Source organism: Nicotiana sylvestris, chromosome 2 (genome assembly GCF_000393655.2).
Source record: "Nicotiana sylvestris chromosome 2, ASM39365v2, whole genome shotgun sequence".
Taxonomy (NCBI): domain Eukaryota; kingdom Viridiplantae; phylum Streptophyta; class Magnoliopsida; order Solanales; family Solanaceae; genus Nicotiana; species Nicotiana sylvestris.
In genome coordinates this window covers 48,840,947-48,913,035 of record NC_091058.1, presented here as the reverse complement: position 1 = coordinate 48,913,035, position 72,089 = coordinate 48,840,947, and the positions used below count along the sequence as shown (strand labels likewise).

The 72,089-nt window shown below is 38.5% G+C and overlaps 3 protein-coding genes across 7 annotated transcripts; 1 reads left to right on the top strand and 2 right to left on the bottom strand.

Annotated features, from left to right (window-relative positions):
- Window positions 1-19,387: 19,387 nt before the first annotated feature.
- On the top strand, window positions 19,388-25,454 carry LOC104217930 (phytochrome E). Of its 2 annotated transcripts, none has more exons than XM_009768279.2 (4): window positions 19,388-21,633; window positions 22,177-22,978; window positions 24,166-24,462; window positions 24,893-25,454. In XM_009768279.2, the coding sequence occupies exons 1-4, from the start codon at window positions 19,554-19,556 to the stop codon at window positions 25,140-25,142; spliced, it is 3,429 nt and encodes a 1,142-aa protein (XP_009766581.1). In that variant the 5' UTR covers window positions 19,388-19,553; the 3' UTR covers window positions 25,143-25,454. The 2 variants fall into 2 exon arrangements, with proteins under 2 accessions (XP_009766581.1, XP_009766582.1); XM_009768280.2 differs by having other exon boundaries at window positions 19,389-21,633; window positions 24,169-24,462.
- Window positions 25,455-25,974: 520 nt separating this feature from the next.
- On the bottom strand, window positions 25,975-33,324 carry LOC104217931 (protein MEI2-like 5). Of its 4 annotated transcripts, none has more exons than XM_070167881.1 (12): window positions 33,269-33,324; window positions 31,549-31,692; window positions 30,979-31,448; window positions 30,147-30,311; window positions 29,906-30,022; window positions 29,626-29,777; window positions 28,643-28,734; window positions 27,493-28,438; window positions 27,327-27,411; window positions 27,179-27,247; window positions 26,783-26,962; window positions 25,975-26,517 (listed from the first exon to the last, which is right to left on the bottom strand). In XM_070167881.1, exons 2-12 carry the CDS (start codon window positions 31,679-31,681, stop codon window positions 26,386-26,388), a joined length of 2,541 nt encoding a protein of 846 aa, XP_070023982.1. In that variant the 5' UTR covers window positions 31,682-31,692; window positions 33,269-33,324; the 3' UTR covers window positions 25,975-26,385. The 4 variants fall into 4 exon arrangements, with proteins under 4 accessions (XP_070023982.1, XP_070023981.1, XP_009766583.1 ...); XM_070167880.1 differs by lacking the exon at window positions 33,269-33,324 and adding an exon at window positions 33,084-33,251; XM_009768281.2 differs by lacking the exon at window positions 33,269-33,324 and adding an exon at window positions 33,084-33,250 and having other exon boundaries at window positions 30,153-30,311.
- Window positions 33,325-63,887: 30,563 nt separating this feature from the next.
- On the bottom strand, window positions 63,888-64,370 carry LOC138884895 (uncharacterized). The gene has a single exon (XM_070165759.1). It carries the CDS (start codon window positions 64,368-64,370, stop codon window positions 63,888-63,890), a length of 483 nt encoding a protein of 160 aa, XP_070021860.1.
- Window positions 64,371-72,089: the final 7,719 nt, after the last annotated feature.

The following is a 72,089-nucleotide window of genomic DNA, read 5'->3' as shown; positions in this document are numbered from 1 at the left end:
TTTCATGCATTAGAGATCATGTTCCCTAGGATTTATGCTTACTATTTTCAGCATGTCCATTTCATTATCATATCACTTATAAAATCATGCGTTAATTATGTTAATCATCGAAGTTTTTGCGATCATTTTCCTACTGACATGCACATTTAGAGATCCTGTTTTAGGCTAAACAACACCAACAAACATATCATTTCTGCATATTCTGGAAATCATGTTTAAACGCTGCAATATTCGTGCATATAGAAATCCTGCTTAGATTCTGCATCATTCTGCATCTCTATACATTAGATACCATGTCTTTAGGATTTCATTTATATTCGCTTAAGCACGCCTAGGCTAACTATGAATGCTCAAAAAGGAATAAAATAATTTTACTCAGTTTTTACAATCAACTGGCAATAATTCTATATGCTGAACACCTAGAACAGCATGTTTTTAGGTAATAAAAACTGTCTTAATAATTCGGAACAACTACTGCATTGTTTTATGCCTAGGCAAGCCCTAGGTAATAACCAAAATAAAACTATAACTGTCTTTGTTTAATTATTAACTGCTACAACAAGCAGGCAGGCCTGATTCAGACTTCTTTTCTGAGTTATATAATGAATCTGGTTCTGAATTAAACACCCTGCTTAGGACTTTAAATTCAGACTTTAACTGTGTATAAGTCATGCTATCTATGTGCATTCTTTGTGGAGGTATAACTGAGCCTTCTACTTGCTTATATGTTCCCCCTCCCCCCCCCCTAATTGCAGTCTTATATGTTTTTGTATGTCGCCTTAGTATTTTTCCTTTAAACCTGAGGGTCTACCTACAACTCCCTCCTTATAGGAATAGTAGTCCTAAATTCCTCCGGTACTGATAGGAAGGATGGGTAACAGCATGCAATAAGAGTCGAGACCAACCCTCGCTTTAACTACCTTATCAGGGCTGGAAAGGGTAGATATGGATATGATGAACGATACGCTAATACCACTTGTATCCCCTCTTTTGAGGAGTGTCATACCGGGTATTGCATTGATGTGATCCATATTACAAACAAACCTAGGACACCCCTTTTATTTTTATAAGTACGCTTAGATTATAACTCTTTCAAAATCTAGTCTTTCAATAATTGTTTCCAAACACTTGTGCATTTAAACTTAAATCCCCTCTTATTTGAGCCTTACTTGTTTATTTTCTAATTGCATAAATTCACAAAAAACTGTCTGGTCGGAACCACACTAGTGGATCCTGAGGGGTGCCTAACATCTTTCCCTTAGGAGAATTTTAAGCCCTTACCCTATCTTTGGTTATCAAACCTAGATGTAGTTGAACTTTATAGGTGCCCTAACACACCTTAAAAATCGTTAGGTGGAGACTCTTCAAACACCTAATTCCCAAAAGGAAATGAGTCATCACACCCCATGAATGTCGAAACCCGGACTCCTCTCCGCGAAAGGGAAAAAAGGGAGCGCGACAGCATGGCTACTTCGCTGGGGATTTTTAGGCTTTTATCATTTCAGATTGTTCTTGTGAATTTGTAACTCCCTATGTGCAATTACTTGTTTAAATTTATTTAAGCATTTAATTTCTTTTTCAAAAGCAAAACTGACGTATCTTTCTTGTTTCCTTCCTTTACTATTGCTTTAAATTATAAAACTGTTGTATTTATCGCTTTCTTAACGTGCAAATACATGTCAACATGCTTTTAATTATTGTATAATCATGCTCAACATCATACTCCACTCGTGCCAAACAAATACTATAGCAACGCTTTAATGAGTGGTTGCGCTCTTCCTATATCATTACCCCTAAATTCGGAAAGGCATATTTGCGGTAAAACTAGTCGATCAGCGGTGCAGTCGACAGTTCCGTGCCTTCCCCCTTGAGTTGTCCGCTCAAGAGTACCAGTCTAAAACCCCATAGAAACCTTACTCTATTCAAATTGTGCATGCATCATGGTCAAACCTAGCCGGGTCAGTTATGTTGTACACATAATGATCCTTTAAGATAGCCTTGTCCAAAAGTCCACTGGGTTTCCCTAAACCCAAATGGACATAATCACGTTCTATGCATTTATTTGGAGAACTAAATGCTTCATGCTAATTGTTGATATTAAATAGCCGAGTCTGGTAGGGTTAAGGGACTATCCTTGTATGTTTTGCAGAAAATGAGGCATGAGGTCCCCAGCGTTGGTATAGTTAGCACACCATCACTCAACTAGACTGGTGGAGAAGTCCTCCATCAAATGACCAAATCAACGAATAGAAAGAGAGGGCCGCCAAATCCAGCGAAAAGTTGGAGTATCTAGAATACAGCCTTTTGGAATTGGAAGGAAAGGTAAGGAAGAGAGTCATCGATTGCCAGAACGCCGAGGGAAATGAAGGAGAACATTTTACAAAGGCATTTTTACTGTGAACCTACGCGAACTGAAGGATTTAATCAACGAGAGCATTCAACCTGAGGAAGGTCCTTCTGGGACCAAGTAGATAGGAGTTTATCTTTTTCGCTTTATAAATGTAATAAGGCCAATGGCCATTAGTGACTTTTATTTCTTGCTTATTTAGTGTCATTTTGGGATTCATCTGTTTTTATCAATAAAATGAGGCATTTAGCATTTTAAGTTCTCCAAATAAATTTGTCTCTAGGCCTACCTCGGGCACAAAGAGGTGACCAAATTAGGGCACGTTTTACATTCCCGCACTATGTGTTTAAATATTGCAATACTTTTTATAATCCTCACTAACTTGGTTACCTTTTGTTTTTATTTTTTGTTTTATTATTCCCCTCCCCGAAAGTTAGTTCGTGCACTCTGGCATCATCATCTTATTCCACGAGATCCAAGAGGCCTCCACTCACTCCTCCTCTTAGTCCCATTAAAGGCAAGAACAAGGGCAAAATGGAAGATTTGAAAAACATTAGGAAGGAGAACCCAACCGAATGGGTTGAGGCCACTGATGGCCATGGTATTCGGGTTCCTAATGAGAATGTGTCACAACTTGAACAGAAACTACTGAAATTCCAAGAAGAGCTCTATCAGGTTCGAAATCTGGCAAACCTGTCATTTTCCCTCAGCACCCCAGATATCAACTTCACCAACACTCAAACCCTACACCTCCTCAAAATATCCCAAAACAACAGAATCATCCCGCACTTCATCATCACGCAGCTCCACCAAAGAACCAATGTAACACCTGATATACCCCAAACAATACTCCACTTCTCATCCCAGAACCTCAGAACTCCACAAATGACCATTTCCACACATCAGGCCACCATAACACTCCAATCTACGTGGGATATGAATACACTTAGGAGGAATTCAATAGCTGCTCTCCACCGCCACTAGAACAGCCGATACCGCATCTGGAGCAGACTTTCCAATAGGCTGACATTATTTATGGGTCAGATGAAGAAGAAGCACTTGTAGCAGTAAAGAACTTGTTCCTAGAAGACAATGATATGGACTGTTGTGTTGTTCTCGAGGAGGAGGGAGAGGAAGGCCCTTCCATACAGGCTGTGAGCAGAGGGGCACATCTCAATAATTGGACCATCAAGACAACCAAAGCACGACATGCCTCGGGGTAGCAAGGCTAAAACAAGCATTATTCACTGTTTTATTTACTAAATTATTTTCTTTTCGCATTTTTCAATTCCCGCAATAAGAGCTTCGATGTTCAAAACAGTTATTCAATTTATCAAAAGCATGTTTGATTTTCCTTATAATTTAATATTTATTGCTATCTCTCCTTACTTTACCGATACAGTATTACTATCACTTATCTTGATGAACTAACAACTGTGACATGCAATGAGACAACACAACAAACAGACGTTGATTCAGAGGAAGATGACATACCTGACGAGATTTTCAAAGAAGTTAAGAACTTTGAGAATAGAGTTAAGTCTAACCTGGACGAGACCGAATTGTCAACCTGGGAGATGCAGAAAACATCAAGGAAACACGAATCAGTGTTCACCTATTGCCATCAGAAAAGAAAGAATACACAAAATTTCTAAAGGAATATGAGGACATATTCGCCTGGTCGTATGATGACATGACTGGTCTGAGTACGTCTATTGTGGCTCACAAATTGCCAACTGATCTAACGTGTCCACCGGTAAAGCAAAAGCTCAGAAAGTTCAAACCTGATATGAGTCTGAAAATCAAGGAAAAAGTCACCAAACAGGTCAAAGCTAAGGTTCCCAAGGTTGTAGAATACCCGACATGGTTAGCCAACATTGTGCCAGTGCTAAAGAAGGATGGGAAGGTCAGAGTCTGTGTCGACTACCGGGATCTCAACTGGGCCAGTCCGAAAGACGACTTCCCTTTGCCGAATATACACATCTTGATTGACAATTGCACCAAGCATGAGATGCAGTCATTTGTAGATTACTTCACTGGTTATCATCATATCTGGATGGATGAAGAAGATCCTGAGAAAACGGCTTTCATTACACTGTGGGGAATGTACTGTTACAAGATGATGTTGTTCAGCTTAAAGAATGCAAGAGCCACCTACATGAGGGCCATGACTACCATTTTCCATGATATGATACACAAGGAGATAGAGGTATATGTAGATGATGTTATTATCAAATCCAAGAAGGCCACTAACCACATGGAAGATCTGAGGAAGTTCTTCAATAGACTGTAGAGGTACAACCTGAAACTAAACCCCGCAAAGTACGCATTTGGGGTTCCTGCTGGGAAATTGCTTAGGTTTATTGTGAGTCGCCGAGATATAGAACTAGATCCATCAAAAGTCAAAGCCATTCAAGAACTACCACCGCCAAAGAACAAGAAGGATGTGATGAGTTTCTTGGGAAGGCTCAACTACATCAGCCGATTCATAGCACAATCTACAGTTATCTGTGAGCCAATTTTTAAGATGTTGAAGAAGGACGCCGCTACCAAATGGACCGATGACTGCCAAAAGGCCTTTGACAGAATCAAGGAGTACCTATCAACACCGCTAGTCTTAGTCCCGCCTGAGCCAAGTAGACCCTTACTACTCTACCTTGCAGTGTTAGATTGAGCTTTCAGCTGCATTCTAGGACAACATGATGAAACGGGGAGGAAGGAACAAGCCATTTATTATCTCAGTAAGAAGTTTACCCCGTATGAGGCCCTGTATTCTCTATTGGAATGCACATATTGTGCTTTGACTTGGGTAGCTCAGAAGCTGAGATATTACTTATGTGCTTATACTACATATCTCATATCGAGGATGGATCCTTTGAAGTACATCTTTCAAAAGCCCATGCCCACCGGCAAGCTAGCCAAGTGGCAGATCTTGTTGAGTGAGTTCAACATTGTTTATGTAACTCAGAAGGTGGTCAAGGGACAGGCACTAGCAGATCTCCTCACTGAGAATCTCGTGGATGGAGAATACGAACCCCTAAAAATGTATTTTCTTGATGAAGAGGTATCATTCATAGGAGAAGACATCGCAGAATCCTATGACAGTTGGAGAATGTTCTTCGATGGAGCGGCAAACTTCAAAAGAGTTGGAATAGGAGCAAACCTAGTATCAGAAACCGGTCAGCATTATCCGGTGTCTGCCAAACTCAGGTTCCCGTGCACCAACAATATGGCCGAGTATGAAGCATGCATCTTAGGACTCAAAATGGCCATTGACATGAACGTTCAAAGTTGCTAGTGATTAGATATTTAGACCTACTTATACATCAAGTGCGAGAATAATGGGCAACCAAGAACTCCAAGATATTCATGTATCTGCATCATGTACAGGAATTGAGAAAGAGGTTCACGAAGATGGAATTCCAGCATGTTCCTAGAGTCCAGAATGAGTTCGCCGATGCATTGGCTACCCTGTCATCTATGATACAGCATCCAGACAAGAATTTCATCGATCCCATTCCAGTGAAGATCCATGATCGGCCAGCTAACTGTGCCCATGTTGAAGAAGAAGCAGATGGAAAAGCCTTGGTTTCATGATATCAAGGAATATTTGGCAAAAGGGGAGTACCCAGATCTTGCAAATCCTACTCAGAAACGTACACTTTGAAGATTGTCCAACAACTTCTTTCACAGCGGAGGAATCTTGTATAGGAGGTCTCTTGATTTGGGACTATTAAGATGTGTTGACGCGAAGGAAGCATCCAGGCTACTAGAGGAAGTTCATGCTGGGACCTGCGGTCCACATATGAACGGTTTTGTCTTAGCAAAAAAGATACTCCGGGCTGGTTACTTTTGGATGACTATGGAAACGGACTGCATCCAGTATGTCTGGAGATTCCACCGCTGTCAGATACATGCAGACATGATAAAGGTACCTCCGAGCGAGCTCAACACAACCAGCTCACCATGGTCGTTCGCTGCCTGGGGAATGGACGTTATTGGATCAATCGAGCTTGCCGCTTCCAATGGACACAAGTTTATCCTAGTTTCACCAAATGGGTCGAAGCAGCATCTTATAGAGCAGTAACTAAGAAAGTCATGGCAGACTTTGTCTGTGACCGCATTGTTTGTCGATTCGGGATTCCGGAGTCAATCATTACTGATAACATCTCCAACCTCAACAACGACTTGATGAAAGCTATGTGTGAGACTTTCAAGATCAGACACAAGAATTCCACAACCTACAGGCCTCAAATGAATGGAGCTATAGAAGCCGCCAATAAGAATATCAAGAAGATATTGAGGAAAATGATAGAGAAGCATAAACAGTTGCACGAGAAGTTATCATTTGCTCTATTGGGGTATCGCACCACAGTACGCACATCAACTGGGGCAACCCCTTATATGTTTGTTTACGGTACAGAGGTTGTCATTCCCGCTAAGGTAGAAATTCCTTCCCTAAGGATCATACAAGAAGCTGAGCTCGACGATGTAGAGTGAAAAGTCATTATGAGCAACTAGCCGTTATAGATGGAAAGAGAATGAATGCAATTTGTCATGGTCAACTCTATCAGAACAGAATGTCTAGAGCCTTCAACAAGAAAATCAAACCAAGACAGTTCACACCGGGGCAGCTAGTGTTAAAGAAAATTTTTCCGCATCAAGACGAAGCCAAAGGGAAGTTCTCTCCCAACTGGAAGGGTCCATACATGGTTCATCAGGTTCTAACAAGAGGAGCCCTCATACTTGCAGAAATGGACGGAGAAATCTGGCCAAAGCTGATTAATTCATATGCAGTCAAGCATTACTATGTGTAATCTTTATGCTTCCCTTATATGATGTAAATTGAACTACGGCTGATCTGATTCCCACTTAAGAGGGATACGCAGGCAATCCTATGGGTTCGGTCACAATTTAATAAAAATTTCATTTCCCCCGCAATTGGAAACTGGGGCAGAATTTTGAGGACTCTCAAAATTCTGAAGTAACTTCAGCCAATCGCCGCACGAGCAACAGTCAGAAACTTCAACCCATCAAACTGGGGTAGAATTTTGAGGAGGACCCTCAAAATTCCGTTAGCAGGAGAGGTCACAATGTCTTGAACTACGTCGCAGTCATCGGTTCAACTAAAAATTATTTTAATTATACACTTATATCATATCTTTACAAAATCATGCATGTTTATTATTGAAACCGCTTTGTTTAGCAATGCTACCCCAATGATATAGATGATATCACCGGATCAAAGCCGAACAAGTCAAGCAAAGCCAGCGGGGATACAAACTAACCCTTCCCCTTACAAAACTCATGATTTTTCTTTAGATATAGGCACTAGGATTGCGAAATCATTAAACATACTATACGCCCATGGAATAAACGTTGTTCAAGAGTAAGACTCTCCGAACTGTTGCACTTGCCAAACATTTGTTATCTGCACACACAAGTAATGCTCCGTAGTCACAATGCTCCCAGTAATCATAATGCCGCAATCTGCTATCAGCTAAGAAAACTCTGCTATCATTCGTTATTTTATTTTCTTGCATAAGGCTACCATTCTGCCTTCCGAGACTAAACGTTGTCTCCATCTGCATTCGCATTGCATAAGGCTACCATTCTGCCTTTCAATTTGCATAAGGCTACCATTCTGCCTTCCAATTTGTATAAGGCTATTATTATGCCTTCCGAGGTTAAGCTCTACCTCCATCTGCATTCACATTGCATAAGGCTACCATTCTGCCTTCCAATTTGCATAAGGCTACCATTCTGCCTTCTAAGACTAAACGTTGTCTCCATCTGCATTCTTGCATAAGGCTATCATTCTGCATTCCGAGGTTAAGCTCTACCTCTCTCTGCATTTGTATATTTGCATAAGGCTATCATTCTGCCTTCCGAGGCTAAGCTTTGCCTCTAGTTTTCTTCAAAACTAAGCGCCACCTCAAGCACTATTTATTTCACTTTTCTTACGGGCTAAGATCTGCCCTTCAATTCGCAAGACTAAGCTCTGTCTTGTCCGCATCATGCTACTGCATCTTTCATGGGCTGAAATATTGCCAACTCATCCAAACGCGTCATCGTTCGGAGGCACCATCTTCATAGCCCGAGAACACCATGTCATGGCCTGAGGATCTCTTTCAATATTTTGCATATCATTATTCAAAGGCATCATGGTTCGGAGGCACCATCCTCATAGCCCGAGAGCATCATTTCATGGCCTGTGAATCCCTTATCACACGCTTCATAGCCCAGGACATCATGGTCTAAAGGCGTCATCCTCATCGTTCAAAGACAACATTCATGGTCCGATGGTAATTTGTATCATGTTTAAATTTATGCACAACATGTGCTTGTATTGTTTCTAATTGCAGGTAAACCAGCGAGCAACGACCCTCCCGGTGGGAGCGATCTTGCTCCAGTTCCCGCAGACATATCAAACCTAACCATTCCTGTAAGCCGCTCACTCACCCGACCCTAAATGTTGCGTCCGTTCTTGAAAAATCTTCATCGGCAATACTCCGCAGGTGAATCCTGAACTACATATGGCCTGATTCCTGTAAAACCAAGGATATGTAGGTAGCTTAGAGGCCAGGGTGCGGCCTAAACCTCTTCAACCCGTTTCGCTCGGTCAAAATTGGCCATCATATCTTTACCCGACAACTCTTTCATCCTTCTCGAGTAAAGAGGGGCAGCTGTTGATACCCAATTTTTCTCTATATATTTTTAATATGCAAAATAACTTCAAAATAGCATATATATGCATATATAAGCATGACCAAGTGTTTTATTAGTTTTCCATAATTTTTAAAGGTTTAAATCGATTTATTTTCTCCCTTTTTATCCATAAAATCCCAATAATTATTTCCAAAATTATCATTTTTGATAATTCATCTATTGGATTTTTATAATTATGCCAAAATATGATTAAATTAATTTTTACATATTTTTTACAATTTCATTTATTATTTTTAAAGCTAAATTGCACATAATTGCAATATTAGCCCTTTTAAGGTTTAATTAGGTTTTATATTCATAAAATTGGGTCTGGTATTTTTAAATTGTTAATTATGTGTTATAAATTATTTTAGCCCTTTCAATTTAGTTTTAAGAAACTATTTACTGTTTTTATAAATTAAAAAGGTGAAAACTGGCTATTTAAATAACAGCCCCTTTCGTATTTCAATTCTAGCCAAAATTGGACCCCAATTCCCCCAGCCCAATTTTAATTTTAACCCAACCCTAACCATTTTGAACCCTACCCAAACCCGGATCCCTACCTACCCCATTTCATCTAGGTCGTTGATCATTCAGATCAACGGCCACCGTTCACCCTTACCTTTTTTTAACCCAAACGACCACCCTAACCTAAATCATTCTCACCAACCCGCCACCCTTGAATCCCCTTCCTCCCCAATTCTCTCTGCAACTTCACTCAAACCCTAGCCGCCGCCACCCAAATCCACCTTAATTCCCTTCAACCCCCACCCAATCCATAGACTCCTATGGTTGTTTGAGACGTGTACTTGTCTCTTACATCCCCTGGTGGCCTGCTTGTGTGATTTCATGGATAGATCTCAAAGAGATCTGATCCAGTCCTTGCTCAACTCCTATCCATGGCCTCTTTCCGGCCATCCATGACTGTTCGAGTCAGATCCTTGACTTTTCCGGCTAGATCGGTAACTTTTCGAAGTCTTTCTCATCTTTCTGGGTTCTCCGAAACCCTAACTTCAAAGGCTTTCCAATTTTCTTTCAGATCTTTCTTAGGTCTGTGTATGTTATGAACCTCTCAAGTGTTTTCTTTAAAGGTTTTCCGATTTTTTCAAAAAACGACTCTTCGTCTTCAACGATTAGGGTTTCTCAACCTCTTTTAAAAGATCTCTTCTCCGATTTTCAGAGTTATTTTATGATTTTACTATGTTTAAACGATTTGTTCATGTTTTTCTTCTACCTGGTTCATCGTTTTAAAACCCTAGGTATTTTTGGTTTTATCCGGGCTCTAAAGTTGTCTTTGTTTGTAAGTATACTTGTTTCGATTAAGTTCTTTATGTTTGGATCCTCCTCTTTGTTGACTGATCCAGAGTTCTTACCATTTTAAACTCGACTATTGTTAAAACCCTAATTTCTTAAAAGGTTTTCCTCACTCATTACTTTGAGTTTAAAGGGTTCTTTACTTGGTTCTGACCTTCTTACCTGTTGGTTTGGTTTTTCACTCTGGTTTTATGTGACTACTTGACTTTGTTAACTACCATGCTTCGAGTAGGTTTTTTTACTACTGAGTCCTAGCCTACTCCTGCTACTACTGTATGTTTGTGTTGCTTCTTTTGTCAATATGGTTGGCCTTGCATGTCTGATACTCTTGTTCATTCTTCTCTATTTATATGGCAAAGTGCAGAATCATGATTTTTTCTTGATTGATCTTGATTTCCTCAAGTTACGACTGATTGCAAAGGTTTTCTTATAAACCCCTAATTCTACCCGTTTGTTTGAGTTGATTGATTCCTTTCCTTTATTTGCTGTGATGTTGTACCCCTGCCGAATCCTTTCCCCAATTAAGTATATTTTGTACTTAGACTTAATTATTTACTCTATACTTTTAATATCCCCTATATGGTCAGAAATCAATCTTTCTCAAATTGGTTTTCTTTCCTTAATTATTCCTGTCAGTATCCGTTTGAACAGTAATTCCTTGATTAAAGGAAAGTACTTGTATTAATTGATTCTGTTTGTGATTATTTCCATGTTTGTTTAAAACTTTACTTGTTACCTTATTTTCTACTCGTTTTCAAAACTATAAATACCCTACCCTCTCTTATCTAAAGACGAACAACTGAGTTCAAAAACACACACTTACACATTCAAACTCTCTTTTTTCTCTACTACTTGTGTTACAGCCTTGTTTAGCCGGCTGAAAGCCAAGGCTAGACTTTGGAACTCTGATTGCTTTACTTTTCTGCACTTTGCTCCTTCAACTAGTATGTTCTTAATTTAAATTCTAAAACTCAACACCTATGTGTTCCCTTGTTGTCGATCACTGTCTCTTTCTGCACTAACTTAATGACTCGTGTTGTTGAGTTGTACTGTTTGTTTATTGCTTTACCCAGCATGCTTAAAACTCTGCTCTTCCCTGTTAAAATATGATCAGCATATTTACTTGTTCCTGTTTATGTCCTTCAACTAGCATGTCTATAATGTACCTAATTCATGACTAATTGTGTGTTTCTGATTTGGGTCCTCTATGTCCCCAACCCCTACTCCCATGTTTGTAACTGTTGAAGCATGTAATTCTCTCTGAACTGGGTTCTGTGTGTGTTGTTGCTCCTACCCCCTTTCCCTTTTCAAAAACTATTTTATTAGGAAATTCTTCTATAGTTTTGCCAAACTCACTTCAAGCATGTTGTTTCTAAAACTATTTTCCAACTCAACTCCTTTGAGTCTATGTCCAACACTCTTACATGCACTCTTAGATCATTAGGTTCTGCCCCTCTTGTGTGAGCCTTGCTTTGGGACCCTTGAGCTCCCTCTGAACCTGGACACATAAGAGATGGCCCTTCCACACTACACTAACTCTCTTGGTTATGTAATCTGGTGTGAGCACTGCCCAGAATCCCTTGAGGTTCTTAGGAAACTCTGACACACCCAGTTATGAAAAAGGCTTTGGAACAATATTGGCATTGAAGTGGTTTATTACATAACTCAGAGAGGAAGTCAGGATCAAGCTTCCTATAGTTGTAACTTCTTATTTTGTGCATTTTTTCTTATGTAATTTAATCACATGGTCTGTAATAATTTGTAAACAACTCTAGGGATGGACAGTGAAAAGGGAAGGGGTGACTATACACTATAAAAAAGGGTAGAAAACATGTTATTAGGTTTATCTTCCTACTTGCGCAATAGAAACCATGCTTAGGACTCATTTCATGCATTAGAGATCATGTTCCCTAGGATTTACGCTTACTGTTTTCAGCATGTCCATTTCATTATCATATCACTTATAAAATCCTGCGTTAATTATATTAATAACCGGAGTTTCTGCGATCATTTTCCTACTGCCATACACACTTAGAGATCCTGTTTTAGGCTAACAACGCTAACAAACATATCATTTCTGCATATTCTGGATATCATGTTTAAACGTTGCAATATTCGTGCATATAGAAATCCTGCTTAGATTCTGCATCATTCTGCATCTCTGTACATTAGATACCATGTCTTTAGGATTTCATTTATATTTGCTTAAGCATGCCTAGGCTAACTATGAATGCTCAAAAAGGAATAAAATAATTTTACTCAGCTTTTACAATCAACTGGCAATAATTCTATGTGCTGAACACCTAGAACAGCATGTTTTTAGGTAATAAAAATCGTCTTAATAATTCGGAACAACTACTGCATTGTTATATGCATACGCAAGCCCTAGGTAATAACCTAAATAAAACTAGAACTGCCTTTGTTTAATTATTAACTGCTACAACCAGCAGGTAGGCCTGATTCAGACTTCTTTTCTGAGTTATATAATGAATCTGGTTCTGACTTAAACACCCTGCTTAGGACTTTAAATTCAGACCTTAACTGTGTATAAGTCATGCTATCTATGTGCATTCTTTGTGGAGGTATAACTTAGCCTTCTACTTGCTTATATGTTCCCCCCTAATTGCAGTCTTATATGTTTTTGTATGCGCCTTAGTATTTTGCCTTTAAACCTGAAGGTCTTCCTAGAACCCCCTCCTTATAGGAATAGTAGTCCTAAATTCCTTCGGGACTGATAGGAAGGGACGGATAACAGCATGCAATAAGAGTCGAGACCAACCCTCACTTTAACTACCTTAACGGGGCGGGAAAGGATAGATATGGATATGATGACCGATGCGCTAATACCACGTGTATCCCCTCTTTTGAGGAGTGTCATACCGGGTATTACATTGATGTGATCCATATTACAAACAAACCTAGGACACACCTTTTATTTTTTTAAGTACGCTTAGATTATAACTCTTTCAAAATCTAGCCTTTTAATAATTGTTTCCAAACACTTGTGCATTTAAACTTAAATCCCCTCTTATTTGAGTCTTACTTGTTTATTTGCTAATTGCACAAATTCACAAAAAACTGTCTGGTCGGGAACCACACTAGTGGATCCTGAGGGGTGCCTAACACCTTCCTCTTAGGATAATTTCAAGCCCTTACCCTATCTCTGGTTATCAAACATAGCTGTAGTTGAACCTTATAGGTGCCCTAACGCACCTTAAAACCTGTTAGGTGGCGACTCTTCAAACACCCAATTCCCAAAAGGAAATGAGTCATCACACCCCATGAATGTCAAAACCCGGACTCTTCTTCGCGAAAGGGGAAAAAGGGGGCACGATAGTAGCCACCATCCCAAAAAAAATCCTTAGACCAAATCACCTTCCACCACGATTCCCAAATTGCCCTAAACTTGCTCAAGGCACGTGGCTATCCTACCACAGTATCTATATGCTACTCTGCCACTCCCACTTCGGTTAACCCATCTCCTTAAGCAACTTCTCGACCTCTGATGTTCATACTTGACCTGCTAGCAATTCAATCACCGTGAGACACCTCCCACCATGTCCTTCCTCGTCCTTCACTACCCCAATACTGCCTTAAGTCAACATCCATCTCTGTAGCAGCTGAACTAATAAATTGCTACCAACTCTAAGCCTCCTCACAAATCATCTTTCTCGATCCATTAGCATTAGAAACACCGATTCGATTCTGAAGCCGCTACACACCGCCATCTCTGACAATCGCTTCTCAAGAACCATTTCACAACACCCTGCCCCAAAGGCAAATCAAAGAAGACCATAACACCGGTAAACCTTATGCGTTCAAACACAGACGACGACACCATATCACAAATGAAAATTCCACCATGCTCGAAAATATCAAAGTCTTATTACTCCATCAACCAAAGCTTGAACATCCATAGTCCGATTGCCTTTCCTCCGTTGGAATTAAATGCGGAACGTTTAAACCATGCACTGAGAAATTCTCTTTTCGAGTCATTCACTGCCTTGACACATAAACAAGCACCCTACCATTACACCAACATTGTACGATAATAATGCATGAACATCATAGCAATATGTGCATAGCCTCAAACCATAGGAAATACAGATACTGAGCTGAAATGACAGAACATCCTTCTGCAAGGCAACGATAATAACCTTCCAGAATATGCAACGAAAAACATCTTGCACCGCATTTGCAGTACCACTACAACTCCTTGATGCCCAATTGATAACAAGCGCTTCACATTGCATAAGATTGAGTATGAAGGGAATAAATGCATAAGCCTCAAAGGAATCAAATCATACAATGAGGAATCAAGAAAGGAAGTGCTCCTAACAGCCCTATAGCCTCTTGAAGATAAGTACAGACGTCTCCGTACCGATCCGCAAGACTCTACTAGACTTGCTCATGACTCGTGAGACCCAAGTGAACCTAGAGCTCTGATACCAAGCTATCACAACCCAAAATCCACTATAGGTCGTGATGGAGCCTAACACAGCCGTTATTCAAGCCAACTGTGATTGATCAACTTAATTACTCATTTTTATTACTTTTGAAATCCTACTTTTCATTAATTAAATAATATAAAATAGAATTTACAAGGTGAAATGATAATAATTACGTGAACTACCATACTAAACATCCATTAGAAACCCCCAAAATCCGGTATCACAAGTCCATGAGCTTCAACTAGGGAATAATAAAATACAACATCTGTCTGGAATACAAGTTAGACAGGAGAATATAAATAACATTGATGGAGACTCTGTATGTTGTGGATCGTAATATAGAATTCAGCTTACCTTAAAGTCCACATAATAGATGCGCCTTTGCGCCCAAAAGACCAACAGAAATATAAACTTGCACAATAAGTGCAAAAGTATAGTATGAGTACGTAAATCAACGCGTACCCAGTAAGTATCTAGCCTAACCCCGAAGAAGTAGTGATGAGGGGTCGACATCCGCACTTACTAGTGGTCCAATAAATCATGTATGGTAAGAAGTAAACAAGTATGAGAAAGAGTAAATAAACGGTATAAACCAATATAAATACGGGGTACAATCTTCCTCTAAACGGTAAACTCAAGCTCTCAACTAGCAGTTACCTCCTCAACCGGAGTATATATAAAATGGACCTCACTAGATAGGTCGTCACAACTCAAATCAGGAAAAACACACGGATATGTTGGTTTCTTGTCAAATATTATGCACGACGCTGCTGAGGCGAACGGCCCGATCCACAAGATTGTTTTATAGAAATGTCGCGACGAACGACCCGATCCCATTATCATGTGAGCACTGCCGAGGATCGAATGCTCTTAAATTCGATAGCCGACTTCAACGCCTTTCTAACACCTCAAACTAATGCCAAACGATCGGAAACTAATCAAACAACGTGCAAACCAATCAAAATATACTCCAATACTCGTAATTTAACAATTAAAAATAAATTCCCAACTCCTCAAAAAAAGTCAACAAAGTCAACCCCCGAGCTTACGCGTCTAGGTTTCAAAAATTATCGAAAATAATTATTACCCATAACTTATATAGTTTTTATTCCGAAAATCATCCAATTTCATCCATGAATTGACTCTCAAATCAAGGATTTACCATTTCTCAACTTTGGGGCTCAAAATCCCAATTTCTACAATCCAAATACGGATAAAAATAATAACCAAAGGAAATAATCATGGAGAAACATCAAAATAAAGTTCATATATTTATTCCCTTGTTGAGATGAGAACAACTCTACAAAAATCACCTCAAAAGGAGCTCTAGAACTCAAGATATGCCCAAAATACTAAAATTCTCGGTTTAAAATACTGTCCAGATGATTTTTCTTCATCACCTTCGCGGGAGACCTTCGCGTTTGCGAAGAGCAATCTTTTGCATTGATCGGTCAATCCAAAAATCCTTCTTTGCGTTCACGGAACCTCTCTCGCGTTCGCAAAGAACAAAGCTTCGCACCAGAAACCAGCAATTTGTCCTATACGGAAATGGGCATATCTCTCTCATACGACATCGGAATTCGATGATTCTTATTTTTATGGCTCCATAATTACGATATGAATCTAATGGTTCAATCTAATCATAAATCAAATATCTTTTTCTCAATATGGTATCTTCTATGTCCAAAGAAACGACGTTGAAACATCAAATAAGAGCGTGATACAACCCAAACACATCTGAAACACACCCGAGGCCCCCGGGACACTGTCCAATTATACAAACCAGTCCCAAAACATAACACGTACTATTCAAGGCCTCAAATTACATCAAACAAAATCAAAACCATGAATCGATGATCAAATCCTCCTTTTAACTTTCAAACATTCAAACTTCGACGAACGCGTCCGAATTACACTTAAATATTCCGGAATAACGCCAAACATTATGTACAAGTCATAAATCATGATATGAACCTATTCCAAGGCTTAGAACCCCAAACGGATATCGATAACACCAAAGTCCACTTCAAACCAAACTTAGGAAATTCTAAAACCTTCGAATTGCCAACTTTCCACAATAAGCGTCGAAATGCTCCCGGACTACCCAATACTCAACTCGAACATACGCCCAAGTCCGAAATCATCATACGAGCCTATTGAAATTTTTAAATACCGATTTCGAGGTCGTTTACTCAAAAGTCGAACTTTGGTCAACTCTTTCAACTTAAAGCTTTCGAATTGAGAATTTTCCATCTGAATCAACTCCGAACTTCCCAAAATTCAATTCTGACCATGCGTACAAGTCATAGAACATGAAGTGAAGCTACTCAAGGCCTCAAACCGCCAAACGATGCGTTAGAGCTCAAAACGACCGGTCGGGTCGTTATACTTCGTCAGAGTGTGTAGCTCTAGTGCCTGACAACAAGAACACCTCAAATGCTAAGACCATTTATTATTTTACATGTGTCATATGTGTGTCCCATTTTTTTAAGACTAATTTATCGAAATTTCTTTATTATTTTACTTCTTTCGCTATTTCTACACTTTTTAGCGCCATCGTTGGGGAAGAAATCCCAGCCATCACCTGACCACATGCCTCAATCAGCCATGAACTTCTATAAAATCCATTTCATCTTACACTGCTAATAAAACTTATAAAATTTATACCCAAATCAAAGTCGGGTACCTGCTAAAATTTCGTCAAGGCAACAAGAGAGCCGGCGAGACTATGTCAAAGAAGGACATTAATAGTTAGATCAGAAAGAGAGAAGAAGTCAGACTCCGTGAGTAGAATTTTTCACCCAAAACTCGACAATTTTCCGATGGTCTTTCTCTTTTCTCTATTTGTCTTCCAGTCTAAGATGAATACAAAAAGGAGAGTTGGAGTTAATGTAAGAGAAAGAATTGACAAAATTCATTGCTTTTCTTTGTTTTCCACCCGTGTTGCCCGGGTTTGGAACAAAAAGAGGAGGAGGCGGGGAAATATTGGAGTGGGGAAGAAAGAAAAGAAGGAGGAGGTGGGGCCATACGACAATGGCGAAAGGGGAAAAGAAATAGAAAGGGGTGAAGGGAATAAGTTCTTTCTTTTTTATTTATAATATTTTTCCTTTTGATTTAGACTTTTTAAATCAAAATTATTGTGGTCACTCACATAATTTACGTGACTTGCATACACTTTGTCCATATCAACTTTGTCACTGCTATATGTGTATGGTCAATTGTCAAATATGTTTATTAGTTATCAAATACATGAGTTTGAGTGTTCAAATGGGAACGATATAAGTTTGTGTATCAGCTTTACAAATGAGAGCAAGTTTAAGTGGCCACGAGGCAATTTCGCCCAACAAAATTGACGATGTTTTTTCTAATAAATCTTGTACGGTATAATTCTTGGACGTGACCTTTAATGTCTTCTTGCACTTTGCCAAACGATTTGATGTCCCCTTCTCAGCCATAGTTTTTAAGGAATCTTTCAATCCATCAAAGGCCCTACAATCTTCTGATAAGTCAGTTCTTCTTTCCCAGCTTCTATGGTTTACTTGTATGACAACAATATCTCTCAACTTTAATACCTTTAAACTTGTGGTTCATAAAAATTCATCTAAAACTCTTATTCCATAGTATTTATTTCAGCTACTTATTATTCTCACCTATAACCATAAGTGAATAAACCTAAGTTTCCATTTTTTCTTGGGAAGATGATATCTACCTTAGATGTGCCAGAAATGATTAAGAAATTCTATGTTCTAGAATTAAAACTGTATTTCAACAGTCCCGGAATAATATTGGCTTATGTGCGAATATAATAATGACGTGTTAGTAAAAGCTAATGACCTGCATATGTAAAATAATGAATCACATTTAAAAAATAAGTTGTTAAGAGTTTTGGAGAATATATTCATTTCATGTGTTGGTTTTTGCTGTGAAAATAAGCAATGAAACAATTTAAGCTATTAACAAAATATTGAATTTACTGATGCAAACAAGCTTTACACAATGTTTTGATGCAAGTAAATCATGGTCATACTCTCGATCTTCATTTCAAATTAAATGTTTTGGTACGCTAATAATGGTCAACTTAACTATTTTAGTCATAATAAAACTGAATTATGGTTTGATAGTATTTTGATTATGAAATTTAGATATTCAAAACTAGATAAATTATAATATGAAATAGATACTTTAAAAATAGTAGAATTTTGGACATAAGAATTATAATTTTTTGAGAAAAAAGTAGTTATTGGAGTTAAGTTGAAATTTAAAATTATGTTTGGACATGTATTTAACTTGAAAAAATATTGCAGTTTTCAGCGGGGAAAAAAATTCTGAAAATTTTGAAAAAGTGATCAAAACTACTTTTTGGTTTTTGAAAAACTCATTTTTGATTTTCTTTCTTTTAAAAAATTTATAAAATTTTATGGACAAACACATTTTTTATTTTTGTTTTTTTATTAATAAAAAAAGAGACCTTAGTCGAGGCGAAAACGGATAACAACAGGTAAAAACAAAAAAAATATCATCCATGAACATGAATTAAGACAGTGATTAGAAAGGTATAATGACATAATTACAACAAGATAAACCCTGTAGTTGGAGAGAGAGAGAGCTATGTTTGAAGCTACAAGGAGGGCACAAACAGGAGAATCAAGTACAGACATGATAGAATACCCGCTGCTCTTCGTCCTGAACCCACCTGATCAGTTTCTAAGATATCAATATCAAGACCCCATAAAATGGAGTTTCAGAGCAGCAGTAAAACCAGAAGAAGAGGAAGACCCACAAGCCCTAATCTCCAAAACAAGAAGAATTCTAACAAAGATTCCACCTTTTCTTCCTCTGCTGCTAGTAACATGAATAACAACAACACCAGCAACGCAACTATGGCTCAGTACAATGCTGATGCTAAGCTCATGGCTGAGTTTGAACTGTCTGGTGTCTCTGGTAAGTCCTTTAATTATTCAAGATCAGTTCTTTATGCACCTCAGGATAATGCTAATGAAGAAGAAATCACTTCTTATCTTTCAAGAATTCAAAGGGGTGGGCTTGTTCAACCATTTGGTTGTGTGCTTGCTATTGAGGAACATACTTTCAAGATTATAGGTTACAGTGAGAATTGCTTTGATATGTTAGGTTTTAAGATTGCTGAGTCATCAAAGTTGATTACTTTGATTGGTGTTGATGCTAGAACCCTTTTCACCCCTTCTTCTGGGGCTTCATTGGCTAAAGCCATGACCTCTAGGGAAATTTCTTTGTTGAACCCTATATGGGTTCATTCTAGGAGTACCCATAAGCCCTTTTATGCTATACTTCACAGGATTGATGTGGGGATTGTGATTGATTTAGAGCCTGCTAATTCTAGTGACCCTGCATTGCTGCTTGCTGGGGCTGTGCAGTCACAAAAACTGGCTGTCCGGTCGATATCTAGGTTGCAATCACTACCTGGTGGAGATATAGGGGTTCTGTGTGATACGGTGGTGGAAGATGTGCAGAAGCTGACTGGATATGATAGGGTCATGGTTTATAAGTTCCATGATGATAATCATGGTGAAGTTTTGTCTGAGATTAGGAGATCAGACTTGGAACCTTATTTGGGCTTGCATTATCCTGCAACAGATATTCCGCAAGCTGCTCGGTTCTTGTTCAAGCAGAACAGAATTAGGATGATATGTGATTGCAATGCACAGCCTGTTAAGATTGTTCAGAGTGAAGAACTGAAGCAGCCTCTCTGCTTGGTAAATTCGACTCTTAGATCACCTCATGGCTGCCATACACAGTATATGGCCAACATGGGATCTATTTCGTCGTTGGTGATGTCAGTAGTTATCAATAGCAGTGATTCGAGAAAGCTTTGGGGTTTGGTTGTTTGTCATCACAGTACTCCCCGCTATGTGCCTTTCCCACTTCGGTATGCATGTGAATTCTTCATGCAGGCATTTGGGCTGCAGCTTCATATGGAGCTCCAGTTGGCATCACAGTTGGCCGAGAAGAAAACTCTCCAAATGCAGACCTTATTATGTGACATGCTTCTTCGAGATGTTCCATTTGGCATTGTAACACAATCCCCTAGTATTATGGATCTTGTCAAGTGCGATGGAGCTGCACTTTATTACGGTGGAAAATGTTGGTTGCTTGGGGTGACACCAACTGAAGCACAAGTTAAAGATATTGCAGAGTGGTTACTAGTTGCTCACAAGGACTCGACAGGTTTAAGTACGGACAGTCTTGCAGATGCTGCTTATCCTGGTGCAGCTTTACTGGGAGATGAAGTTTGTGGCATGGCTACTGCGAGAATTACTTCCGAGGATTTCCTATTCTGGTTCAGGTCTCACACAGCAAACGAAGTCAAGTGGGGAGGTGCTAAGCATCATCCAGACGATAAAGATGATGGAGGAAAAATGCACCCACGATCTTCATTTAATGCCTTTCTTGAAGTGGTTAAAAGTAGAAGTATGCCTTGGGATGTTCCGGAGATTAACGCCATTCATTCTCTACAAATCATAATGAGAGAATCAATTCAAGAAATTGAGAACAGTTCTCTGAAAACTATGACCTCTTCTCAACAGAATGATGCTGATGGTCCAAGCATGGATGAACTTAGTTCTGTGGCAATGGAAATGGTTAGGTTGATTGAGACGGCCACTGCTCCAATTTTTGGAGTTGATCCATCTGGCTTAATAAATGGATGGAATGGGAAGATTGCTGACTTGACAGGGTTGCAAGCTAGTGAAGCTATTGGAAAGTCTCTCATTAATGATGTTGCTCATGAAGATTCACATGAAACTGTTGAAAAAGTTCTACATAGAGCTCTGTTAGGTATTTCTTTTTAGCCTTAATAGTTATCATCATAATTTGGAAACATACTTTACATCCGATGGCTATAATTTTCTAATATGTGTGTTCATTGTGTTCTTTTATCTTCATTCTTTATGCACTGCAGTCTATACTTGATGGTCTACCTTCTTAGATTTGAAATTCATGCCTATTGGTAAGAGAATTGGTTACTTACACTTCTTTTACCTACACTTATTGAATTGGCTTGTCATCTTGTATGTTACAACATATGCACAGTTACCTGCATATCTACATTTGGGGAAATACTGTGCTTTCAGCAATGACTAATCAGTCATCTCCACTGTATAGTGAAGCTTAGCTTACTCTTCAGTGCACTCTTTTAATTGCAAAGGACCTCTTTTCCTCTTCTAGGTAAATGAATATTGACTGAAGACTAGAGTTAGCATAAAATACAAGCTTTCACCCACATTCCTCGGTGCTTGTTCTCGCACCCTCCCCCTCCCCTCCCCCTCCCCTCCCCCTCCCCCTCTCTCTCATTGTAACTTGTGATAACTTATGATTCAGGTGAGGAGGACAAAAATGTGGAAATAAAGTTGCGAAGGTTTGGGAAAGATCCACCAAAATCAGTTTTATACCTTGTGACTAATACCTGCACAAGCAGGGACCACAAAAATGATGTTGTTGGCGTGTGCTTTGTGGCTCAAGATGTCACTCCTGAGAAAGCTGTCATGGATAAATTTATTCAGTTGCAAGGAGATTATGAGGCTATTGTACAAAGCCTTAATCCACTGATTCCACCAATATTTGCTTCTGATGAAAATGCTTGCTGTTCGGAGTGGAATGCAGCGATGGAAAGGTTGACCGGTTGGACAAGATATGAGATCCTGGGGAGGACACTTCCTGGTGAAGTTTTTGGTGGTCTTTGTCGCCTTAGGGGACAAGATGCCCTTACCAAATTTATGATTCTTTTCTACCAAGCAATCAGTGGCCATGACACCAAAAAGCTTCCATTTGGCTTTTTTAATAGGACAGGGGAGTTTGTGGAAGTGTTCCTTACAGCAAACAAGAGAACTGATGAGCATGGGAATATAATTGGGTGTTTCTGCTTCTTGCAGCCTACACTGGTTGACCCAGAGGCATCGGATGAGAGACAAGACAATAAAGAATCCCTTTCAAAAATTAAAGAATTTTCATATATCAGACAGCAGATGAAAAATCCATTGAATGGGATCCAGTTTACCCATAAACTCCTTGAAGCCACCTGTGTTTCAGATAATCAGAAGCAGCTTCTGGAGACAAGTGAAGCCTGTGAGAAACAGATACTATCTGTTATTGACAATATGGATTTTGGAAGTATAGAGGACGGGTAATGCTTCTTCTATATGAACCCTGATTAAAATAATTCTATATCTTCTTTTATATTTTTATACGTTCCACTCAACTGATTATCACTTAATGACAGAGGAAATCTCGTATATGATCTCAGAGAACCATTTTCTTTCTTCTAAGACCTTCTGAATAGGTTGTTCATCCAGTGGTTGCAGAGTAGCGGTTACCTCTTTTCTTTCCACTACACCAACTTTTCCCTTATCATGGTTTTTATTAATTTCTGTAGATTCAACTGTAGAGTAATTTGCTTGAAGTTTGCTAGGCTGCAACTTCTTATTCATATTTGCTTGGCCTTTTTTTTTATAAGGTAAATTGTATTAATCAAAAGGGAGAGTACTCCCGTATACAGGAAATATACCAAAAAGTAGAGAATTTACATCAGAACATGATTCTCTGCAAAAGACGCCCAATCTTCTATACAAATAGGGGCTATATGAGTTCACCAAAAAGCGATCAAAGATAAAAGACTATTCTTAAGATGTGAAAAAGGAGACTCAATCCCCTCAAAAGCTCTCCTATTTCTCTCCCCCCAAACTATCCACATGAGAGCTAACGGGGCGAACTTCCACGCCTTTTGCTTTCTTCTTCTACGCAAACCGGCCCAGCTATATAACATTTCCTTTACAGTGCTTGGCATCACCCATTAAACACCAAAAAGATTCAGGATTGCCCTCCACAAAGCCGAGGACAGAGGGCAATGCAACAAAAGATGATCAACTTCTTCCCCTGAGATATTTGCTTGGCCTTGTATTGATAGTTCTTTCGTTGATGAGCTATATTTGGACACTGTATCCCAGTCTTGAGAAGCTGGTTCTCATTATCTGTTAATTTTACTTGAAAACAGCTTTCTAGGGGCATGTGATCAGTTTACTGGAGCCCAAGAAAAAACAGAGAGAAGTACCCAAAAGACTGCAAACACATTAGAAGTTTACTCTTCTTCTAAAAGCTACTGTAAAGACTCTTTTGTGTTCGCCAGTGCAACAATAAGCCAGCACATATATTTATGTTGATTCTTCTTAGCTTCTCTTGTTTTGTTTCCCTGTGACTTTCTTGTGTTGGTAATTTTTCTGCTTCTTCACCCCTATGATTTACTTCAAATCATACCCATGCTACTAGCTTGTTTAAAAGGTCTGCTAAATGCACATTACTTTCTCCTGGTTTTAGCAGCAAAGTGGAGCTAAACATGGAGGAATTCGTTCTAGGAAATGTTGTGGATGCTATCGAGAGTCAAGTAATGATTTTGCTCAAGGAAAAGAACTTACAGCTGCTGCATGATATCCCTGACCAGATCAAAACTCTTCCTCTATATGGTGATCAAATTAAGCTTCAGCTTATTCTCTCAGATTTCTTGCTTAGTGTAGTTCATCATGCACCTTCCCCTGATGGTTGGGTGGAAATCAAGGTGTTACCTGGTCTGAAACTCATACAAGATGGAAATGAATGTATCCGTCTCCAATTCAGGTAACATGATCTGAGCTATTTATCTATTGATGGTTTGTTACGCAACATGAACTTTACTCATTTTATCTTGTGTCTGTCCTTTCATGCAACGTATAACATTAACCCATAGAAGTGCTTCGCTGGGTTTAATCTAATCGTTGGCAATATTACAGTGCTTTATTCACTTACCTGAATTTGTTTTTTGTTCTCAAATACTCACTTTGAATCTTTCAAGTGAGATGAGAAGAAAAAAAGGAAGAACATTCTCAGTTGTCGTCTTTTGTAACTGTTATCATCTTTTTTGTAGTCTTTGAAACCAACCACCTTGTGAAGGAGTTTACTCCCCTTCCCCCGAGCCACAATTATTTTCCATAGCTTTACAATAACTTTATGTATGTCTTATAAAACGACTTCTACAGATAAATGTTATGTAACTCTTCTAATTTTCTAGAATGACTCACCCTGGCCAAGGACTACCTGCTGCTCTAATCGAAGACATGTCTGGAGGAAGAAATAGAGGGACAACACAGGAAGGAATCGCGTTAAATTTTTCCCAGAAGCTTGTCAATACGATGAATGGACATGTCCGCTATGTTAGAGAAGAAAATAAATGTTATTTCCTAATAGACCTGGAACTCAAAACAGGGAAATCTACACAACATGGTCCAGATTCGGATGGAACTGAAAAAATGGAAATTTAGACATGTTCCAAATTTTGATGCAGGTAGAATGTCCTAAGTTATATTTAATGGTACATCCTAACTCTCCTCTGCAGATCAGTTTTTTTTTAAAGTATTTTTATGGCAATAAGTATAAATTCTAGAGCCCGCAGAGCCTTGGAGTTGATTCTGATTCTCCTGCCTTGTACATGTTATTATCAGCAGCATAGGATATTATCTTTTCATGTGGTGGTTATTTATGTAAATGGCAATGCTGTATATTATTTGTATTAGAATGCTCTAAAATTATCTTCTCAATAAAAGGCTTCAAAAGCTGTTTTCCTGAATAGAAAAGCTTCCTCATTTCAAAGAATTGAATAAATAAATCAAAATTAATTCTTTATACCTTTTGCGTGAAATATGTTTTTATAAGTGGCGCCAATAATCTTTAGTAGGTTTTTTTTTAAATAACTTGTCGAGAACTGGAAATGGAAAAGATCCATCAAGTTATAATCACTATCTATGATATTACTGAAAACAAATCTTTTTTCCCATTTAATATCAAACACGTGTTTTTAATATTGTACACGCTATGTTAAATGCTCGCTTCTTGTGTAATAACTAAAAATAAACCTCATAAATACAATATGTTATTGCTTACAAAATAGTCTCATTGGTTCCTTGTGGCTACTACAATTTTTGCAACTTTTTGGGTCTTGTAACACTTATTTTACTCCTTGGCACATTCTTTGTGCTAAGGACTACTATCTTTTAATATGAAAATTGTTACCTTCTCAAAACAAAAAAAAGTACAGAATAGTCTCTAGAGAAGTTTATGTAATATTTAAAGACGTGTTACAGAAACCTCATAAGATACGTAATTCTCCCTAGAAAAAGGAGTGCAAGTTTTCCATAAATACCAAAACACTTGACACAAAATAACAGTCAGCTTTCCTCCCACTATACAAATCAAGCATCAGCTCTTTACTCCATCCACCAAAAAATATTGCAAAACTACAACATTGCAATCTATATTGAGATAGTATTTGCTATCTCAATTTGCCAAAAGATTACAACATCAAGAACTGCAGATGCTTTGATTCCACATAATTCAGAACCCTCTTCCTCTTAAGAGATTTCTAACCAAAAACACCTACTCACTATAATACAAAACGTCATACTTCTATTTTGTGCCTCGAATCATGCTACTCTACATATGTCTGTCGACACTTACTAACAGCTACAAACTCTTCAAGCCGTGAAGAAAAAACTGTGAATGCCAATGCTAGCTATTCTCTAGTTTGTCAACTGGATCCTCCTCAGGTGGGCTACCTTGTGACTCCAGGAAGTCTGACTCGTTTGACCGACAGACTTGATGAATATGTAAGCACCCAGATGAAAGATGCTCTTGAACAATCTGCATGAAAGTTTTTCACCTTAGCTATAATTGTGTTTTGATGCAAAAGTTGCAATTTCAATGTTATCATCTCGATAAGAAAATCCAATCACATAGCCTGAAAACTAGGAGGAAAAAAATCAAACCAGCTGACATGACGAACACGAAACAAGCTAAAACCAGGAAATCAAACAGAACATATCTGGGAAGCAAGCGGAATCATAATGCACAACAACTGTAGTTATATTTTGCATGCTTTAATTCTTAATGAGACGGTCTATATTACCTGATCCCCTAATTCCGAGCTCTCTGAGTGGAATAGGATTGGCCTACACCTCTTATCTTCATTCATCAAACTTGAATTCTGGAAGTGGGCTACAAGGGCCGTCTTTCCCTGAATCCGAGCATAAGCCAAAGCAGCCACTTTCTCACTATTGAATTTCTCCCACTTCTTTCCATTAAGTGCCTGCAGAAATTGAATACTCAGCACACACTCTTCCTTCAAAACATCAGCACAAATACAATAGAAGGAAAGGCAATCAAGAAGGCATAGCGCTCTTTATATTTAAGTGGGAAGGTGGGAACTATAAAACAAGGAGACACTAGCTTCAATGCTCATAGCTCAATTACTTTAAGAAAAAGAAAATTATACACTACGTTTAAAAAAATAGACAAAACAAACCTCGTAAAATGGGATAATGAGTGATGGAGACACCATGTTGATAAATGCATATCCCACATTGCATTTATTCTGCCGCAAACAAGAATTTTCATCAGACTTTGGGAAAAAAGAATAAACCACATAATCCTAACTACTTTAGTAGAATTACCTTGAAGTCAATTGGCAGATACAGAAAATCATAAGTGCCTTTATGTTGTTCGTCAATAGCAGCTAAAAGCATCTTGGAGGTGTACCTGGATGAAGACAATGTCAAGTCACCAAGACAAAAATAAGCTATACTTAACAAGGTACAAGAATTTAGAAGTTGCTATTACTTATTAGGAATATTTTTAATCATCAAAGTTGTCCGAGTATCTTCGCCAGATCTAATCTTATCCAAGTCAAGTTGAAACTGTTTCTTGTTGTCCATCTGGTTCCCATTATTGTCAACACGTCGAGTGCGGCTGCGCTCAGTCAGCCCCTCAAAGCTAGAAGCTGCATGTCCTGGGAAATGACCATTACCTAGGAATAAAGGACTCAGTCTTTGGGAAGACATCATGCCAAACCCAGGAGAACCATTGTTTGACATATTCCCTGGAACAGCAACACCAGAATTCAAAGTGGTACGAGCACCATAATTAACCATCAAACTTCCGTCACGAGGACCTATACCCATGCCTCTAAAACCTGGACTTAAGACCGGAGAGTCTGGGTAAAAACCAAAGTGCTTATCAAAGGGAAGAGCAGATGGAGCAGATCCAACATGGTGAAGGTGATGATGATGGTGCTGAGATGAATTGAGGAAAGACTTTTGATGATTTGACAAGGAAAACATGTCACCCTGACCACCAGATGTAAAAGCATTCACCAAAGACTGGGCTTTCCAGGATGAAGAATTACTCTGTTGAGGTTGCAACTTTGGACTGCCCCAAAGAAACTGTGGTCCTGATAGTGTTTCAACAGCAGAACCATTTGAATTTGAGGCACCCAAAGATGACACTGTTCCACCAAACTGGCTTATCTTAGGCTCAGGGAAAGAATGAGACTGATGGAAGGGAACACCATGGTTTGAACCATTAGGGAGATCTGCATGACCGCCCATTCTGTGATCCTCACCTATAGGTGCTACCCTCAAGGAATTTGATGCATGAGGATGCAAAATTGAAGCTAAACCAAGTAAATTATTGCCCATTGTGGGACTCAGGGATCTAAAGCCTGGTGAAGTGCCAGGACTTCGCATGGAGCTATGCTCTATAGGGCTGCCAAACTGTGGCCAATTACCTGCCAGAAATATAAGAATTCCCATACTATCAGATAGTATAACTGCAATCAAAGAAGTTCATTAATTAAGTCCATCCCTTGCCCCCTTTTCTACCAACCCAAATTAAAAAAATAAAAAATAAAGAACAGGCACAAAAAGAAGACAAAGAAGAACCTTAAATGGTTTCAGCATTACACAGAAGTGGCAACACTCAGTAAACTTACCAGGCGAGGAATTACCAATTGAGGAACCCAATGGGTGCCGAAAAGTCCAAGAGTCATCTTGTTCAGGTTCTTGATTTGATTGCACCGTAGAACTACAAGTGCAGCATAAAGAAGAAAAGTGTGCCTAGATCAGACTCAAGATTCAATAAACTGAACCCAGATATGCAACAGCCCAAAAACAGAAGCATCATAAACATCAACAAGCTCAAAGTAGTGCAACCTCAAATTTGTTGAAGGAACACCCAACCAAAAGACTCATCATAAACATCAACAAGCTCTAGAATTTTGATGATATCAAACTGATAATATTATATGGCGTGTTCAACAAGAGCTCAAGTTTGAGGGTATAAAAAGGCTGAGAGGAAAAAGCATCCAGAAGGAAGGAGAAGCAGCAGCTGGTGAGTATCCCACTTAAAGATGCACAAGAATCTCAGTATTTAAAATAAACATGGTTTAAACCAAAGAGAGAAGAGAGTATGCAAAGGGACGCCATCACGCCATTGTAAGTTGTTGGTGTAATTACACTTACTTTTTGATGTCTATGCTATTATTACTTTCCTCATTTCAGTTGAGGACTACAGTAATTTCCTTTTTTTACCTTTGCTTTGGTGGGGGTGGGGGAGATTGGGGGGAGCTTGCTGGTCTGATCATCATCCTGTAATCTAATTCAGCAATTTAGCGATATGGCACAAAAGCAAAAAAGAAAAGGGAAAACAGAAACACTGAGTTTCAAACCGTGTGCCATTGGACCTCGGGGATTTCCGGTTATCAAAAAAAAAAGGAGAACATAGCCAGACACTTGTGACAACAGAGCAGAAGGATAGGTGTGAATGAAAAGTAACTAGGTTGTTCTGGATGCTAGTAACAGCAAAAGGTTAGTGAAGCTCATGAACCAGAAAAGATTACTTTAAGCTTCCAAAGTGTTACAAAACAAATTCTAGTTTTATTTTGATCAAGAAAACAAGTCATAGTGGATTACTCACTTTCGACGAGCTCCTCCAGGACGACTTGGTTCAAGTTTTATGCGCTTGCCAGCTATGTCACTCCTATTTAAGGACCTAAGGGCAGCTTCTGCAGCTCTAACATCATAATATTCAATAAACTTATGGTGCCTCTTGTGTGGTGTTTCCCTTATCTGCAATGAGAGAAACTGGGATATCACATATACTTAATATCAACTAGCCCCTTGAGGTAGCACACGAGGGGAAATGAATAGATGGAGTAAAATGGGAAATAAATGATTCGACTATTTGAGTCTCTGACCTCTTTGATCTCACCATAAGCCCCAAATATTTGGCGGAGGTCATCGTTTGATACTGACGGATCCAGATTAAATACCACAAGAGTTCCTTGATTCATATCTTTGTCTGAGGGGTTATCCTGATATATGTACATTGAGAGGTGGAGAAAAGAAGAGTAATAGGAGAAAGAGGAGGTTAGTCAGCAAAAGGTATGTAACATACAATCTAATTGTGTAAACCACTAAAAGCAGCCGGCAAATTACCACCACCTTTGGGATTGAGAAATGTATGTCTAGTTTTCTCCTCCGCAGTGGCTTATTTTGCAATGCTCGCAGTGCAGTTCGAGCAGCACGAATATCGAAGTAGGATATCATGACAAAGCCCCTATGCTTACACGCAGTGTAGAGAGTCCGGATATCACCATATTGCTAATTAGCAAAAACAAAAAGTATGTCAAAAGTGGAAACGGATTATAAGAAGGAAAAAACACCTAATAAATCAGCAACTTTCCAAGACATTTCTTGTCTGTCAAACAACCAGTAAACTCAGATGTGATACTGCAAACACATTAGGCCAGGGCTTTGACATTTTCCTTGTTAAGTTTAATTTGCTGCTCATGGAGTTATAGGATAGCAGGTTTCCCCAACAACTCGTTACATCTCATGAACAGAGATAGGTATGCTATCACTACAAGAGAAACTCAGAATAAGCAGAATATCACTATATTGTATCAACAAGAAAAAGCAAAACCTTAAGGCAGTTCAACTGATCAAGTCTAGAGAAAGAAAAAAGAAATCAGAATCAGTACGAAGCCTCCAGAAAAAGCAAAAGACATCCTGAAGTATTACTTGCAGAAAAGAAAATTTGTTCTACAGAAATAGTCGTCCAGCAATTCAGAAAAGAAGACGGAAGAGCAATATATGTTTAGATCAATTGCAAAACCAACTAATAAAATCAATCCCTAACTAGAGAAAGCAGTATTACAAATGCAGGGAACTCCCATTAGGATAGAGCACTGACAAACTGGAAGGGTAGTTCACGTGAAAATTAAAAATAATAATAATAGCTACACAGTGTACGCCGTGAGTAACTAACCTCAAAGAGACTTCTTAGCTCTGAATCCTCGACATTGCTATTTATGTTGCGAACAAATAATGTTCTCGAAGGGTGCTCTCCAAGTGGATGTTCTCCAGTAACAGTTGCCCCACCATTTGAAAATCCAACATGAGCAGCTCCATTGCTAACAACAGGATCAGCCAGACTCACTCTCGATATACCGAAGTTTAAGTTTTCATGAGCATCAGACTCCAATTCTAAGCCTCCTCCACTTCCAAAAAGATCATACTCTTCCAAGTCATCTACGTGATTGGGAAATTGGCTAGGGCCAAACCCATCTATTATGCCAGCTAAAAGTTCATCCTCGTCATCAGGAAGCAAGCTTCCAATTGCACGATTTTCACCATCATCCAGCAGCTCCTCAACCTCTACATCGGGGTGAATTTCCTTCAAGCTGGCTGATGCGCCATCAATGGACTGATGACCATGGTCCACCTCACTCAATTTCACTATTACCAAGAATTTCAAGGAAATTAAAAGGATGTGAGATTTTCTCAAAGAAAATAGGCAAATGAAGTATGAGTAGAAGACTCATAAATGTATTCCTACGCTTCTCATGTAGAAGAACAGGCACTGAGCTCGAAAAAAGTGAAGCATCATTTGAGCCATGGATGGAATCAACTCCTGGAAAAATCTCCCACGGTGTTCTTCCCTTTTCTTTCGATACATTTAGCATTGGCATCTTTAAAGGATCTGTAATGCAGCATAAGTCGGGCCAATTAATAAATCCAATATCATTCATGGAGAATCACAGTGGACAATCGCCCACTTTGAAAAATTGGTCACACAATGCTGTCCCACACTTTTCAAACACAAGGAAGCTAGAAGGGGCCAACTTAAAAAATTGGTAAGCAATCCAGCTAAGATCAAAAGCACACAAACTACCTAACATAAAATAGTACTATACTACATAGTAAAGTGAAATTCTCAACATTACATAACTGGAAGGAACACTTTGGGATTGAGCCTATCCTATCACCTTCACATTTGCTATGTGAGTTTATTCAGCATTATTCATTTTCTTTCTGAAGAATGGGAGGTTTTCACAGTCTACATTTATATAGATTTGCTAAAGAAACCAGACAGGATCTTAACCAAAAAAGTTTAACATAATAGGCATGAAATACAGGATGAGAATACTGGTCGATAAGGCAGTGAGTGCTCTTTACCAGCTCTTATAGACAGAATAAGATAACTGCACAATTTAAACTATTGCCACTGTTGCAGTTTTCCACTTCTTAAACTTATGGATAAAGCTTTACTCTTGCCATAGAAGATAGTCATCCTTTTCGGTCCTCAACTACATCAATTAGGCAATAACTTGGGCTTGGTCCAAGATACCTCTCCTCAAAATCCTAAACCCACAGGATCCACCAAAAATGCGAACTCTAATTAAAGAACTAATCTTTTTTTTTTTTAAATTCTGCAACACCTTGTTTCCACTTTAGTAATGACAAAATTAAATGAGGCCAACATATACCGACTAGGTTACTAAGCAAAAATCTACTCTCTCCAATCCGTACTAAATATCTTTCAAAGATGTTTGAGCAATAAAAGTTAACAAATAAACAATCAGACAGAAGAACATAGATAAACAACTGCAAAAACACCAGCATTGGTTTATGGTCAACTTCATTCATCTCAAAACAAAAACAAAGGATTGTTTTTTAAAGATTGTTGCTTTGCTACTTCCAAAACTACCTAAAGATTGTTTCTTTACTCCATTACAAAAACACCTAAATAAAGTCAAAGTTCCCAACTTTTTCTAAACTCAATATAATCTACATACAAAATTAACATCAACCACAGAATAGGGAGAATTGTCCGGAGAATTGCAGGCTATTAGTTACCCAAAACCCAAAAAATAAAAAAGTTCAAAAAAAAAAAAGGAAAAGTGCTCACCCGAAACCCCTCATGCAAACTCACACAGGTTAAAACCTAGAAAACTAGATTAAGCAAAACTAACCCATTAACACCTCACGAAAATAAGTTCACAAGCTTCAATTTCAAGACCAACTCGTAAAAAGAGAAGCAGAATATGTGTCAAAACCAGCAAAAAGAAAAAGGAAAATAAAAGAAAGTACCTCAACAACAGTTCAATTTTTCAAAGCCAGAGGACAGTAGCAGAAAGGTACCAAACCAAAGACTCCAAACAAAAGAAAAAGAGAAAATTTTGGCTAAAAATTTATAAGAACGAAAACACCCACAAAAAGTGGACCACGATCGAGTAGAATACCAAATTGAGAAAAAGAAAAGTACAGATACATACAGAGACGTGCAGAAAGAGAAATGTCTTTCTTTTTTTCTTTTTCTATTTTCACACTTCAAAGTTCAAGAGATTATTTATATAAAAAATAAATAAAAAATTTGAACGAGATGATTGGAGGAAAGAAAAAGTGAAGAAGAAAGGAAGAATGATTGAGGACAATCGTGGTGGTGGGGTGGGCAGAGTGGGGGGTGCTGAAAGAGTTATTGCATGTATAAAAATATTGGAAAAAAGAGTTGAGGAGTATTTAATTCTATTTAATTATATTGTATTTAAATGTGTCCACATTGTTATTGGGAATTTTTATGTTCTTCACCTTAGGTTTTGATTATATTTACAACTTGGATATCTCTAGGATAACAAGGACTAAATATAAAAAAAATAATGGGAAATTACTATTTTTCCGACATGGGGTTTGATTAGATTTACAACTTGGATATCATTAGGATAAGGTTTAAAAATATAGGATATACCCAAAAGAAGGTACTGTTATATTCCTGGTTTATTAAGCTTAATAAATCAATTCTTGTTGGAAAAATTAAGCTTTGATTATTTTAGTCCACCTTCACACAACAACAACAACGACCCAGTGAAATTCCACTAGTGGAGTCTGGGGAGGGTAGTGTGTACGCAGACCTTACCCCTACCCCGAAGAAGTAGAGATGTTGTTTCCGAAAGACCCTCGGCTCAAGAAGACAAAAAGACAAAAGGAGACAATATCAGTAACACCACAGAAATAATATGAAATAATATGAAAAACAGGAACAACATGAAATCAAGAAAAAAGATACAAAGCAAAAGTAAAATAGTATTCCTACCACACTAGTCTCATAAAGTTATGACATAAGGCAAGACTCAACTATTTCCTAACCTACAACCCTAATACTCGACCTCCACATGTCCCTATCAAGTGTCATGTTCTCGAAAATCTGAAGTATCGCCATATCCTGCCTAATCACCTCCCCCCAATACTTCGTAGGCCGCCCTCTACCTCTTCTCCTGCCCTCCACAACCAGCCATTCGCACCTTCTTACCGGAGCATCTGGGCTTCTCCTTTGAACATGCCCGAACCATCTGAGCCTCGCTTCCTGCATCTTGTCATCAATGGAAGCCACATACACCTTCTCCCGAATATCATCATTCCTAATCTTATCCATCCTTGTATGTGTTACACCCTATGTTTTCGTATGTTAGAGTATCCGTAAGTCAATTGATGTAAGCTCAGAAATGAGATCAACTTTGAAAGTACGTAAAGTAAGTTAATCCTTTTATAATGGAGGTTACAAATCTTTATGATCATGAATAACGAGTATCAAAAGGGTTGGAAAGCTTAGGCGCTAAATGAATTAAAGAAAATAAGTTTCGTCGAATGTCGACAAGTTTGGAATGTTATAACCTATACTTTTGGGGTGAGACAAGGGTGATTAACATGATGATGAGGTTATGTTATGAGTTAGTTTAGTCGTATGATAGTCGTGTGTTATGTTTTTAAGTCAAGCAAGTTGTGGAACAAAAGTTGGAAAAGGTCATCACAAGTTACATTCAAAAATGAGTTGAAACTTAGGTTAAATGTAGCTGAGCTTTTCTCCCAACATACTTTGAATCAAGGGATGATCTACATATGAAATTGAAGATCTATGAGTCTAGTTTTCAAATCATTAAACCGTTTATCAATACGATCTCTAAGTATAGAGATATTCGCATTTTCGCGAGACCGCGCAGCTAGTAGGTGACAAGTAGGTGCATCACCTACTTGCCAAAAAGAGAGGCCTCAACTAAGTCGGTCAAGAGGGGACTTTTAAGGGATTATAAACTCAGTTATTTCACCTATCTTTCAGACCAAGAAAACCTAATTGAACCCCTGCAACTCCTCCCCAAAAATCCCACACAAACCCTAGGGTATTCCGGGTGTTACGACGCGATTCTAGTGCTGAAAAGTCCGGACAGCTTGCTAGTTTCTCTTTCTCCTTCTTGTAGCCATGTTGAGGAACTTATTTTTGATGAAAAAGGACCAGGTTTCGTGGGTTATACTCAGTACAAGGTAAGTTTATGCTTCTCCTTCCATTATCTATGCGTTTGCGAGTTGTAACTCGATCGTAAAGAATAGACCTAGCTAGTTTCGAAAGAATGGTATGTTGTTTATTCTTGTGTAATGGTTGGCTGGTTGTAAACTTATTTTTAAGTGGAATTCATGGCTGGTTTATTGTATAAGAGGTATAATGATGTACTTTTGGTTGTATTTCCCAATTTGAAAGAAAAGACAAGTCAAAATGTGTTTAAGTAAACTGAAAAATTATTTTTGAGTTGATGAACTTGTGGGAATATTTTTGGGCTTTTTCGTGTTGGTATTGGGTTGTCTCTTTTACTACTATTTTTATGGAGTTGAGAGGAGGAAAGTTGTGGAGAAACACCACATAATAGCAAGGTTGTTTGTTGGTCGTTCGTCATAACATTTTCGGGTTGGTTGACACTATTATGGTTGTCGTGTTGTGTATGAAGTGATAGGGGTATGTTGGGTTGTTTGTGATTTTTTTGACTAGTGTGAAGTCATATATATAGGGGAGGTTCTGTCCGTTTCATTGTAAAATAGGTTGTGGTCGATACATAATAGTTACGACGCTTAAACGATAACGAGAGTGTCATTTCTCTTATTGTAGACTAAGGAGCCGTGAAATTGCATAGCTTGAGGTTGGGAAGAATATACAAGGTATGTTAAGGCACTTACTTCTTTCTTTTGGCATGATCTAAAGTGACATGAACATAAACGGTACGCTAATTCATAACGGATCTACTCCTAGAAACTAAGGTTGTCCATGTTGTTCTTTCCTTATAAAGTTATTCTAAACAAGTGTGTATGATCCTTAAATCCCACTAAGGTTCATATTGATGGTAGGGATGTCCATAATGTTAATCGAAGGTGCAATGACCTTACATCACTCCGAAATGGTTAGAACGTGATTCCATGAGTCGAGCATGCATTATATATGTATCTATTTTACTCTACCGAGCTGCGCTATAGTCGGCCGGGTATGGCACCTATTGTGCAACCACTGATCAGTTGGATTTACCGGGCTCCACGTGGCCGGGTACGATTCTACCGAACCTTATGATGGTCGGGTACGCTTTTACCGAGTCCTCTTTGAGGCCGGGTACGATATGATGATGATGATGCCCATAGAGGCGAATGTTTTTAAAAAAGTTTATGTATATATATGTATTATGCATTTCATATCATAGCCCCTAGAGGCACTCAGATGTTACAGGTTGTATCTCCTCTATCTCTCTCTTTACATTACTGTTCTTGTTTATGCTTTCCTGCCTAACATACTCGGTACTTTATTCGTACTGACGTCCCTTTTGCCTGGGGACGCTGCATTTCATGCCCGCAGGTCCCGATTGATAGGTTGACAGTCCTCCTAGTAGGCTATCAGCTCAGCGAAGGTGTTGGTGCACTCCACTTGCTCCGGAGTTGCCTATTTGGTCAGTATGCTTTGGATATGTATTGATTGGTATGGCGGGGCCCTGTCCCGACCTTTATGATTTTATGTACTCTTAGAGGCTTGTAGACAGATGTCAGGTGTATGGATACTTGTATGGCCTTGTCGGCCTATGTTTCGAGTTTACTAATGGTCATGTCGGCCTTATAGGCCCGTATGTCACATATATTAGATTGTATATCATGTTGGGTCTTCATATGTTGAGTATTCCCTTATGTTTTATTATTGTTATCTCATGACGGATTTTCTGGCTCATTTACTCATGATAACATGATAAGAAAGATATGTTACGTTGGTACTCGGTTGAGTAAAGCACCGGGTGCCCGTCGCGGCCCTTCGATTTGGGTCGTGACAAAAGTGGTATCAGAGCAGTTCTGTCCTAGGGATTCTACAAGCCGTGTCTAGTAGAGTCTTGTTTATGGGTATGTAGTGCACCACACTTATAAGCAGGAGGCTACAGGGCATTTAGGACTGTCACTCTTTCTTCTTATTCTAGATCGTGTGGTAGAGCTCTGTTGTAAGAATTCAAACTCCTAAATTCGACTTTAGTCGTAATACAACGATACCTACATTTAAAAAGATGGTTGGTAAAAGATTGTATGTGGCTGTGAAAGAGTTGAGTTAGAGGAGCTCGATTTTGCATGATGCTTATGATGGGTAAATATAAGGTCTTCAGTAGATCATGTATGTACTAAGAAGTGTAAGCTTCTCGATAAGAAGCCTTAAGGCAAAGAATATCTATCCACCCCTAAAGGCAATGAAAGATTCAAAAGATAGATACAAGCTTCAACAAGTAAAAGGAGCAAGATGGGAAGGGTACAAGGAACCTAGTTAATAAAGATTATCGGTATTTTCATCTCCGGCAGAAAAATATAAGCATTGTAAGTTACCCTCAACAGTACCAGAGGTATGTATAATTGACCATACCCATCTCAGTTATACCCTATTGGGGGCTAACATGTGTAGATTAAGAAAAGGACGAGATATCAGGATCCGGTTGGGGTTAGGGTAACCCATAATGGTGAATTGATTGTTTGTGTTGGTTGACAATTTCTGAAGCATAATGCAAATGTGCTAATAAATCTCCTTGTGAGATACCCAGATGGCGCACTCTAAAATAGTACAGCTAGATATGAGTACTATAAAGATATCCACTAGAAGCCTTGAAGGGATAAATATTACCTTAGCATGGCTCGTGTCCCTAGGAGAGAGAATTTTAGGTATCCCGAAGAGCCAGTGAGATGAAGCAAGGGGAGCTAAAAGCAAAAGAATGTCTTGTTGATATTTTCAGAATAAAGTGATAGACATAAATGTTAGTAGGAAAATAAGAATAGAGTTAATGAAGAATTATGAGTAAGATGTCCACATGGATGACAACGGTGGAAAAAAAATGATGATGAAAATGACAGAATTATAGAGTCTATAGTTAAGTGAAGGAAAAAGATGAGAGGTGACATGCCTTGAAACAACAAAGGAGTATAGGCCATAAAGTCATATCTTCTTTTCGAGAAATAAGTTCGCAACTCTAACGCGATTACCAGCAGGAAAAGATATACCCCCAGAGTAGTAGAAATCAGTATGGGCTGGTAAACAAGATAAACTAAACGTGAACTAGGGACTAAATGATATGATAATAGTCGGCATCATGAGAATTTCAGAGGTTGCATTCCGGCGATAATAGAATGGATGACAAAAGAATGCCCTTTAATGGTCATTCAGGAAGTCGCTTCCCTAAAGCAAGCAATATGAGCAAAGTTAAGCTTAAGGGACTATGTGTGCCAGTTACACTAAGTGTCATACTCGCGAGTAAGGAATTTTATTATCCTTGGTACAAAAAGCATTACCACAAGGCGAGTAAGGGTAATCGATGATGTGAAAAGACGTCAAATATATAGAGGTAAAATATCTATAGGTGGATCGTCGTAGCTCCAGCTCTTAGTACTCGTCTAAAGGGGGGAATATGGAGTGATGTGGCATGAAGTCAGAATTTGGTGGTTCTACTAATCATGGAGTGGTAGAAGAATAATGCGGTAATGTGAAAAAGGGATGAGATTGTACTTATTCAAAGCCTACAGATATGCTACGATATCAGTGCATTATACAAACACGACGTCAAGGAAAGGAAGTAAGGGTTCCTGCCCGAAATGTCATTGATAGATTAGAGGCTAGTGCATGAGGTAAGTTAAAACAAAGGAAATAACCCAAGAAAGATTACGCGGAAATTGATGTGAGGATAGGCCAACGAGTACTTGGGATTTGATTAAGGAAGAGCCTAGTTATGGCTAAACAGGAGGTTATAGATGAGTCAACAGATCATGCAAGATAAACGTAGTGAATCCTAATATAGTGAATTCAGTCTCACAAATATGACGTCATAAACCTTGAGAAATGCTCAGATAGGAGTTGGAGTATTTAAAGGTATTGTATAAGTATTACGGGAATAATGGAGGTTGCCACTAAGGAGATAATCAAAATCTGATTTTACAAGTAATCCTACGAGCACAACAGCATGGAGGTATGTAAGTAAGGATGTTTGTAGGCGAGTAAGAATATCAAAAATTCCTTCGAGTATACAGTATAACAAGATCACAACTTTACAAGATCCAAAAGGTCTCCTAAGTACTACCACGAAAAGACTAGCTGAGGAAATAAGGAAGAAGGTTTCCACCTAAGCATAGTGACCTAAAAAGGAAATGATCTTTGATCTTGTAACAACAGTCTCACTATAATATTGCATGCACTCCATAAGAAAGTGGCACCTATCATGGCTAATGAACAGAAAAAAAGGAAAAAAAACATCAAAGGTGATACTTGAGAGCATACGAGTTACAGGGAATTCCAGTGTTCGTGGGCACTATGATAAGCCAAGTATCCATGTAGCAAGTGGCAGAACGACCAGAAAAAGTAATTATTTACATTTAAAGAAAGCTGAGAATGCGCAAAAGGGAATCTAAGGTACTAGCAAGTTAAAGGAAGGTTCTGAATAGAATAAATAAATATGTGTAGGTCGCAAGCGAAAGTATAGTAGAGTGAAAAGATTTTGGGTAGATGTGAGTAAGGGTGAGAAAAGGTGAGTTAGAAGCTGATAAGAATAGGTAAGACCTCGGTATTAAGCCCATCAAACAAGAGAGCTGATGGTTTATATATGTTATAAAAGGCTTAGTATAGCTTGAATTAACACGGGGGAGTCTAAGACTAAGAGCATTTAGAAGAGATGGAATGCTCCTCTGGTCGTAATGTAAGGGTGTAATAGTGGTAAATTATAAAAGGATGATATATAGGCCTTCATTTGAGTAATGATTCAAAGAGAAGAGATTTCATGGATGGCACGGGACTAGGATACCCCCATAAGACGAATCACATTGGGATGCTATGAAATACGGTTATTGAAGTATAGTATTGTCCCTAGGTGGATTAGGAAAACCACTTCAAGTGTTCCCCGATGAGACGTGAGACTTGTGGCAATGATTACGTAAGAGGTTTCAAGTTATCAGTGGTGGATTATAGATTAACATTAAGATAAATCAATAATAGATGGATAAAGATTCCAAAGTATAAGAGGAGATTATGATGTCATTCTTTAGATGAACAGTAATAAGGATTATACATATAGGATAAGCGGTGAGAGAGTAACCTGGAGTTGGGTGGCAGACCTCGGTAATAGTAAATCAAAGTAAGAGTTATTGTATAATATGACCTACCTAGTTGTATTAAAGCCATAAGCATAGATAACTGAGGCTATGAAACAAGATATAGCAAAAGTCGTAAGTTTAACAAAGTACCGAGTGAAGAACTTCACCCATAGATGTCCAGACGGACAAGATATCAAGCTTTGTAGGCTCCTCAGCCTTTAGGCTCCTTACTCCATGCCTGATGCGGCTCAATCTTCCATGTAATCAGCACGCAAATGGCATTGAGGATGAATCTCCTGTCCAAATGAAATGTGGGAGACAGAACTAAAAATTACTGATTTTCAAAGGATTTGTCATTGCTCTTGTGAAATTATCGTGGGTAAGTGTCTTTGATATTTTATTGAACATATAGAGTTCTATTGTAGCTGAAAGTTTACCCCTCTTCTATATAATGTACACAAACAGAAGGATATCAAAGAAGACAATGTTCTTTTGTTCCACATGGATGGATTTATCATCAAGGTGTAGGTTCATATAATCTTATTTCAGTAAATCGGAGAAGTTGACTGTCACACCTCTTTTTTCCGCACCCGAGGGGGTACAAGGGAGTTTTTTCCAATTAAAGGACAATCGAAACGGGATTGGTTTAATTATTTCAGAGTCGCCACTTGGGAGATTTAGGGTGTCCCAAGTCACCAATTTTAATCCTGAATCGAGGAAAAGAATGACTCTATATTACAGTCTGCGTACCAGAAATCTAGATAAGGAATTCTGTTAACCCGGGAGAAGGTGTTAGGCATTCCCGAGTTCCGTGGTTCTAGCACGGTCGCTCAACTGTTATATTTGGCTTGATTATCTGATTTTAAATACAATATGAACTTATGTGCAAATTTTATCTTTTAACCGCTTTATTATTATTGTTTTTACGAGAATGTGAACGTCGCTTAAAACACGTCTTTGGATTGCGTCACATGAAATGCACCCACAATCCGGAACGCATTTTATTTGATGTTTTGAGATTTGGATTTGGGTCACATGAAATGCACACCCAAGTTTAAGAAAATAGATTATTAAACACGCGCCTAAAGAGACTATCGTGTTATTATTTTGGGAAGGCCGTGAAATTCGCTAAACGGCCCTCCTGAATTCTAAGTAATTTAAAACAAGTATTTACTGAGGGCCCCACAATTTGTATTTTTATTCGGCGAGGCTCATCTCATTCTTATTTTTTTGAAGGAATTTGCAACGACGTGGACATGCATCTCGGGCCACGTCACAATCAATGTGCCCGTGACTAGAGACATATTTCGACTCCGTTGAGATTTGGATTTGGGTCACATAAATGTGCACCCGAGTTTAGGGAGATAACATTATTAAAGGCGCGCCTAAAGCAACTAGCGCATTATTATTTTTGGGTAGGGCCGTGAAATTTACTAAACGGCCCGTCCCGGAATCTAAGTATTTAATACATATATTTTGTGAAGGGCTCCGCAATCTGTACATTTTTATTTAGCGGAGCTAGTCTCGTTTTTATTTTTATTTTTATTTATTTATTCTTTATTTTTTATTTTATTTTTTTTATTTTTTTTTTAAAAAGGATGCCATTTTTACGCCTTTAACCATACTAAACCTTATAGCCTATTTACAACTGAAATCTCATAACTCGTTACAAATTTAATAAAAGGAATCTAGCAAATGAGTGTTTTGGAAGTAATAACAACAAGTAATGCTAGTTTTGTCCGAATGAACTAAGCAAGGGAAAAGACGAACAAATTAACGTTAAACTGTGTCATAGAACAACTAACCCTACTAAATTAAATGATATCAAATAAACAAAAATACATAACACCACAAATGAACAAAACGCATATGGTGAAAACATAAGCAGAAGATTATCATACCAATTTCTATATTGCATTTTTTGAACTTTTGACATAACATCTCCTTATTTAATGCTTGAGGTTTACTAACCTTTGAACCTCGGCCAACTCAGGACGACAAACACGACCCCGACGGAATTCAAACCAGACCTCACTGGACGCGGAACAACGACGAAACCTCGGACAAACACCTCGACAAACCAAAGACGACCTCGATGGAAAGCTTGGACCCCAAAACTGTCAACGCCCAAGAATGTTGGTGGCTACTGTATATTTTTTGACGCAGCAGTTGGTACGTGGATATGAAGCAAAGGGGTCGTTTGGATGTGAGGGAGGAGCAGCTATGGAGGGAGCTGGTGGCGCGAGGCTGTGTGAGACGATGAGGGAGTGAAAGACGCTTGGTTCGATTCACTGCTGGGGAGCGAGGGGTCGTTCGGACAGTAGGGTGGTCGTTTGGGTGGTTGTTATGGCGGACTGGTGGTTTTGGGTTAAGGTCGAGACGATTTGGGTGGTGAACGAGATGCGTGTGGAGCTGGTTTCAATGGAGGGAGCTGGTGGAGGCAGCCATGGTGGGTTCACGGAGGAAGATGGCGATGTCGTTCGGACGTAAGGGGAGTGTCACGACTGGTTTGGCGGGTTACGCCGGGAAGGTGAGGACGGTGGCGAGGAGGCAGTGAAGGTGACGACGCTGCTGCTACTCGTCGGGCTGGTAGTTTGGACGACGCAGGCGAGACGCTGTTGGTCGTGGTGCTGGGGGAAGGTGATGGTATGGCGGTTGACGGAGGTGGAGCTCGTTTGTTTTCCGGCGTTCGTTTGGATAGTAGGGTGATGGAGTTGGACTGGTGTTGGGTTTGGACGCGGGGAGGTTGACGGTGGTTTTGGGGTTGTTGAGGGAAGTTGGTCCGGTGCTGGGGGAAGTCGGGAATGGAGGGTTTCCTTGCTTCTTCTTTCAAAGAGAAAGAAGAAGATGCACAGTAACCTTCTTTCAAAAATTCTAAAGTCCCCCCTTTCCCAAATGTTTCATCCGTGTATTTAGCATGGGTTTTGCCCAGAAAAATGAGCCCACGCGTGGTGGGGTTCAAGGCATATGTCCCCCACGCGTGGTGGGGTTCCCCACGTGTCCTGGACACGGTTTATTATGGGCTAGGTCCGAAAATTAGGCCTAAAACCGGGTAGTTTGAACCCGAATATTATTCTTTTGCCCGGACCCGAGAAATAGGAACACGTTGCTTAACTAGTCCTATGTAAGCAAAATAACTACCAAAAATAAGACTAGTATTTAAACAAAACTATATCTTTTTAAATATTTTTTCAAGATTTAAAATAGCTACAAAATATTAATGAAACTATTTTTTTGTAATTTTCGTTTTAAATATTAAGATAAAATATGAGGTAATATTTTTGTATTTTTCAAAGTTAAAATGACTATAAAACCTTAATAGAACTATATTTTATTTATTTTTTTGTAATTTTCGAAATTATATAAAGTACAAAAATAAAGTGCAATTTTTGTATTTTTCAAGTTTATGAGAGATACATAAACTAAAATTTATATATATATTTTTTTTTGAAATTTTTTCTTTTTGCAACGAAATAAAGTAAAAATAGTTAAAATAGCTATTCTAGACCCAATTTCACATATTCACGCTAAAAATGTGAAAATTCTCGGGGAGGGTCAAAAATCACGTGCTTACAGCTGCCCCTCTTTGACTGGAAACACGAAGAGTTTTCCGACAAAGAACGACTAGACGTGTTTTTGACCCGACCATTACTTGGACGGACTACACTTAAGGAAAGGGAGGGAATGTGACCGAGCCCTGGTATCTGAGCTGCCTACATATCCTTGGTTATACAGGAATCAGGCCACGTGTAGTTCGGGAATGAGAGAGATAGTGAAGTGTACCGAGGTGAAGAGCCGATCGAGGTGCCGTTCGGTTGAGGTTCCGGTCCGCGGTCCTCTCATTACAACAAAAATGAAAACTGAAAAAGACTAACTAAGCCTATCAGCTACTAGTTACAAGGATTCCTATCTTCAAGTCTTCTGAAACTTGGTCTTGAGTCTTGAATGGCGCTTCATACAGACTTTGGATTTGAACCTTGATACTTGCTAGTTGTAGGCGCTAGTTCTTGAGCAGATCACATCCGTTCTCCACTTCCGTGCTTCGGATTCATTCATTTTTCTTTTTTTTTTCTTTTTTTCTTTTTTTTCTTTTGTGACTAGCTTTTGTTGACCCTCTTAGACTGTTGATTCGCATTCTTGGGGCGAGCTTCTTGTTGCTTCTATCTTGGATTGAGCGCTGGGGATTTTTGTTGTAGCCTTCTGCCTTCCAATGGGTTACGGCTTGACTTTGAACGATCCCGCTGTTCTACAAGCGGACCCCTAACTTCTTCAATCTTTGACATATAACAACCTCCGCTCTACAGGCAGGCTCCTGACAACCAAAACAAACAACAAAAATGAAATTTCCTAACCCAGTTTGCACTAGGGAGGTTTGTGAGTCGTTAGCAAAATCGTAGCCCACTGATACTACTGATGCAGTGCTGAGAGTGAACTAAACACTAGATTAGGATGTATTCCCTTGTTATACAGGTGGGCGCCTAACTTCAATGCTTGAAATGTAAGGACTGAAATGTATTCCTCTGTTCTATGGGCGGGCTCCCAACTTCAACACCTGAAAAGTAAAGACTGAAATGTATGCCTCTGTTATTATGGGCGGGCTCCCAATTTCAACACTTGAAAGTAAAGACTGAAATGTATTCCTCTCGTTATACAGGTGGGCGCCTGGATTTAGGAAAATGACTCTTTTTTTCAAAATGTTTTTTTTAGCATCTTAGGAGAAAGATTCATCGGACTAAGATTTTGATCCTAGGAGAAGGTTCATCACACTAGGTCTTTTCTTTTTGGTATCTTAGGAGAAAAATTCATCAGACTAAAATTTTGATCCTAGGAGAAGGTTCGTCAGACTAGGTCTCTATCTTAGGAGAAAAATTCGTCAAACTAAGATTTTGATCCTAGGAGAAGGTTCATCAGACTAGGTCTTTTCTTTTTGGTATCTTAGGAGAAAAATTCATCAGACTAAGATTTTGATCCTAGGAGAAGGTTCGTCAGACTAGGTCTCTATCTTAGGAGAAAAATTCGTCAGACTAAGATTTTGATCCTAGGAGAAGGTTCATCAGACTAGGTCTTTTCTTTTTGGTATCTTAGGAGAAAAATTCATCAGACTAAGATTTTGATCCTAGGAGAAGGTTCGTCAGACTAGGTCTCTATCTTAGGAGAAAAATTCGTCAGACTAAGATTTTGATCCTAGGAGAAGGTTCGTCAGACTAGGTCTCTATCTTAGGAGAAAAATTCGTCAGACTAAGATTTTGATCCTAGGAGAAGGTTCGTCAGACTAGGTCATTTTTTTTTGGTATCTTAGGAGAAAGATTCATCAGACTAAGATTTTGATCCTAGGAGAAGGTTCATCAGACTAGGTCTCTATCTTAGGAGAAAAATTCGTCAGACTAAGATTTTGATCCTAGGAGAAGGTTCATCAGACTAGGTCATTTTTTGTTTTTGGTATCTTAGGAGAAAGATTCATCAGACTAAGATTTTGATCCCAGGAGAAGGTTCGTCAGACTAGGTCTCTATCTTAGGAGAAAAATTCGTCAGACTAAGATTTGGATCCTAGGAGAAGGTTCATCAGACTAGGTCATTTTTTTTTATATCTTTAACAACCACTTAGGAGGCAATGCATCTCCTATGGGTAAAACATAAACTTAGGAGGAAATGCGTCTCCTATGGGTACAATAAACTTAGGAAGTGCGTCTCCTATGGGTACAATAAACTTAGGAAGTGCGTCTCCTATGGGTACAATGAACTTAGGAAGTGTGTCTCCTATTGGGGATAACTGTTCTTAGGAAGTGCGTCTCCTATTGGTACAATGGATCTAGGAAGTGCGTCTCCTATTGGTAAAACTTAACTTAGGAAGTGCGTCTCCTATCGGTGAAACTTTTTTAGGAAGTGCGTTTCCTCAGGAAGTGCGTCTCCTATGGTAAAACTGAACTTAGGAAGTGTGTCTCCTATGGTAAAACTGAACTTAGGAAGTGCGTCTCCTATCGGTGAAACTGAACTTAGGAAGGGCGTCTCCTATTGGTGAAATCAACTTAGGAAGTGCGTCTCCTACTAGTGAAACTTTTTAGGAAGTGCGTCTCCTACTGGTACAATGGATTTAGGAAGTGCGTCTCCTATGGGTAAAAATAAACTTTAGGAAGGAAATGTATGCCTCTATTATCTGGGCGGGCTCCCAACTTCAACACTTAAAATAAAAAGACTGAATGTATGCCTCTATTATCTGGGCGGGCTCCCAATTTCAACACTTGAAATAAAAAGACTGAATGTATGCCTCTGTTATCTGGGCGGGCTCCCAATTTCAACACTTAAAAGTAAAGACTGAATGTATGCCTCTATTATCTGGGCGGGCTCCCAATTTCAACACTTAAAAGTAAAGACTGAAACCAACATATCCTATTTGAGGGCGGATGAACCCAACATATCCTATTTGAGGGCGGATGAACCCAACAGATCCTATTTGAGGGCGGATGAACCCAACATATCCTATTTGAGGGCGGATGAACCCAACATATCCTATTTGAGGGCGGATGAACCCGACATATCCTATTTGAGGGCGGATGAACCCAACATATCCTATTTGAGGGCGGATGAACCCAACATATCCTATTTGAGGGCGGATGAACCCGACAGATCCTATTTGAGGGCGGATGAACCCGACATATCCTATTTGAGGGCGGATGAACCCGACAGATCCTATTTGAGGGCGGATGAACCCGACATATCCTATTTGAGGGCGGATGAACCCGACAGATCCTATTTGAGGGCGGATGAACCCAACATATCCTATTTGAGGGCGGATGAACCCGACATATCCTATTTGAGGGCGGATGAACCCGACAGATCCTATTTGAGGGCGGATGAACCCGACATATCCTATTTGAGGGCGGATGAACCCAACATATCCTATTTGAGGGCGGATGAACCCGACATATCCTATTTGAGGGCGGATGAACCCAACATATCCTATTTGAGGGCGGATGAACCCGGACATATCCTATTTGAGGGCGGATGAACCCAACATATCCTATTTGAGGGCGGATGAACCCGACAGATCCTATTTGAGGGCGGATGAACCCGACATATCCTATTTGAGGGCGGATGAACCCAAACATATCCTATTTGAGGGCGGATGAACCCAACATATCCTATTTGAGGGCGGATGAACCCGACAGATCCTATTTGAGGGCGGATGAACCCGACATATCCTATTTGAGGGCGGATGAACCCAACATATCCTATTTGAGGGCGGATGAACCCGACATATCCTATTTGAGGGCGGATGAACCCAAACATATCCTATTTGAGGGCGGATGAACCCAAACATATCCTATTTGAGGGCGGATGAACCCGACAGATCCTATTTGAGGGCGGATGAACCCGACATATCCTATTTGAGGGCGGATGAACCCGACAGATCCTATTTGAGGGCGGATGAACCCAACATATCCTATTTGAGGGCGGATGAACCCAAAATATCTTTAAGACTTGAAAATGTCTTACCTCGAATACTTGCTGGGGATTGGGATGAACTTTCCTTTTCTACCTTCCCCATTTTTTATTATTATTCTTTTTTTTCTTTATTCCTTTTTTTGTTTTGTTTTTGCATAGCTTCTTCCTTCAAAGACTACCTCCCTTGATTTACTTACCTGTTGGGGGGTAAAATGTTATCAGCTGGGGGTACCTGACTTCCAGAAAATTTTCAAAATGGAAGGAAAATTTTCTGCCCCAGTTTGATAATATCCCTTGTGGCACGCAGTTCTGGCATCAATGCCATTTCCTTTACCTGTTTCAAATCAAACAAAATTGTTAGTTTAAAACATGGTGGTTGGTTGTGATACTCCTACTGGGATGGCTTTCCCTTTCTCCTTCCTTGCTCTGCGTTCAACAACTTGTTGGGGATGATCTTATGTGTTGGGGATAATCCCTTCCTGCTGGGGGATATCCCTCTTCTTTTGTGGCATAGCTTGGAAACTGGCATTTCCCCAACCTTTTAGTCTAGTATGGATTTTGCCAAATTATGCTCACTGCTCTCCTTGCTCTGTTCATGGGCCTTGGCCTTTGAGGTTTGGGTTTGGCAAGGATATCTCTCTTGATGCTCGTCAATCCTTTTGTCAATTCCCTTTTCTGGGGATATCTTTTTTGACACTGGTCTCGCGCTTGTTCCTCGCCGACTATACCATTTGGATATACTAGTCAGATCTCATCTTGGAAAGTTGATGGCATATTTTGAAGTCATTTCATACTTGTTCTGACCGGACAGACTCTATTGGGGAAATTTTTTATGAAAGGAGAAAGATAATAGAAACAAAATAAAAGACAAAGGAAACGATGACTCTTTTACAAAAGAAACTATAAATAAAACCCTATCAAACGCAGATACCGACTCTAATGGCCATGACATGCATATGGGGCCTATCCTTTACCGTCAATCATCTTTCAAGATCCTCAATTGGTGATTCCCCATCTGATTCTTAATCTTATTCGACTTGTAGTGCCCGAAGGGTTTTCACTATCAAGTCTCTCTCATTTTTGTTCTTCTCTCAGCTTTCATCGCCTTATGGTGCCTGTGAAGGTTTTCACCGATAAGACTCTCTCATTTGTATCACTTTCCAGCTTGGGGATTTGGAGTGCTGCCGATATGACTCTTTCTGTTGGGGATTAGAGTCCTTTCTGCTGTGGAACAGAGTGTTATGTTCGCCGGTAAGACTCTTCATTTGTCTGACTTGGCATCTTTTGAAGACTGATCAGAAGGTCTTTCTTTGGACCGTAATGTGGGTTTTGGATAGGCTAGAAAGAAAGGGTATAAAAGGCTCAAAAATACATTAATTCTGGGTTATTAGTTACAACCTTCGGAATTAGATTTATTTAAAACAAACGCAACCTTTGCCCCAGTTTCTTGCTTGGGGATATTTTAATTGATTATTTTTCATTTTTCAAAACTATGACCGAGCCGTGAAGCGCCTACGTATCCTCTTTGAGGAATCAGGTCAAACGTAGTTCCCAATTCCTCTTTTTCATTTGACTCTTTTTTTCGTTTTTTTTTCTTTTCTTTTCTTTTCTTTTTTTTTCTTTTTTTTTTCGTTGTTGTTTTCTTTCTTTCTCTTTTTTTTATTCTTTTGTTTACCTGCCGCGCTTGCGTATTCTATTCGTTGCTACTAATTCCGAACGAGGGGTATGAAAGAAAATAAATAAGGCTCGAAAGGGGTTAACGAAGGATAAAGTGTTTGGGTAGCAGAACAAAATGCCTACGTCATTCCAGTCTTCAAAACATGCCAAGTGCGAACAACACAATCAAACAATAGATTTATAGTCTCTTCCGATGGTGCTGGACTTGACAATTATATTCAACATATGTTTGTTCATTTGTCACTTCTAAAGCACCGTTGGGCGACACTCTCATTCTCATTATTATGAACGACCCTCATGCCAATTTAGGCGAATCTTTCTTTAACGGTTTTCTTTGTGTTTAACTTGCCCCAGTTCCACATGACTCGAGCTCTGAATAATCTCAAACCGTCCTTATTTTCTTTAACTGCTTTGATCACCTTCCCAGGGTTTTATGATTAACTTTTAAGACTAGGCCCAAACTGGGTGCGCATGTCATGTCCCTAGAATCGGCATTGAACAAAAATGATAAAATGACTAAACAAAAAGATGACTGGGAATAATCAAAGACCGGATTTTGCATTAGACTACCGGCGAAATGGTTTGAATAAAAAAACAAACAAAACAACCAGAATAAAATCCTAACACAAACTGGACAAAATTTAAACAAATTGCTATGACAAAATGGAAAGATAAGAAGGTTTGACACAGGACAAAATCCAAATTACAACCTTAATAATCCGGACAACAGAAATGACAACAAAATAAGCCACCACAAGCTTCTCTCTTGCTAACCAAGGAACGGAGCGTCCTCCCACTTTATCAAACTTGGCATCTTAGCCACTGAGCTTTGCATTAGTATTGTCAAGACCATTGTCAGCTTCAATATCATCAATCTCCGTCAACAAGTTTCCAACAGGATTCGAATGCTTCTGTCATCAGGCCTGATCCCCGCAGAGTGTGCATCATGAGGTGCAAGTAAAGGATTCTGGGTGTCATTGTCCGGCTTACCACAAACCAACCACCTTAACTTTGTGATTCAAAACGAAACAGGTTAAAATGGACTCAGTCCGTCCCCATTATTAACAACATTTTTTTTCTTTTTCTTTTTCGATGTTTTTCTTTTTTTTTTCTTTTTTTTTCGCTTTTTCTTTTTCATTCTTTTTTTTTCATTCTTTTTTCATTTCTTTTTTCATTTCTTGTTTTTTCATTTCTTTTTTCATTTCTTTTTTTCATTTCTTTTTTTTCATTTCTTTTTTTTGTTGTGGTCGAATCTTATGGAGATTGCCTACGTATCATGACCCCGCATGAATCAGACCTTGCGTAGTTCGGCCCAATAAAAGATAAACAATAATGAACATTTTTTCTTTTCACTTTTCATATTAAAACAAACTGGGTTTCAAAGGTTTAAAGATGACCTACCAACTTGAAAATCAAACAACCCATATATTTTAATCAAGAGATTTATAAACTCAAAAACAAAAGGCTAAACCCCTTTCTCTGTTCGACAAATGCAACCAAATGGCCGGGGAGGATTATTTTATGACACTTTTCAAACTTGTCCATTCTTTTACGAAAATAACCTTTCGACAACTGAAAGATACTCTAAGGCTATTTCGGCAAGAACGGTTTAAGACGCGGCCGAAGCTGGCTCAGCTTATTATGACAAAATTCAAACGGTATTCACCTGACCGCCGACTCTTTGATTTTTTTTCTTTCCAAATTACAGTAAAAGACTTGGCGTTGTAAACACGGCCCTTCAGCGCCTCGGGGACGAAGATTTATAAGGCTGTGTGGGTCAACTTAGACCAAAAATTCTAAACATGACCCGAAGGTGGCTATTTATGCAAAGTCAGCCTTCCGGCGTCCCTTTCGGGAACATTCGGCTATTTATGACAAGACAGCATCACCTGACTTATTTATGACTGAAACTAAAATTTGACATGTATATTTTTTTTATTATTATTATTTGTTTTTATTTTGGTTTTTTTTTTAGCAAACGGTGGGGTTGGACCCGATGAGGGTTGCCTACGTATCTCACATCCGGTGAGAATCAAACCCGCGTAGTTCGGGCAATCAAAAATAAGTAGATGAACTAACTTTTTTTGAATTTTAGTTTAAGAGAACTACTTTAAAAGAAGCAAGGAAATATTATTTTTGATTGATTTTCTTTTTAAAAGAAAGACTAATATTTTTTGAATTTTCGTTTTTTTTTATTCTAAAGAAAAGAAGAAAATATTATCGGAATTTTACCTTAAATATAAGAAATGCTTCTAAAAATATTTTTTTTTGAATTTTGAATTTGCTTTTCAATTTTGAAAGAAGAATCAAAATATTTTCGGATTTTTTTTTTATTATTATATATACATGTTTTTTTTTAAAACAATTAGAAAGAATTTCTAAAGAAATCAATAATGGAAAGTATTTTTGGATTATTATAATTTCGGCATTTTCATAAACAAATAAATAAACATATTTTTAAAAACAAGACCCCTTTTTTAAAATAAGTAATCACATTTATAAACTGTTATTTTTTCCTCTTTTCTACTATTTCTAACTTGTGGATGATGATGAAAACATACAAAATCTTTTTTTTGAATTTTTCAACGTTTTTTATATATATATATATATACATATATATTTTATTTTTTATATTTATTATATTTTCAAAAATGTGGCATGGGGGACATAGGGAATTTCAAGATTTCTTGGGTTCCGCAAATGTTCCCCATGTGCTTTTCCCAAAATGAAGCGTGGGAGACATAGTGGATTTCCAAGGCTTCTTGGATTCCACAAATGTTCCCCATGTGCTTTCCCAAAAAGCAAGCGTGGGGGACATAGGGAATTCCAAGAATTCTTGGATTCCACAAATGTTCCCCATGCTTTGATTAAAATAACATCATGCTGGAAAAACGTGCGGCCTTCTTATTTAAATGTGATCAACCTAACAAGGTGTGTTATTTGTCCGCAACTATTATTGGTCCGCCAAACGACCCATTCACCCTTGAATAAGTACAACATGTAGCACATAGGATGCCAAAAGATGGTCTATTATTTTCAGGTTGCTTGTCCTAGACGGACCCAACCCCTGTGTTGAGTCCCCTAAGTCAAATGCACATGATGCAAATAAACGCTCCTACTAGGGATCCGGCATGTGGCTTTGTTATACTAAGTTCATAACCTGGGTATTTGTTCTAGACCTGGCTTACCCAAACGGACAGTTTGAGCCGAAGCGGGGGCAACGTACCGGGAGCACGAAAGTCTGCCCGGCCTAGTTACTTGTCCCAACTCCGTCTTATTTGGTATGACTTTAACAGAAAGGTGGGTCACGCGCACGTGTACACCATAAATTCAGAAGACTCAGAAAGAAGGGTTTCGTAGCAGTTTTATATACACAATTCAGATAATATTAAAGCGGTAAAAGCATCATTTAGCACATTAAGCATATATCATGTAAAAATCAGATAATAAATAAAGCCAAATAATAACAATTATTCTAAGCTCAAATTCTTAACCCTGAACCAGTGGTTCTGGTTTTCGTCCCCAGCAGAGTCGCCAGAGCTGTCACACCTCCTTTTTCCGCACCCGAGGGGGTACAAGGGAGTTTTTTCCAATTAAAGGACAATCGAAACGGGATTGGTTTAATTATTTCAGAGTCGCCACTTGGGAGATTTAGGGTGTCCCAAGTCACCAATTTTAATCCCGAATCGAGGAAAAGAATGACTCTATATTACAGTCTGCGTACCAGAAATCTAGATAAGGAATTCTGTTAACCCGGGAGAAGGTGTTAGGCATTCCCGAGTTCCGTGGTTCTAGCACGGTCGCTCAACTGTTATATTTGGCTTGATTATCTGATTTTAAATACAATATGAACTTATGTGCAAATTTTATCTTTTAACCGCTTTATTATTATTGTTTTTACGAGAATGTGAACGTCGCTTAAAACACGTCTTTGGACTGCGTCACATGAAATGCACCCACAATCCGGAACGCATTTTATTTGATGTTTTGAGATTTGGATTTGGGTCACATGAAATGCACACCCAAGTTTAAGAAAATAGATTATTAAACACGCGCCTAAAGAGACTATCGTGTTATTATTTTGGGAAGGCCGTGAAATTCGCTAAACGGCCCTCCTGAATTCTAAGTAATTTAAAACAAGTATTTACTGAGGGCCCCACAATTTGTATTTTTATTCGGCGAGGCTCATCTCATTCTTATTTTTTTGAAGGGATTTGCAACGACGTGGACATGCATCTCGGGCCACGTCACAATCAATGTGCCCGTGACTAGAGACATATTTCGACTCCGTTGAGATTTGGATTTGGGTCACATAAATGTGCACCCGAGTTTAGGGAGATAACATTATTAAAGGCGCGCCTAAAGCAACTAGCGCATTATTATTTTTGGGTAGGGCCGTGAAATTTACTAAACGGCCCGTCCCGGAATCTAAGTATTTAATACATATATTTTGTGAAGGGCTCCGCAATCTGTACATTTTTATTTAGCGGAGCTAGTCTCGTTTTTATTTTTATTTTTATTTATTTATTCTTTATTTTTTATTTTATTTTTTTTATTTTTTTAAAAAAAGGATGCCATTTTTACGCCTTTAACCATACTAAACCTTATAGCCTATTTACAACTGAAATCTCATAACTCGTTACAAATTTAATAAAAGGAATCTAGCAAATGAGTGTTTTGGAAGTAATAACAACAAGTAATGCTAGTTTTGTCCGAATGAACTAAGCAAGGGAAAAGACGAACAAATTAACGTTAAACTGTGTCATAGAACAACTAACCCTACTAAATTAAATGATATCAAATAAACAAAAATACATAACACCACAAATGAACAAAACTCATATGGTGAAAACATAAGCAGAAGATTATCATACCAATTTCTATATTGCATTTTTTGAACTTTTGACATAACATCTCCTTATTTAATGTTTGAGGTTTACTAACCTTTGAACCTCGGCCAACTCAGGACGACAAACACGACCCCGACGGAATTCAAACCAGACCTCACTAGACGCGGAACAGCAACGAAACCTCGGACAAACACCTCGACAAACCAAAGACGACCTCGATGGAAAGCTTGGACCCCAAAACTGTCAACGCCCAAGAATGTTGGTGGCTGCTGTATATTTTTTGACGCAGCAGTTGGTACGTGGATATGAAGCAAAGGGGTCGTTTGGATGTGAGGGAGGAGCAGCTATGGAGGGAGCTGGTAGCGCGAGGCTGTGTGAGACGATGAGGGAGTGAAGGACGCTTGGTTCGATTCACTGCTGGGGAGCGAGGGGTCGTTCGGACAGTAGGGTGGTCGTTTGGGTGGTGGGTATGGCAGACTGGTGGTTTTGGGTTAAGGTCGAGACGATTTGGGTGGTGAACGAGATGCGTGTGGAGCTGGTTTCAATGGAGGGAGCTGGTGGAGGCAGCCATGGTGGGTTCACGGAGGAAGATGGCGATGTCGTTCGGACGTAAGGGGAGTGTCACGACTGGTTTGGTGGGTTACGCCGGGAAGGTGAGGACGGTGGCGAGGAGGCAGTGAAGGTGACGACGCTGCTGCTACTCGTCGGGCTGGTAGTTTGGACGACGCAGGCGAGACGCTGTTGGTCGTGGTGCTGGGGGAAGGTGATGGTATGGCGGTTGACGGAGGTGGAGCTCGTTTGTTTTCCGGCGTTCGTTTGGATAGTAGGGTGATGGAGTTGGACTGGTGTTGGGTTTGGACGCGGGGAGGTTGACGGTGGTTTTGGGGTTGTTGAGGGAAGTTGGTCCGGTGCTGGGGGAAGTCGGGAATGGAGGGTTTCCTTGCTTCTTCTTTCAAAGAGAAAGAAGAAGATGCACAGTAACCTTCTTTCAAAAATTCCAAAAGTCCCCCCTTTCAAAGTTTTGTCCGTGTATTTGTATAGTCTCTGCCCAGAAAAATGAGCCCCACGCGTGGTGGGGTTCGAGGCATATGTCCCCCACGCGTGGTGGGGTTCCCCACGTGTCCTGGACACGGTTTATTATGGGCTAGGTCCGAAAATTAGGCCTAAAACCGGGTAGTTTGAACCCGAATATTATTCTTTTGCCCGGACCCGAGAAATAGGAACACGTTGCTTAACTAGTCCTATGTAAGCAAAATAACTACCAAAAATAAGACTAGTATTTAAACAAAACTATATCTTTTTTTTAAATATTTTTTCAAGATTTAAAATAGCTACAAAATATTAATGAAACTATTTTTTTGTAATTTTCGTTTTAAATATTAAGATAAAATATGAGGTAATATTTTTGTATTTTTCAAAGTTAAAATGACTATAAAACCTTAATAGAACTATATTTTATTTATTTTTTTGTAATTTTCGAAATTATATAAAGTACAAAAATAAAGTGCAATTTTTGTATTTTTCAAGTTTATGAGAGATACATAAACTAAAATTTATATATATATATATATATTTTTGAATTTTTTTCTTTTTGCAACGAAATAAAGTAAAAATAGTTAAAATAGCTATTCTAGACCCAATTTCACATATTCACGCTAAAAATGTGAAAATTCTCGGGGAGGGTCAAAAATCACGTGCTTACATTGACTAGCGCCTTTCTCAAGCAGAATCAATGGTACAAAATGTCTACTCATCATCAGATGTGTGTTTAACCAAAAATATGTCGTTTGATCAAAATCTAATTTTAGAAGAAAACGGGTTACTGATAACCAAGTTTTACTTCGCTTTCACAATGATATCAAAGAAAAATAATAAGAATAACTAAGGAAATAATTGATTGCAAAGTCAAAGTAAAGAATTTCGAAAAAGCAGAAAAGTGAAGAACGTATGTAAATATTTCGATTTATCCTTACAAATAGAATTTTATGCCCTTCTATAGGAATATACAATAGTAACAGTTTTTCCACATAATTTGAGTTAATTATAGGCGTTAATGATATTGATTGCCCATAATTATGAAAAATCTATAACCGATGTATTTATTGCTATAAATGCCTCATATATGTTCTGATTCTCCTTCCTTATTTCTTTCCGGTTCATATATCTTTCCTTCTTTTTATCATTTATTCATGTTGTCCTCATTCACTTCTTGCCAACTATTAGGCCCGATACCATCTCGTGGGTATTTTTGCCCGTGCCTTCTTTTCCCTAACAATTAAGAGAGCCACATGTCGCCGAATCATTGTCCCACATGTTATGCTATGTCAGCATTCCAATATTTCACGTGTAACGCTTTTTCACCACCAATATAGATAGCCCCCCCCCCCCACTTTCTTAAATATTCTCTACTAAATAATCAAGGAAGTGGAGAGTTTTTATGGCGGGAATTTCCCTGCCACCATTTTTCAAATGTAATCATACTTCTTTTTGAACTGATGCGATGCATATCTCTTCCATTTATTGATCATGCCACATGGCTTTTGCTAATTGTTCCTTCAGTTCTTCAGTGCTTTTAGGGATTTTTTGCAGCCACGTCAGTCACGAAGTGACGGTTCCATTATGACGCTTCATAATGGCCTCAATAGTCATGTCTTCTTATAAATACTTCTCCCTTCTTTGATTTTCCGAAGTCTTTCCTCCTTCGTCTTCTTGTTTTAGTCCTTCCTGCATTTTTCCCTTGTTCTTCTTTAGATAATCATGTCTTCCCCCGATCCTCGCAAAGTTATAATTGTAGATGAGTTTGCTTCCTCCAATGAACTTACTAGAAGTAGAAGAGGTGGTAGGCTGCGTAGCCTCGGTTCTATTTCTAACTGTGGTTCTCCCTCTCAAAGCAGTGCTATCAATCCGTCTTCTTCTAGACCTAAGGCTTCTGTAACCCCTAGATCTTCTTCTAGAGATAAAGATTTAACTAAAGCTTTACGTAAACTCAATGTTGATGAAATTGTTCCTCAAGAGCTATCCTTTGTGGCTAATAGTGAATCTATTAAGAGTCAAGTTTCTTCCATGACTGCTTCCCTTGATCGTGTTGATCGTTACCCAACTTTGATTACTACTGGTCTTCTCGCTCTCGTTCAAAGGGAATGTTATTGAAAACCTGACTTCCCAATTTTAGTTCCTGGTGCAAACCAGAGAATAACTTCATATCAGATCGGTTACTCCTTCGTATACACATATCCTTTTACCCTAGGCTTTAAACCTCATATTGATCCAGTGATCATCGAGTTTTGCTGTTATTTCAATGTGTGCTTAGGACAGATTGGTCCTATTGTTTGGAGAGATATTGTATGCATTCTTTATTTGTCAAACTTGGCTTCTATGCCTTTTACTTTCCGTCATCTACTTCATCTTTACTCCCCTAAACTATTTCGTGAAGGAGTTTTTTCCCTTATGGCTAAAAGTAAAAGAGTATTAGTTAGCCCTGAAGATGACAGAGATCGTGGCTGGTATGCCTGCTTTGTTGCTACTCCCACTAGTACTTTGGTGGGTGAAGAAAACATGCCTTTTCCAGAAAAGTGGAATTTTGCACGTAAGTGTTTCTACCTTTTTTTTCTTTCTTAAAAATAATACTCATGTATACTTGTGCCTACTTTTTCAACAACCATGGAAGTTTTCGAGGAGATTCCTAACTTCCGTACTTGGGTAAAGAAGTTACTATCTGTTGCCCCTATGGAGAGAAGATCTTGGAAGTATCTCTCACAGAGATTTTGTTGGAAAGTCAAGACACACGGTACTTTTTCCCACTTAGTCTTTTTCTTTTTCCCTTTTGCTAACTTAAGAGTTTCTTACCATGCCTCTTTTCTTTTGTTAGGATTTCCTATTCATGGTGTCAGTCCTGCTTCTGTTTCATCCACAAGATTTACAGTGAGTCTTGCTTAAGAAAGAATTTTGAGTTCTTCTTCAAAAAGGAAGGTTGATGGAGACCGTGGCTTTGAGGGTGAAGAAGAACCAGAAAAGGGTTCTTTAGTTCATAGGCCCCGAGTCAGGAGGCATGTTATCTCTGATGATGAAGCTACCCCTCCATCAAGCTCAGTTCCTTCTAGATCTTTGGATGAACCAGAAAGTGCTCCGTTATTGATTTCTGATGAAGAAGTAAATGACCCCCCTGCTTTTGCTGAACAATTATTGATCATGGCTTCGGAAGTAAGGAAGCCTTCGAGTATGTTTCTGAGGAGTTACCCCTTACCTCTTTTCAACTATCAGTCCCCGATTATTCTCAAATTCCCTTACCTAAAGTTGCTGCTAATGCTCCCCCAGTGACTGCTTTCACCTCATCTTCCATTTCAATTGCTACCACTTCTCACCTTGAAGTTGATCCCTCCAGTAGCAAGAAGACGATGAAGAAAATTGTTGTTGAGGTTCCTGAAGGTGGGAACTTATTGAAGAAGTCAGGTCAAGCCGACTTATGGTTGAAGCCTTTACTAGGCCCTATGGAGACGGCCAAGTTGGAGAGTCATAGTTCGTTGACTTGGATGAATGATATTGTTTATTCGTCTCAGAAGGTTCGAGTTCGATTTTACTCCTTCTTTCTTCTCTTTTCGTGTTATCCGTAACTCTTTCTTTTTTCTTTAAATCAATTTGATAGGTACTGAATTAATGAAAAAGAGTGTCCATGTTTACCAACAAGTCATTGATTACCGCACCAAGGCTGATAATTGAAAAGAGCAATTTGAAGGTCTACAGCTGGAGAAAGAAGTGTTGGCAGAGGAGAAGAATGCCTTAGAGCAAAAAATGTATGTGATCGCTGTTGAATTAGTAATTGAAAAAGCTTCTTCAAGCCAAATTGGTAAGGATAAGGATATCCCTGAGTCCTCATTTGCTGAGCAACTTCCAAAGGCAACCGAGGAGATAAGGAGTTTGAGGGAACTCCTTAACCAAAAAGAGGCTTATTCGGGAGAGTTGGTTCAAACACTCACTCAAACTCAATAAGATCTCCGTGCCTCTACTAATAAGGTCAAGTTCTTAGAAAGTTCCCTTACTCCTTTGAAGACAGTTTTTGATGCTTCTAAAATAGAGAAGGAGGAGTTGATAATCGAGATTGATTAGTGGGAGAAATACTATGAGGCTCTTGAGGATAAGATGTCACTTAAAGTAAGTAGATCTTTTTTAAATACTCGCCTCGAGACTTTAATGGAAGCCAACCAGGAGGGTTTTGACCTTAATGCTAAGATTGCTAAAGCTAAAGAGGCAATCGAAAAAACTCAGCAAAGTCAAATTTTTCCTTCACCTGGAGATGGAGTTCTCGAGGTTTATGAACTTGCTCCTGGTGAAGCTAATATTCAAGCCTCTTCTTCTCAATCTGATCCCTCTATCTCCGTCAATGATGCTCCTGTTGCTGATGTTTCAGTAGATGATGCCTCCTAGTGTTTTCTATTATTTGATGATTTTGTTTAGAACTTGTTGATGGGAAGTTTTTTTTTCTTTTTTGGAATAGTTGTTGGTTTACCGCTATCTTGTTCTGGGGTTTGATGACAAATAGAAGCCTTGTCTTTTGCAAAGTTTAATATATAAATCTCTTTCTTTTCCGGCTATTTTTATGTTTGAGTTTTTGTTCCACTCTTTGACATTCAATTTTGCATTAAAAATGCTTTAATAGTCCGTGATTCTGATAGACATAGAATTTTAATAAAGGGCCTTTTTATAAATGACACTGATGAAAATGATGTCTCATCTTCATATTAGTGTAAATATATGAAAGAAGTATAAAAAGAAATAATTTGAGGAATTTTTATGCTTTGAACTTTTAAATTTTGTACATCATTCTTTATTTATGTAATACAACATTTACAACTCTTTCACAGCTGCTTTATTTGTAACAGGTTTCAAAATTCCAGGTCTATTATTCTGTAACTAATTATTGACCTTAATCTAAAAACTCATAAGAAGTTGGAGTATATCTTGTACCCATGTTGTATCCTTTTTTGAGTTTCTTCAAAGATTTTTCGAAGGCTTGATGATTTTTGGCTCTTAGGCTGATTCAGGCTTGAATTCAGACCTTTTGTCTTCTTTGCCTCTTATATATATATATATAATCCCCCCCCAGTTTTAGAGCTTTGAAGTATGAAATATCGAGCATTGGATTGTTTCTTTCTTTGATCCATTCCCTTAAAAGAAAAATACACACGGGACTCGAAACATTTAGATGATGACTGCTTAACCCCTTTTTTCCATTAGAAAGGTTGTAACCTAGACCAGGAATAATTCAGCATTCCTCGTGTCTTTTGGGTCTAATATCATCATTTGATAAGGACTAGTTTTTTGCCTATCATCTAAAGTGGTTAGTATAATTAAAAGGAACAAAATTAAATCATATGTGAATGATACATGACCGTGGGTACTTCCTTTGCCTATAAGTAATACTTCTTTAAATGAAGAATATTTCACTTTGATAAGAGTACTTTGCCTTCCATTGATTCCAACCAATATGCACCCTTTCCAGCAATGCTTCGAATTCTATAGGGCCCTTCCCAATTTGGACTCAACTTTCCTACATTGGCTGTTTTTGTTGATTGAAAACCCTTTTTGAGGACAAAGACCCCAATCTTGAAGTACCCAAGATGAGCTTTCCGGTTGTAGTACCGCTCAATAATTTATTTCTGAGCTGCCATTCTTATTAGGGCCGCTTCTCTCCATTCTTCAAGCAAATCTGGATTTATTCGCATCTCTTCTTCGTTTGATTCCTCAGTTTTGTAGTGTATATCTTGTACTTGGTTTACCTATTTCAACTGGAATTAAGGCTTCAGCACCATAAACAAGTAAGAATGGAGTCTCTCCCGTACCTGTTTTTGCTGTTGTTCAATAAGCCCATAAGACTCCTGGTAACACTTTAGGCCACTTAACATTTGACTCCTCTAATCTTTTCTTCAAGTTATTAATAATAAATTTGTTTGTCGACTCGGCTTGTCTATTAGCCACAGGGTGATAAGGTGTTGAAGTTATCCTTTTAATCTGCCAACTCTGAAAAGATTCTGTGATTTTCGCGCCTATGAATTGCGGGCCATTGTCACATAAGATTTCTTTTGGAACTCCAAACCGGCATATTATGTTTCGCCAAATAAAGTCCCTAACTTCTTTCTCCCGCACCTGTTTAAATGCTCCTGCTTCTACCCATTTAGTAAAATAATCTGTTAGTACTAATAAAAACCGTACCTTTCCTTTAACTTGTGGTAGTGGACTCACGATATCCATCTTCCACTTCATAAAAGTCCATGGTAAAATAATCGGATGTAATAGCTCCGCTGGGAGATGCATGTTATTGTCATATCATTGGCATTTTGTCACACTTGGCCACAAAACATTCCGCATCTTCTTCCATTTTTGGCCAATAGTATCCTGCTCTAGTTAGAGTTTTTACCAAGGATCTTCCACCTACGTTATTTCCACAGTGTCCCTCATGTATTTCTCTCATCACATATTCTGTTTGAGAAGGTCCGAGACACCTTGCTAAAGGTCCTCCGAACATCTTTCGATACATGTTTTCTCAAACCAAATTAGTAACGGGCAGCTTTCCGTCGAAGTGACTGAGCCTTTTTTTGTCTTCAAGTAGAATTCTGTTATTGCGAAAATTAACAAACTTGTTTCTCCAATCCCAAGTTAAATTATTGAAATTTACCTTATTTTTATCTTGATCAAGTGCCGAATAAAACAAATGTATTACAGTAGCATTTTCTTCATTCGTTACTTCTGCAATAGATGCGAGATTAGCTAGTGTGTCTGCTTTTGCATTTTTCTCCCTGGGTATTTGCAAGATTTTCCATAACTGGAATTGTCTAATTAATTCTCATGCCTTTTTCAGATATTATTGCATCCGCACCTCTCTAGCTATATAAGTCCCCTGCATTTGATTAACAACCAGTTGCGAGTTACTTTTGATTATAATCTGCTCTATTCCGAGTTCTCGTGCCAATTCCAGACCTGCAATTACAGCCTCGTATTCTTCTTCATAGTTAGTAATGGGATGACACTTTATTGTTTGCCTTATGGTTTTCCCCCGAAGGTGGGATTAAATAATGCCTAAACCCGCTACTTTAACGTTCGAGGGGACATCAGTAAATAGGGTCCAAGTACCTGATTAGATCTGGTGAATACTTGTTGTTCTTTTTCTGCTTCAGGAAATATCCGTGCGCTGAAATCTGCCACAAAATCTGCTAAAACTTGTGGTTTTATTGCAGTTCTAGGTTGGTACACGATGTCGTATTCACTGAGTTCTATAGCCCATTTAGCTAACCTACCTAACAGTTCTTGCTTATGCAACATATTCCTTGGGGGATAAGCGGTCACTACAGAGATAGGGTGACATTGAAAATAATGCCTCAACTTTCTAGATGTCATAATTAATGCTAAAGTAAGTTTTTCTAAGTGAGGATATCGTGTTTCAGCATCCAATAAAGATTTACTAACATAATAAATTGGAAATTGTTTACCTTTATCTTCATGTACCAATACTGCACTTACCGCCATTTCTGGTACAGCGAGATAGATGAGTAGCCTTTCTCCATCCTTTGTTTAAACCAGTAGGGGTGGATTTGACAAATATGCTTTTAGATTTTTGAGAGCTTGTTGACATTCATTAGTTTACTCAAATTGGCTTTGTTTTTTCAAAACTAAAAAGAACTTAAAACTTTTCTTCGAGGATTTAGAAATAAATCTTCCCTAAGTTCTATCCTACATGTCAACCTCTGCACCTCTTTTTTGCTCGTGAGTATGTCTGGTATCTCCTCAATGGCTTTGATATGTGCAGGGTTTACTTCAATACCTCGGTTAGAAACAAGAAAACCTAAAAACTTACCTAAAGCCACGCCGACGACACATTTTTCGAGATTTAACTTCATATTGAACTTGCGGAGAATCTGAAAAGTATCTGACAAATGTTGGATATGATCTCCCGCTTGTGTCGTCTTGACTAACATGTTATCGATGTAGACTTCCATAGTCTTTCCCAGGTGTTCTTGAAACATTTTTGTCACCAATCTTTGGTACGTGGCTCCAGAATTTTTTAGTCCAAAAGGCATGACTTTGTAACAGTAAGTCCCCTATCTGATTTTTTAAGGATCCTTGATTCTTCTTCTTCTGTTTGACATGTGGATACGATGAGTCTTCATTCAGCTAGTGGGTCACCTTCGCTGTTATACCTGTCATATGTGAATGCGACCAAGCAAAGCAATCTGCGTTAGCTTGTAAAAATTTGACAAGTTTACCTTTCATTCCCAGGCTTAGCTTCATTCCAATATAAACTTTTCTATTTGGCCACCGCTCAGAAAGTGTGGTAGCCTCGAGTTCTTCAATTGTTGTTTTGATGTTTTCATTTTCTTCTGGCCCCTAAAAAACATCATGTCTTGAATCTACTTCCGTCTGTCCATTTTCAGTTGAGGTTTGTGTTGTTATGCCCTCAACTGAATTCTATAGTTGTTATTTCTTATTTGCACCGTCGTCTGCTATGCTCTAATACGCAACTGAATTGATACTTTTAGAAGCTTGTTGATCTCCATGGACTTGCCAAATCCCACCATTGCGAAAGAAACTTAATAACTTGATGTAAAGTAGATGGTACATCATCCATATCATGAATCCACGGCCTGCCAAGAATCATATTATAAGCCTTGTCCGTGTCTATCACTTGGAATTTCGTATCCTTGATAACTTCTTTTGCAAATATGGTAAGCATTATTTCCCATTTTGTGACTACACTTGAATTGTCGAATCCAGATAAGGTACGTACTTTGGGCACCATCTTGTCATCAGCTTGCATCTCATTTACAACCCTCAGAAGAATAATTTTTACGGAGCTACCTAGATCAATCAAAACTCGTTTCACATTAATATCATGTACAAGTAAAGATATTACCAGTGCATCGTTGTGAGGGATTATCATGCAATCTGCATCTGCATCATCAGACGTTATACTGTCTTCCTCCAAAACTTGGCGAACTCGCTTCCTATGGGTAACCATGACTTTTGATGTCTTTTTTGTAGTTGTATATGTAACGACCCGATTGGTCGTTTTGAACAATTGTATCCGGTTCGGCAGTTTGAGTTCAAGAGCATCTTTACATTATGTATATCGACTTGTGTGTAGGGTTGGATTCAGTTTTCGGATGAATCGGAGTCGAATTGGAAAGAAGGAATATAGTCCTGGAAGCTTAAGCGGAGAGAATTTGACCGGAATTTGACTTTTGAGTAAACAACTCCGGAATGAGTTTTGAATGATGTCAGTAGCTTCCTATGGTGATTTTGGACTTGGGCGTGTGTTCAGATTTGAGTTTGGAGGCCCGTAGGGTAATTTGAGACATTTTGGTAAAAGTTGGAAAAGTTAAAGTTTGGAAGATGGAGAGGTTTGACCTATAGTTGACTTTTATGTTATCAAGATCGGAATGCAATTCTGAAAGTTGGAACAACTCCGTTTTGTCATTTGGGACTTGCCTGCAAAATTTGGTATCGTTTGGGGTTGATTTAATATGGTCCGGACATTTGGTTGCAATTATAGAGGTTCTTGAAGTTCATAGTGATTTTCATGCGTTTGGGCATCTGATTCGTGGTCTTAGCGATGTTTGAAGTGATTTGAAAGTGGGGCTAAGTTCATATGATGTTATGGGATGTGTTGGTGAATTTGGTTGAGGTTCCGGGAGCTTCGGGTGTGTCTTGTGGCGAATTTTGAGCGAGTCCGGGCATTTGGTACTCTGAGATGGTTCTGGCACTTTTGGGAGTGCGGACTGCACTAAAATTTTGAGGACCTCAGTGCGGACCGCATAATTTCGTGTGCGGCCGCGCATCAAGATGTTTTGCAAGGTCACTGGTCCGACTTCGGAAGCTTATATCTTTTGATCTACAAGGAATTTTGAGATGATTTAAAAACAAAAGTTGTAGCCTTTCGTGTCTAGTTTCCAAAAAGGTAAAGCAATCACAATTTGGATATTTGTATAGAAAGTTATGGCCAAAATACTAAAGCATATCACTGCAGTCAACATTCTCTGTGGTCAGCGGTGGTTTTTTTGCGGTCAGCAGTGATGAAAATTTGGGAGGTGCAATATAAATTCTAGGTTTAGGGTTTTATTTCACATTTTGACCTAGAGAGCTCGGATTTTGGTGATTTTTTGAAGGATTTTCAAGAAATTCATCGGGGTAAGTGATTCTAACTCAGATTTGGCTAGAATACATGAATCTATCATTGAATTCATCATTTGATTCGTGATTTGGGATGGAATTTGGGAAAAATTGTGAAATCTTTCAAAAATGTAAAATGATGATTTGAAGGACCAAATGGTATCAGAATTGGATAATTTTTGTATAGGTGAACTCGTATCGAAATGAGTATTCGATTTTTATAAATTTTGTTGGGTTTTGAGGTGCGGGCCCAGGGAGTTTACTTTTGTTGACTTTTTGCAAATTGTATAAGAATCATAGTTTTGTTAATTAAAATTATTTTCTCTAGCATTGTTAGATGTATTCAAGCCGTTTTTGGCTAGATTGAGCCGTGCATTGATGAATTGGTAAAGGAAAAACTAAATTGATTATTGAATTGGCCGAGTTGAGGTAAGTATCTTACCTAACCGTGTGGGGGGACTTCCCTTAGGATTTGAGTCTTATATGCTATTTGTAGTCCGTTCACGCGAGGTGACGAGTGTGTGCTCGGACTTATTTGTGGGAAGTTTGCCTCTAAGGTTCTTAGGTCCTTATGTTCATTATGTGGGAAATATTCCGTTATGATCGAGTTTTCTAATTGCTTAATTTACCTCTATATGCTCTATACGATGTTGTTAGCTTCCCTCTAACTCTTACTTGTTACTTGGCCTTATTTGCCTTAATTGAAGCGATTGTTCTTCCTATCGTTTTGTTATCTCTAAATTATGAATTCCTCTACGACCCCGTGTATATATGCTATGAGTCCAAATTGTTGTGGTTGCCGATGCAGTTATCAGGTACTTGTTATGTCTTGTTGTTTTGTTAAGGTTATTGCGCTTCTTGGGTTTTTTCGTGATTCTCTTGTTGCCGTGTATTCATACTCTTGGTGGTGGAATTACTTGCGATTGGGTTGATGGATTGTTGTTGATTCCCTTGCCGAGATGTATTATTCATATTGTTTGGGTGAGGATACCAAGAGATTCTCGAGATACCAGGAGATCCCCAGCACATATATTGAGGATACCAAGAGATCCTAGGGATACAAAGAGATCCCCAGCACATATATTGAGGATACTAAGAGATCCTCAGGATACCAAGAGATCCCCAACACATATATTGAGAATACCAAGAGATCCCAACACATATATTGAGGATACCAAGAGATCCCCATCACATATATTGAGGATACCAAGAGATCCCTAGCTCATATATGGAGGATACTGAGAGATCCCCGAGTATTTACATTTGGGACTACATGATGGTATCTTGGGAGATCCCCGGTTGTTATCTATACGTAAAGTTGTACTCCTTCTATGATTATTTTGTCTTCGTTGTAATTGTTGTTATCAATTCAAGTGTTTTAACTGTTTAGATTCCTTTAATGCTGTGATCCTTTGTGTTGGAATCCATAATATTTACAATACCTCGCCGTATTTATATATATATATACATATTTCAATACTTCAAATTTCAATAATCGTTACATTTTTAACTCAATTAGTTTCTCAATTAAATTTTTCTTAAACCATTTGAGGTTGTATTTTACTTAAAAAGGAATTTCTACTAAGTTACTTTATTAAATCCCTTGTTAAAGGTAATAAATCATGCGATGTTGTATTTTAATTGAAAATGGTACCTTCTTTATTCAAATTATTTCTAATAATATTTTCATCTTTTCTTGTTGAGTTCCTAGTTGGTTTAGAAATTGTACTCTACTTTATGTTATGTAAATGAGACCCCTTGAACTTCTTAATTGCATTGGTTATGGGCCCTATGTACTGAGTAGCATGAGAACGTCGTTGCACAAAGTGAGATAGAAATATGTGGGCACGAGGTGTCGGGTGTGCTAAAGGTTTGGTAGTTGAGGTTATGATATGAGACATCGAGTTTGAGATGGCTGGAATTGTGTATCAGAAATGATATGATTTATTGAGTTGACATCGCCTTTCTTATTTGAGTACATTTTACTTGTCTGTGTCCCAGCTATGTTGGTGTTAATTTACTTGGTTATCTTTGTTTCCATCTGTGTTTCCCTCTTATTGTTTCCACTAATTGTAGTTTGTTCTTTTTCCTGTTGTTGATATTACTTTGTTATCTATAGGTTGATAGTTTATTTTCATATCCTGTTCAATATATTTGACCAGTAGGTATCTTGACTGTTTCTCATCACTACCCCACTGAGGTTAGTCTTGATACTTACTGGGTACCACTGTGGTGTGCTCATACTATACTTCTGTACATTTTTGTGTACAGATCCAGGTATTTGATCAGTAGTAGTTGTGCGGGTCATTGCGGTGGAGACTCAAGGTAAACCTGCTACAACGTTTGCAGGCCTCAGAGTCACCTTCATTTGTACTTATTTCCATTTGTTCCTTTTGTTTCGGAACAGTGATGTATTTATTTTGCATAACTACTCTTAGAAAGGCTTGTGATTTGTACCACCGGTTTTGGGAATTGTAATTTGTTAAGAGTTATTTAAATTAAAGTTAGCAAATATAAATGTTATCTCAGTTAATGTTAGGCTTACCTAGTTTAGAGACTAGGTGCCATCACGACACTTTCGGAGGGATTTTTGGGTCGTGACAGTATACGTCACGTTGTTGACCTCTTCTCCCCCGCTTATCACGTTAACCGTCCTTTTAGGTGACGGAGGTTTTGGAGGCTCTTGTCTATTATTCATATATGATTGCTTACCTTTATCACTGAACAAGTCAGTTAAATAACCTTGTTTTAACAAATGCTCTACTTCACCTTGTAACAATCTACAATCTGCTATTTTATGGCCATGGTCATTATGAAACTCGCACCAGAAATCTGAGTTTCTTCTGCTAGGATTCGATCTTATTTCTTTTGGTCATCGCACCTTATCTCCCATACTTTTTAAAATAGCTACCAACTCAAAAGTGCTAATATTAAAAACTATAATCACCAATATTTGCATTTGTATTAGCATTACTATCTCGTGCATCTCGTTCTTTTTCGAACTTGGATGATGCACCCGCGTCTCTATACCTTGATCTAGAACCATACCTTGGGTTTTCTTGTTTTGAGCGTGAATCTCGTCCTGTTGGTCCTATGTAAGGCTCGTACCTGTTCTTACTGGACCTTTTATGTCTCGAACTTGTTCTTTCATCATCCCTTGTCTGAGTGATTGTATCTTCTTCTATCTGCAACTTTGTATTATACCTATTGTACACATCATTCCATGTTGTAGGAGGGAATTCTCCTAAGCTTTCCTTGAGTCTTCTCGTGGCTTCTAAGCTTTTTTCATTTAAGTTACTTGCAAATGCCATGGCCACCCAATTATCAGGTACTCATGGTAACATCATCCTTTATCGTTGGAATCTATCCACAAATTCTCTGAGTAGTTCTGTATCTCCTTGTTTTATTTTGAAGATGTCTTCCATCCTCTTCTGGACTTTTTGAGCTCCCGAATGTGCTTTTATAAATGAATCTGCAAGCTCAGCAAAAGAATTAATAGAGTTTTCTGGTAAGAGAGAATACCATGTTATGCTCCTTTCGTGAGTGTTTCGCTAATTTTTTGACCAACACTGATTTAATTTCTTGCTTGGTTAAATCATTGCCTTTCACATCGTTGTAAATGCGGTTCATGATTTCGCGAGTCTGTTGTTCCATCATACTTTGGAATATTAAGCATTTTAAACTCTTTAGGAATCGGCAAAGGTGCTGCACTTGGCTTCCAGGGCTGCTGTGAATATTTATCAATATCCACTCCTTTAAGCACGGGTGGTACGCCAGGTATTTGCTCTATGCGAACATTCTACTCCTTCAGTTGCTTCTGCAAAGTTAGTACCAAACTTTGTAAATCAGAATTATTCGGTGTACCTGACTTTTCATCACGAGATTCAGTGGGAGTTCCTCCACTTCCTGAATTAGCAAGTCCTGAGAGTAGGTTTTCTATAGTTGTGGTACTGTTTGGAGGAGGAGTTGGGGGCACAGTTGGCAATCCGCTAACAAAAGCTTGAAGGGCATTGTTGACGTGTTCTATGATTAGTTGTTTCAATGCGTCCTCGGCAATTTGCTCGTCCCCTTGTTAATCATTCGTATGTGATGTTGATCTTTGAGGTGTCCTCTCTTGGGATTGTCGAGGAGAATTTTGTAGTGAAGGGATTGGAGGAGTTCCTCCCCCCTGTTATTTCAGTTGGTTATTGTCGTTGGCAGTTGATTTGATTGTTTCTCAGAAAAGTGAATTTGGAAAGTAAAAAAATTATCAGAGTCCCGGCAACAAAACCAATTTGTTTAACCAAAAATATGTCTTTTGATCAAAATCTAATTTTAGAAGAAAACAGCTTACTGATAACAAAGTTTTACTTCACTTTCACAATGATATCAGAGAAAAATAATAAGAATAACAAAGGAAATAATTGATTGCAAAGTCAAGGTAAAGAATTTCGAGAAAGCAGAAAAGTAAAGAATGCACTTCAATATTTCAATTTGTCCTTACAAATAGAATTATGTGCCCGTATATAGGAATATACAATAGTAACGGGTTTTTCCACATAATTTGAGTTAATTATAAGCGTTAATGATATTGATTGCCCATAATCTTGGAAATCTATAACCGATGTATTTATTGCTATAAATGACTCATATCCGTTCTCCTTCCTTATTTCTTTCCGGTTCATGTATCTTTCCTTCTTTTTTATCATTTATTCATGATGTCCTCATTCACTTCTTGCCAACTATTAGGCCCGGTACCATCTTGTGGTTATTTCTTCTCGTGCCTTCTTTTCCCTAACAATTAAGAGAGCCACATGTCGCTGAATCATTGTCCCACGTGCCATTTCATGTCAGCATTCTAATATTCCACGTGTAACACTTTTTACCACCAATACAATGTGTAACAAATTTATTGGTCATTTGCTGACTGGACGGATACGTCTGTGTATGTGTAATACATGCGCGTAGGCTCAACGGTCAGATGTGTTTATTAATTAAGGAAATCATGAGTTCGAGTGTTAAAGTAGGAAAATTTAAAGTTCATGTATCGGCTTTTAAAAGCTCTACAAGTTTAAGTGGCTAAGAAGCCATTATGCCTTTAAAAAATGAATATCAATATTTACTTTTCAATTTATCAGTCAGATTATAAGTCTTCGGTGACCACTGAACAAGGCTATCTAACGCTTTTAACCTTTTTTTTATAGAGTGTAAATGTTTGATGTGTCGCGTAATTTTTTATTTTTTTATCACTCATGCATAGATTTACGTTTAATAATCGCAGGAGCTTTCACTTTGATATGTCATTGCTCTTAGTTTAGACCTTCTTTGTTCAATAGGTACTCTAATGGCATCGACTAATGTCAGAAATTAGATATTTTAATTTTTATTATATAGAAGAGACAATGTGGTCGACCAAGGGTAAAACTATAATTTCATATTTTTATTAAAATTGACTTTTATTGGTTTCTATGAGAAAAGGGTGTGTTGGAAACAAGCGATTGTAAACACACTCCACAGACTCTAGAAGCATCTTTCAATCCTTCTCCTTCCGAAAAAACAGGCGCAAGACAACTCTTTTCTTTCCCTTTATTGCAACAATCTTCACTGGTTTATACTATCCTTCACTTCTCTTTATCGTTTGGGTCTACCTAATTTGGGTATGTTTTTCTTTTAGTTTTTTCCCAAATATTTTTCTCTTTAGATTTTCCAATTTCATGGCCGAAGTTCTACCTAACCTCTTCAGTATTCTCCAGCCTTCAATTTTTAGTAATTTGTTTAATCTGTCATCAGCTAAAAAAGTCTTGATTTTTATGCAATTTTTCTCTTTAGAAAAGAGAAGATGGTCGACCAAGGGTAGAAGAGTCGATTTTCTCAGCCATAAATAACTCCATTATTGAGCGTCACCGACTCTTTTCATCTTCTTTTCTTGCCCACTTTTCAGTTCTATTCACTCTTTAACTGTGGTGTTAAATTTTTAGATTAGCTACTCTTTCGATTTTTGCCTAGATCTTCCTATTTGTTTTTAAATTTGTATGCACTTTTATAGGTTTTAAAAAAACCTATAGTTTGAATCATTGTAGGAAATAATAGTGGACTTCTCATTATCTATTTGAAAAATGAATTTTTTGGCTAAATCTTAATTCATTTTTTCCTTAATCTATCTAATTCTCTATACTTATCATATCTGACTTATAATTTCATCCTTTTTTAATAAAAGTTTTGTTCGTATTTTTTTGGGATTTGAAAGTAAGGCATGAGGGAGAAGAACTCCCTCAATCTATTGGATTCTCGGTCTGTTCAAGTGAATGCAATCTAATCTTCAATTGGCTTTCAAAGGAGAATTGTAATGTGATGACCCGGCCAGTCATCTCATGAGTTACCACTCTGTTTCCCCTATTTTTGCTTCTTATTACTTTGTGTATCGGTTCTATAGGTGATCGGGTTGGTTGGCTCGAGTTCGGAAAGGATTTGGTAAGATTTGAGACACTTAGTCTTTTTTGAGGAAGCTTAAGTTGGAAAAGTCAACCAGATATTGACTTATGTGTTAGAGGGCTCGGATGTGAATTCTGATGGTTCGGATAGCTTCGAA

What these genes read in the sequence shown, in the direction of transcription:
- LOC104217930 (XM_009768279.2), top strand. Translation starts at nt 19,554, where the DNA reads ATGGAGTTTCAGAGCAGCAGTAAAACCAGAAGAAGAGGAAGACCCACA. An exon ending in TCTACATAGAGCTCTGTTAG is followed by an intron (nt 21,634 to 22,176) that starts GTATTTCTTTTT and finishes CTTATGATTCAG; the next exon opens with GTGAGGAGGACAAAAATGTG. An exon ending in TGTATCCGTCTCCAATTCAG is followed by an intron (nt 24,463 to 24,892) that starts GTAACATGATCT and finishes CTAATTTTCTAG; the next exon opens with AATGACTCACCCTGGCCAAG.
- LOC104217931 (XM_070167881.1), bottom strand. Translation starts at nt 31,681, where the DNA reads ATGCCAATGCTAAATGTATCGAAAGAAAAGGGAAGAACACCGTGGGAG. An exon ending in AGCTAAGAAGTCTCTTTGAG is followed by an intron (nt 30,312 to 30,978) that starts GTTAGTTACTCA and finishes TTTGCTAATTAG; the next exon opens with CAATATGGTGATATCCGGAC. An exon ending in ATCTGCCAATTGACTTCAAG is followed by an intron (nt 27,248 to 27,326) that starts GTAATTCTACTA and finishes TGTTTGCGGCAG; the next exon opens with AATAAATGCAATGTGGGATA.
- LOC138884895 (XM_070165759.1), bottom strand. Translation starts at nt 64,370, where the DNA reads ATGGTTACCCATAGGAAGCGAGTTCGCCAAGTTTTGGAGGAAGACAGT.